This window comes from Oncorhynchus clarkii, chromosome 5 (assembly GCF_045791955.1).
Source record: "Oncorhynchus clarkii lewisi isolate Uvic-CL-2024 chromosome 5, UVic_Ocla_1.0, whole genome shotgun sequence".
In the NCBI taxonomy this organism is placed as follows: Eukaryota; Metazoa; Chordata; class Actinopteri; order Salmoniformes; family Salmonidae; genus Oncorhynchus; species Oncorhynchus clarkii.
In genome coordinates this window covers 35,159,186-35,223,874 of record NC_092151.1, presented here as the reverse complement: position 1 = coordinate 35,223,874, position 64,689 = coordinate 35,159,186, and the positions used below count along the sequence as shown (strand labels likewise).

The following is a 64,689-nucleotide window of genomic DNA, read 5'->3' as shown; positions in this document are numbered from 1 at the left end:
ATGATATGATAATGACACTCACTATCGGTGTGACTGTGTAGGGGAGAACGTGCAGGGGTTCTTCTTCCGGGTGGCATCTCTGGCCTTTGAAGACTCTGTACTGAAGGACATGGAGAATGGGATCACCTCCACTCGAATAGGAGGAGGAGACAGCATTAGTAAGAGACAACTGAAAGGACAACAGAGGGGTTTGGGTCAGAGAGTGTAGGTGGAGGGAAATATATAGAGAAGAAAATAGTGAATGTATATTTAAAGCTTTGGGAATAAATATGTTGTCAGTTGCTCATCTCTCAGATGGACTTGAATTGGGGTTGGAAATTGCAATACTCTGTATTTATGTTCTTGGTATCTTTCCCTTTAGAATCTGACAGAGCCAACCTGGAGGAGCCCCAGTCCAGAGCAGTGAATACGAATTGCTGCTGAGAAAAGAGAAGATGATTTGAAGTAGGAGTCAAGAGAAGGAAGGAGAGTGAGATGTGTAGAAAGATATTGAAATAGGGGATTTTAAAAGTGGAAAGAGCTGTGACTGACATGTGCCTCTTTTTCTCAGTCTTCACTGGTATCATTCATACGTGGACACACACGTGTCTACAGCCTTTATAATCATCATTTAGTACTGCCATTTTGGGATGTAATGTATCAACTTCCTTGATTTTAACCCGGTCGTCAATGACCTTTATTATATGCATTGTAAAGTATTTTATGAATTCAGTATTTTGTCGAATTTTGGAAATTAGGGTGCATTTCAGACTCATTTGTAGAAGTGGTTTGATAGTTTATGTAATATACTGTATTATCATTATGTATTGTGTAGCCCTAACATTCTGCAGATACATTTACAATAATTTTATTGCATATTTTTGTTATTACTGCTAACCTCGTTCCTAGGCTGAATTGTTTCTGCACAGAGACAGAGCTGGATGGTGATGACATTACCCCTAATCAAAATAAAGTTTCATATTTTTGTATGGGTCTTCATGACATCTAAATATCCCAGTTCCTTTCACTGGATGACTCTAACTTAGTAAAGGGCTACAGAGCTAGTTACTGACTGAGTTCACAACTGACCAAAAACAGTGACAAAACAATTCAGCAAGAAAGAACAGTTAGCCACTGCATTTACACAAACAGTAAATTCTAGAAATACAAATGCATGAACTTAAAGAATCACCTCAATGGAGGACAGGTTCAATAAGCTACAACATTGTGTAACAAGATATGTGATGCTGTTCAACTAACCCTGTGCTTGGGGATACTTTCTTCTATCTCCATTCAGAAAGAAAAGTGTATCTTATAAATGTCCGTGTCCAGTTGCAGGTGGTTCTCCAAAAACCAGACACAATTCAGAACTATATTAAATCCATGTTTTGCCTCTTGCATGTGTGTAGATCTTTGTTTTGGTCGAGCTGTCATCTACTTCTTAATTTGGCCTTGGCCGCAGCGCATGAAAACTTCCTGTTCCTGCAAAGATGTTGTGAAGGACACAGTGGAGTAGGCTGGTGGGTTTTCAGTAAGTGTAGGGTCGAAGGTAGGGTATTTGTTGATTTCTTTCTTTTTTTCCCCATGTTTTTTTCAAGCAATGTATAAGGGAGTTATACTCCAGTCTAGTAGGTGGCAGTAATGAAACATTTATTAGATGCCAAACACTCTTAAATGTCATCAAAGAAGAAAGATGTTGGGAAATGTAAGATGTCTGACAGCTAAATTGGCTAGGGAACCTATCACTCTGTGCAAAAAGTGGATTTAATATCATTCTGAATTTTCTGGTTTTGGAAGGACCACATGCAACTGGACACAGACAGTTATAAACTATTGATAAGTTACACATTTCTTCTAAATTGAGAATGAAGAAAGGATCACCGAGCACAGGTTCCTTCTGTGCAAAGCTGTAATAGCGATATGCAGTGCTTGACTTGGACTAAAATAGGTGCTGGAACTCATTTTGGATGCCGGTACTGTTTACATTTAGCTGCAGGAGCTCCATAATAATTTTCTGCTAATATTCTATAAGAGGAACAGGAGCTCCAGCAGTAGAACATTTGAGGTGCTGGTACTCGGCTTCGGTGAACTCCTGCCCGAGTCAAGCACTGGCGATATGGAGCATCATATATCCCGTTACAATTCTGTATCTAGGGTTCAATATACTGCTTGTACCCCCATCAACATCTCTCCAAAAACAAAAAATGAACTGCAAACAAGACACTACTGCAGTGGCATAACTTGTTAAGGGATACATATTCTGTACAATTTGAATAAACAAACATTGATACAGAGAAACAAGCATACCTTATGAACAAATTTGACCACACACAAAACAATTGCTTAAGACAGCATGGTCCCCAAAATGGTTCCTACCCTGTCACACTAGAAACTTTTTATTGTATGATTACTTGAGGTTAAATATCTTATTCATTAGTAAAATAGTAGGACATCACTATGTTAGAAAATATATATATTTAACCTTTATTTAACTAGGCAAGTCAGTTAAGAACAAATTCTTCTTTACAATGACGGCCTACCCCGGCCAAACACTAACACCGGACGACGCTGGGCCATATGGGACTCCCAATCATGGCCAGTTGTGATACAGCCTGGAATCGAACCAGGGTCTGTAGTGACGCCTCTAGCACTGAGATGCAGTCCCTTAGACCGCTGCGCCACTCAGGAGCCCAAACTGCTGCTATTAGTCTTAAGAAATCCCAAACTGAAGTGTATGCTGGAACCATAGAATTAGGAATGAGGATCTTTATGGCTGGAACAATGATCGTGGTCGTTTTGCATGGCCTGGTGCCCTGGTAGGTGGAGTGTGCGTCATTTTAGACCACTCCATTGGTCCATAAGGGACATTTCCACTGACCCAGGCCATGCCAATTGAACTCCACCAGGGAGGGGGTTAGAAAGCGGGGAGGGAGGAGCGCCCTTCTTAAATGGAACTGTAATCTGCGCCACTCGATCATGTTGTCAAAAAGCCATCATCCAGAAACATATAACATCTCTTTTCCATAAAATAAATGTGAGAATTTTCAAACTAGTTTTCATTGGAAAGGCAGATAACCATTTTTATCAAAAGCCATCACTTTTGCATGTGAAAGTAGTAAACACTGAATCCTGCTCATTACTACACATGCTTAATTATGTCACATCACCGGCACCTGGCTCATGTTCGGGTGGCATCCCGGTTTCAAATCGAATGCCATCAACTTTCAGCCAGTGCAAAACATGCCTACATGGGTGCCCGGGTGAGATTAATCGAACCCCCACACCGGGGGGGATCTCCGGAGCACGTGTAGATAGATTTTGCACCGGATGAAAGTTGATTGCATTTGATTTTGAACCGGGCTTGCCTCCCAGATCTAAGCCAGGTGCCCTGCTCAAAGCCCACTGCGAAGTCTGCTCAAAACAAAAGTGACGTAATTAAGCATGTGTAGTAATTACTAGGGTTCTGTGTTTTCCCAAGGGATTGCTTTTGATAAAAAACACTTTATCTGCCTTCCTAATGAAAAATAGTCAGACAATTCGAACATTTATTTTATGGAAAAGAGATGTATCTTTCTGGACGATGAAACCATGCTGCCTTGTTGACAAAATGGCCGACAGGCACATATTACTGTTCGATTTGAGAAGGGCGCTCCTCCCTCCCTGCTTTCGCCCGCTGACGTAATGGGCCATAGACCGGTGTCCCGCGGTTGGGCATAATCGTATCCGCCCAGTGTTGTAGGAAGCAACCATTGGAGGAAACCCGTCCGCACAGGGCAGGGATGGCCAACTTTGATGTTGGTGGGGCCCACAAATAATCTGAAGTCATCACGAGGGGCTGTAGTTGACCCCCAGATAGATAAAGACAAATGTTGTGTAAATTCTACACTTTTGCCATGGGGTGTGGAGAAGATGTTGCTGTTTTAAAGCTATTTTGCTGCAATTCCACACATTTAGCCATGGGGCGCAGAGAAGATTTAGCAACTTTATAACTAAATTCATGCACATTTTGAAGTTGTATGTTTAATTTCGTGCAATTATACTCAGTTGCCATGGGGCAGAGAGGAAGTAAGCGGTTTTACAGCAAATTTCCTGCTATTCTACATATTATGCCATAGGGTGGAGAGAGTGAAACTGACTAACAAATCAATGGGGGCTCTAATTCAACCTTGATTACTACAAGTTTAGATAGCTGGCTAATTTACCAATCTATAAATGTTTAGCTGCCATGGGCTAATTGAGTGACTATCAGTGACTGACATAAGAGAAAGTCTGTTGACACACAAACAAATGTCAAAATTGCATATTGTGTATTCTACTATTCTACCTCGCAACAGTAAATTGAGTCCCCATCCCTGGCCAATGGAGACTAGAGTCACAGAGGAAGAGGGGAAGTGAAAGCGATAACTGTCCAAAATCTGTCTTCTCCAGAAAGTGGCGTAATTGTGGCGTTTTTTTAATGGAGGTCTATGAGAGAGTGTCGAATTTGGTTAACAAAAAAATGAATGGCTTATTTGCTACTTGTGGCTTATTTGACCAAAGTTTCCTAATGATTAGGTTGTTACGAGCGTATTGATATAAGACGATAAAACACGTTATATAGGAGTTGTGCCATCTCGTCAGTGGTTATCACAGCCACAAAGTCAAAACTCCCGCCTATTTCTACAGTTTCTCTTCTTAAAATATGATTTTAAACATAACCTTAACCACACTGGTAAACTTATGCATGTCCCTAACCTTGAATTTAAATTAAAAATGTGATTTTTTGTTTTCATAAATATTTACGATATAGCCAAGTTTAACTTTTGGCTGTGGTAACTAGTGGAAAGTTTTGCACACGAGTATTTTTCACCTTTATTTAACCAGGTAGGCTAGTTGAGAACAAGTTATCGTGTATCTGTCCTCACATTGTCTAGAATGGTCTTGCCTCCTCCATACTGCCTTCCATTGTTGAATAAACTTATTTTAATTGTTAGAGCGAACACTAGAGTATGTGGTTAATATAAATAATCCGTGCTAAAGTGCACGGGAATTAAAATTAAGCACACCCACAGTGTGCTCGTAAATTCATTATGAGGTGCCAGAGAGCGGGTGTTCGTCAATCCAGAGCGTTGTCCGATTGTCCGTTGGTAAATTCGGAGCATTCAGAGCGCATACTGGACACTAGTCGAGGAGTAAGGTTGATCCGAGCGTTCTAACCTCACAATGGCAGTCAAGCAACCAAGCTAACATTGGCTAGCTTGCTAGCTACTTCAAGACACAAATGAGAGAATAATTCACTCTGACCATTTTACTCTCCCGTGCAGAAGTGGTTTAGGCTGTTTCATGTTATCCAGAGCGTTGGTGACTGTAACTGTGCTGCTGACAACAATTTAATAAAGTTTTTTTGCCGACGTTTACCGACATCGGTCGTATTCAACCGGTGTTGAACGTTCGTAAATGTATCATTTATTCTACACTCTGACACACTCAGACGAGAGTGCTCTGAAGACGGACTAGATGGGCTGAGTGAATTTACGAACGCACTCCCTGTAGCCAGTACCACTTGGTACTATGTATTGCGAACACCCAATCAGCTAGCGTCAACAACTGACAAGAAACCAATCGTTGAATGACTTTATAATCTGTGGGCGGTTATACTCCATGTTTTGCAGGAAGTTGAACCCTCGCTGTGCAGTAAAAACAACAATATACGACACGTCTAATTTCAATAACGTTTAACCTATCTTTCATATTAATGCGTTGTAAAGGCAAGTCTGAACTTCATCCAACTTTTGTGTGCATTGTCTTACGTTGTGTTTCCAGGTAGATGTGAGCTTTTAGCAAGTTACAAGTTAGCTGTAGCAGCTAACGTTAGCCACCATCACGAGACCGTCAAGTCAGTGGCGTCCCATGCGTGGAGCTCTGTGTTACTAATAGGGTGTTATTTGTGTCTACAAAACTTCTCGTTTCTTCGGATTGATAGAGTTGGGTGTAACCGAAAGGTTATATAACATGTGTTCTTGGTAACATGCATTCGGTGTGCCTTCTTTAGCTTGTTCATCATGAAGAATAAAACATACAAACTTGTGGTGCACAAGAAAGGATTTGGAGGCAGTGGTGAGTGAATTCCTTTCAGTGACGGTGTTAAACGGTTCACAGTGTTTTATCATGTGTTGGGTGAAATGAATGCTGTTTTGTCGTTGACAATAACCCCTCCTTATACACAGATGATGAGCTTGTGGTGAACCCCAAGGTGTTCCCTCAAGTTTCCCTTGGGGACATAATTGAGATTGCACATCCCACAGATGAATACAGGTGAGGATGCATGCCAAGAAGTTATCTTTTGCCTGGGTCTATGTTGGTCCAAAGTTATGATAGATTCTCCTAATTTTCCAACAGCCCTCTCTTGCTGCAGGTGAAGAGTCTCAAAGAAGACCTCCAGAAAGGTAAAGCATGACGAATTTCCTCCAGTTTTAGAGGAAGCCTCTATAGAACCTAGCTAGTGAACTGATCAATATCCTATTTGATTGTAAGTTACATGCACAAGGAACGCTCATCAGTAAATCTGTAGCCTAAATACAATGCATTCATCCTCTCCTCCAGAGACAATCAGTGTGGACCAGACTGTGGCGCAAGCCTTCAAACTCCGGGCATACCAGGATGTCGTAGTAAACATTGTGGATCCAAAGGTGTTTTTTCTATGAATCATATTTCCAATAGTATTTGATTGAATTACAGTATTCAAGCTGATTTTTAAAGCGAGCTCATGCTGTATATGGATTTCTGTGTTAGGATGTAACTCTGGACCTTGTAGAGCTCACGTTCAAAGACCAATACATTGGAAGGGGAGACATGTGGCGACTGAAGAAGAGTCTGGTGAGAGGGAGTCTGTTTGAATACCTCTGTATATGCTGTTGGTGTTTTGTTAAGGTAGCCTACTTCTTGAATCTGTGCCTATTAGAACTTCATTAACATTCTATTTATCTTAGGTGAGTACCTGTGCTTATGTGACCCAGAAAGTGGAATTTGCAGGGATCAGGTATGCAATACCATTCTTAACACATTAATAATAATAAATATGTTATTTCATGTGTAAATATGTTTTATGTTATTATGTCCCTTACTGTCCCTTACGTTGTATCCTGTCTCTGTTACCCTCAGAGCCCAGGCCAGTGAGTTATGGGTGAAAGGAGAGAAGGTCACCTGTGGCTACATCAGTGAAGACACCAGGGTAAGCAATGTCACTTTCAAAAGTAACTGTCTATTAAGATATTGCAGGACACTGTATGTAGTTACTAAATATGTTCTCCAGTCTCCCTACGATAGAGTGCCTTTCATATTTGTGGTGTTTAATGCAGGTGGTGTTCAGGTCGACCTCTGCCATGGTGTACATCTTCATCCAGATGAGCTGCGAAATGTGGGACTTTGATATCTACGGTTAGTTTCTCTTCTATCCCAGGTTATCAGGTGTTGGTATTGTTGAGTGTGTGAGATTGAGGCTGTGTTTCTTCTGTCTTGAGTGGGTGGTTTACTGAGATTGGCATTGAGCAGTGAGCCCTGTAGTTTGTCAATGAGGAGGAAAATAAAGTTTTCATTTGTTTTCAGGGGATCTCTACTTTGAGAAAGCAGTCAGTGGTTTTTTGTCTGATCTTTTTGCCAAATGGAAGGTTTGTGACTTACGTTCTGTATTACACTTGCAATGCTTAAACCATTAATTAAACTTAATCAACACATTTCTAGGCATTAAACCAGGAGTGGGCAACTCCAGTCCTCAAGGGCCTGATTGGTGTCACACTTGTTCTCCATCCCTAGCAAACACAGCTGATTAATAAAATTGCATTTTAAACTGAAGATCATGGTTAGGTGATTATTGGAGTTGGGTGTGTTAGCTGGGACTGGGGCAATGACACCAATCAGGCCCTCGAGGACTGGAATTGCCCACCCCTGCATTAAACAATGCAGTTCTAAAGGTATTTATCCCAGTGAGATTTTGTTGACTTTTTCAGGAGAGGTATTGCAGCCATGAAGTGACAGTGGTGCTTTTCTCACGCACTTTCTACAACGCTAAAACCTTGGGTGAGCCCTTTTATTTATGTTTTCATGAGACATCAGGAATATCACATGCTAGCTATTATTAGATTAAATGTTCTATTTTTCTTCCCATCTTCTGTAGAGGAGTTTCCTGAGATATTGAGAGGTTCCATCAGACAGGACCACGAGGGCCGTTTCTATGAAGATTTCTATAGGTTTACTGTCTTCCAGCCTCATTGTCTATTTCAATTATATTTTCACAATGTCCGTTTTTGTATGTCTACTTATTTCTAGTTTTAGTTACCAGTTGGAACTTTTTTCCTCATCTGTCAACGGTCTGACTGACTCATGGTGTTTCTCTTGTGTTGTGTCTTTGTAGGGTAGTGGCTCAGACTGAGAGACGTGATGAGTGGACCTCTCTACTGGTCACCATCAAGAAGCTTTTCATCCAGTATCCTGTCTTGGTGCGGCTAAAAGAAGCGGGTAATGAATCAGACACAACTTTGTACATTTAACGTCATGAGCAGGGCACTTGAACGTTACCATATTATGTATGTTTACTTGTGTACATGTGGTTATTTTTGTGATAGTTGGTTTCCCCTCTGGCCATAACTCTACTGCTGCTCAGGGGAATTACCTTGAGGCCATTAACCTGTCTTTCAACGGTGAGTGCGTCATCTACTCATTATTTTGTGTGATTCTCAGTGTTCATATTGAGCCACATATTATCTTGTCTCCTTATGACTTTCAAAAATATGGTCCTGTGCCTTTTACAGTCTTTGACAAGCACTACATCAACCGCAACTTTGACCGCACCGGTCAGATGTCTGTGGTCATCACCCCGGGGGTGGGCGTGTTTGAAGTGGACCGACTGCTCATGATCCTAACCAAGCAGCGCATGATTGACAATGGTAGGAAGTTATAACAACAGTAATAGGATGAACAGTCATACAGTGCCTTCGGAAAGTATTCAGATCCCTTAACTTTTTCCACACTTCGCTACGTTACAGCCTTATTTTAATCCTCAGCAATCTACACACAATACCCCATAATGACAAAGTGAAAACAGGTTTTGAAATGTTTTGCTAATTTATACAAAGAAAAAAAACAACACACAAAGGTATTTACATAAGTATTCAGACCCTTTCCTATGCTACTCGAAATTGAGCTCCGGTGCATCCTGTGTTCCATTGATCATCCTTGAGATGTTTCTACAACTTGATTGGAGTCCACCTGTGGTACATTTCATTGATTGGACATGATTTGGGAAGGCACACACCTGTCTATATAAGGTCCCACAATTGACAGTGCATGTCAGAGCAAAAACTAAGCTCCCAGACAGGATTGTGTCTAGGCTCAGATTTGGGGAAGGGTACCAAAGCATTTCTGCAGCATTGAAGGTCCCCAAGAACACAGTGGCCTCCATCATTCTTAAACCACTAAGACTCTTCCTATAGCTGGCCGGGCGGCTAAACTGTGCAATCAGATGAGAAGGGCCTTGGTCAGGGAGGTGACCAAGAACCCGATGGTCACTCTGACAGAGCTCCAGAGTTATTCTGTGGCGATGGGAGAACCTTCCAGAAGGACAACCATCTCTGAAGCCCTCCACCAATCAGGCCTTTATGGTAGAGTAGCCAGACGGAAGCCACTCCTCAGTAAAAGGCACATGACAGCCCGCTTGGAGTTTGCCAAAAGGCACCTAAAGGACTCTCAGACCATAAGAAACAAGATTCTCTGGTCTGATGAAACCAAGATTCAACTCTTTGGCCTGAATGCCAAATGTCACGTCTGGAGGAAACCTGGCACCATCCCCACGGTGAAGCATAGTGGTGGCAGCATCAGGCTGTGGGGGTGTTTCTCAGAGGCAGGGACTGAGAGACTAGTCAGGATCGAGGAAAAGATGAAAGGAGCAGAGATCCTTGTTGAAAACCTGCTCCAGAGTGCTCAGGACCTTAGAATGGGCTGAAGGTTCACCTTCCAACAGGACAATGACCCTAAGCACACAGCCAAGACAATGCAGGAGTGACTTTAGGACAAGTCTCTGAATGTCCTTGAGTGGCCAAGCCAGTGGCCGGACTTGAACCCGATCAAACATCTCTGGAGAGACCCGAAAATAGCTGTGCAAAATAGCTGTGCAGCGACGCTCCCCATCCAACCTGACAGAGCTTGAGAGGGTCTGCAGAGAAGAATGGGAGAAACTCCCCAAATAAAGGCGTGCGTCATACCCAAGAAGATTCGTTGCTGTAATTGCGGCCAAAGGTGCTTCCACAAAGTACTGAGTAAAGGGTCTGACTACTTATGTAAATGTAATATTTCTGTTTTTTTATTTTTTTATACATTTGTGAAACTGTATAAAAACCTGCTTTTGCTTTGTCATTATGGGATATTGGGTGTAGATTAATGAAAGAAAAAAAATGCAATCAATTTTAGAACAAGGCTGTAACCTAACAAAATGTGGAATGAGTCAAGGGGTCTGAATACTTTCCGAAAGCACTGTACATTGTTGATGCTCATAAATGATTTGCTATTAGAAGGTGATAGGACTAGTGATTTTTCTGACATCTGTTTTCCTTTGCCAGGTATCGGTGTAGACTTGGTGTGTATGGGAGAGCAGCCACTTCATGCAGTGCCTCTATTTAAGGTGAGACGGACTGAACCCAAATATAAGCTCAGAGGTTAAAGTTCTCCATCACTGCAACGGATTTCTGTAATATGGATGACGCATGAGGGTTTTAGTAAACAATTGTATTTTCTATTATTATTATTATTATTATTTATTTTTAAATCTCCAGCCACACTTGAACATCTAAAACTAGAAAGTTTGGAGAAATGATAATGGCCCTATATGTTTTCAAATAATTGCCATTTTTCTGGCCCGCAAATCAATTCTGACAAAGAAATCTGTCGTAAAAACAACTGTGCGACCCTCCCAATGTTGCCCTCGAGCAAAAAAGTTTGCCTGAGATGGACTTACGTTTCAGTCATGGATACATTTTTTTCTTGAAACCCTGGAAATGCCTCAATCTTCATTATGACCAAATGATTTGGACTTGAGTCGATGTGCAGCATACCTGTTTTAACGGCTTTGTGGAAAGGGAACAAATAGTTACTTTGGCGGTGACCTCATCTATTTGAAAACAGATCCTCAAAAATGACTACTTTTTAAAACAATTTACATACAGGTGCCTGTTTTAATAAAAATCTCATTACTTTTTGAGCAACATTTTATTAGCATACATAATACTTTGGTCAATGCATTTGAATTGCATTGCAATGAGCTGAGTTTTGTAACTACTGTACACAAGGCATAGTTACTGTTCCTTATTCCAATTATGTAATAACTCCATTATTATAAAGCAATTTCCAAAGTCCTATATAACAACTTCGCTTTTTTAATAATCACTAAGTTACTACACATGTATAAGAACTTGATGTCAAGTGTTACTGTATTACCTTACTAATTTACTTTTGTCAGTCATTTTGAAGCTGCTAAAATGGTCTACTCTAATGTTGAGGTGATTCCATGTCCTCCATGTATTTAATTCTAGGCTGTAGGCTATATTCATATCTATGAGCCATCCGAACCATGTGTTTTATTATATTCAGACTAATTCAGACTAATTCAACTAACTGTTGTAGTTTTCAAATAACTTTCATATTTTCAATTAGCTTAAAATATGATTTGGTTTTCTGAGACCTGTATTTGAATATCAAAGAAAATAGCTGTCTTTTAGTTGAATCTGTATATAAATTATATTTGACTTTGAGTATTTGAAGAGTTGGTATTTTCAAATAAACTACAAAATAGAACTATTTTCTTCCCGGGTTTGATGTGCAGATACAGAATGTCTGTTATTGCTACTGTTTTCTGAGGTATGATTTTCTACTATATGTCACCGTCTTTGTATTGGATTATTACTGTATTTTCCCTGTGATGTTGACAAGCTGCACAACAGGACAGTGCCTGGAGACTCACGACTGGGGGATGACTACAACCTGCCCCACTGGATCAACCACAGGTAAGACCAGACAGACACAGCTTCTGGATAGAGATGGAGGAGGACAGAGGAAGGGTAATATGGGTAAGCGAGGTTCATATATTTCAGGATGGGAGACTGTTGAATATTCCTGGTGAAGAGATTAATGGGTTTTAGAGAAAGGAAGGGATGTTTTTCTAATGTTATCTCTTTCTGTTACCATGACCACAGCTTTTACACATCCAAAAGCCAGAACTCCTGCAGCTGCTTCACTCCTCGCATCAAGCTGGCAGGACGCAAGGTACATATAGACCTAATCTAGATGCAGCCAATATTTTGAATTTGGCTTACAGCTCACCTGTCATTTATTTTCTCCATTTGTTTGCTTTTAGCTCCATGCAGAAAAATTCAAGAACAACAAAGAGCACAGTAAGAGAGAATGTGTTTATTGATTAAACCCCCCTACGATGAACTATCATTCCCTTTTCTTCTCTAACAAACTGTGCCTCTTCTTCATTGCCTCTCAGCTCTTGGGGCTCCGAAGGACGAGAACAGCCTTCCCATCCAGGTGGACTACGATGCCCATGATGCACAGGTGTTCAGACTCCCCGGGCCGTCCCGAGCCCAGAGGAGCACCAACTTCAGGTGCCGCTCAAACACAACCACACATTTATTGCACACTTCCAATAAATAGAGTTAAGAGTAAGGATAGGAGTAACTCAGTGTGACGGTCTTCTAGGGTGGTCCGAGAGAGGGAAGTGAGTGGAAGGAGAAGCTGGGGGTCTGCGGATGTGAGTGGGGTTCTAGGGGGCGGTGTGTCCCCCCCTGTCCGCTCTTGTGGGCCTGACGAGCAGCGGAGCCTGGCCTCTGATGACAGCCTGGGCAGGGTGTCCAACATCCTGCTGATCCCTCGTCTGCCCCCAGCCCAGTACGGAGAAGTCAGCAGCTCCCTGGGCTACACCAGCACCAGAGGTACCAGGAATAAACCCCTTGTATGAGTGATTAGTGTGATGTTTAATCGTGAGGGTGTGGTATCGATTAATGTGCTGAGTAGCCATAAGTGTTTATTTCAACTGTGCTAATGTCTCTGTCTGTCTCTCTGTGTCTGTCTCTCTCTCTCAGAGTTGTTGGAGAAGATGATGGAATCTCAGCGGGACTCCAGTGCTCCGGGGAGGTTCACTGTGGGGAGTGCTGAGTCCACCCTCCATGTGCGCCCAGGGGGCTACACCCCTCAGAGGGCCCTCATTAACCCCTTCGCCCCCTCACGCATGCCCATGAAGCTCACCTCCAACCGCAGGCGCTGGATGCACACCTTCCCTGTGGGTGAGGACACAAACACAGACACACACCATCATCCACTTCGAATTAAACACAGACTGAAACCCGCTAGTTGAAACGTTTTCTGTGTCTCCGAATCCGCATCAGCCAATTAAAATCTTTCATGTAGTTCTCGTGATAGAACACTTAATATTAGCTTTTCCCTTAAAATAACATGGCACACTTAGCTCTGTTCTGACAACACCAGCTGGGCATGATTGTTTTCTGTAATTCTGCATCGACCAATTACAAATGTTGACGTAGTTGGACTTGATATAATTTTTGTCATAAGAGTGTCCTTAACAGAGGTCAAACGGCAACATCTGCAAAATCAAACACGCAAAATGTCAACTGGATGATTAGCTCACAGTGTAGCGAGCCTGGCTCCTGGTCATTTTAGCTGTTTGCGGCAAGTTCGAATCCCGGGTGAGATACAGTATGTTTTTCCTTTGAAATGTAGATTTATTGTGTGTTGCGAAGGGAAGTGCATCCAACACATTGAAAATTAAGATTAAGAATACATTTAATAAGGAGCTGTATCTTTCTTCAGCCTTGTAGACAAGCTCTGCTAATAATCAAGTGCATTATTTGAATTGAGCATCGAGGACCAGCAGTGAAATGTTTTGTCCTTTAGCAAAAAAGCTTGGATGTGAGGGAGCCTCGAACCCGCGGTTACTGTACCCTGCAAACTCACTGTTTAGCGGCGTATGCCACCTGGCAGTGATTGTAGTGGAGGTACATGACAGCTATTTGACAAGACCATGAGGCTCTTTGATGAACGATAAACTCAAATGTTGTATAGACCGCCTTGATCTTTTTCCCGTAAAAGCATATAAATGTTTGTAAAACAGATAAGGAAAAACGTGGGGTTTTGTCATTTCTTCTTATTTTTTTATTTTATTTTATTCTAACGTTAGTATCTACAGTGGGGCAAAAAAGTATTTAGTCAGCCACCAATTGTGCAAGTTCTCCCACTTAAAAAGATGAGAGAGGCCTGTAATTTTCATCATAGGTACACTTCAACGATAACAGACAAAATTAGAAAAAAAATCCAGAAAATCACATTGTAGGATTTTTTATGAATTTATTTGCAAATTATGGTGGAAAATAAGTATTTGGTCAATAACAAAAGTTTATCTCAATACTTTGTTAAATACCCTTTGTTGGCAATGACAGAGGTCAAACGTTTTCTGTAAGTCTTCACGGTTTTCACACACTGTTGCTGGTATTTTGGCCCATTCCTCCATGCAGATCTCCTCTAGAGCAGTGACGTTTTGGGCTGTTGCTGGGAAACACAGACTTTCAACTCCCTCCAAAGATTTTCTATGTGGTTGAGATCTGGAGACTGGCTAGACCACTCCAGGACCTTGAAATGCTTCTTACGAAGCCACTCCTTTGTTGCCCGGGTGGTGTGTTTGGGATCATTGTCATGCTGAAAGACCCAGCCACGTTTCATCTTCAATGTCCTTGCTGATGGAAGGAGGTTTTCACTCCAAATCTCACGATACATGGCCCCATTCATTCTTTCCTTTACACGGATCAGTCGTCCTGGTCCCTTTGCAGAAAAACAGCCCCAAAGCATGATGTCTCCACCCCCATGCTTCATAGTAGGTATGGTGTTCTTTGGATGCAACTCAGCATTCTTTGTCCTCCAAACACGACGAGTTGAGTTTTTAACAAAAAGTTATATTTTGGTTTCATCTGACCATATGACATTCTCCCAATCTTCTTCTGGATCATCCAAATGCTCTCTAGCAAACTTCAGACGGGCCTGGACATGTACTGGCTTAAGCAGGGGGACACGTTTGGCACTGCAGGATTTGAGTCCCTGGCTGCGTAGTGTGTTACTGATGGTAGGCTTTGTTACTTTGGTCCCAGCTCTCTGCAGGTCATTCACTAGGTCCCTCTGTGTTGTTCTGGGATTTTTGCTCACCGTTCTTGTGATCATTTTGACCCCACTGGGTGAGATCTTGCGTGGAGCCCCAGATCGAGGGAGATTATCAGTGGTCTTGTATGTCTTCCATTTCCTAATCATTTTTTCCTCAGTTGATTTCTTCAAACCAAGCTGCTTACCTATTGCAGATTCAGTCTTCCCAGCCTGGTGCAGGTCTATAATTTTGTTTCTGGTGTCCTTTGACAGCTCTTTGGTCTTGGCCATAGTGGAGTTTGGAGTGTGACTGTTTGAGGTTGTGGACAGGTGTCTTTTATACAGATAACAAGTTCAAACAGGTGCCATTAATAAGGGTAACGAGTGGAGGACAGAGGAGCCTCTTAAAGAAGTTACAGGTCTGTGAGAGCCAGAAATCTTGCTTGTTTGTAGGTGACCAAATACTTATTTTCCACCATCATTTGCAAATAAATTCATTAAAAATCCTACAATGTGATTTTCTGGATTTTCTTTTCTAATTTTGTCTGTCATAGTTGAAGTGTACCTATGATGAAAATTACAGGCCTCTCATCTTTTTAAGTGGGAGAACTTGCACAATTGGTGGCTGACTAAATACTTTTTTGCCCCACTGTAAGTCAAGGATGTATCATGCAATATTGACACACTACACTTATGACCGACCAAGTGAAACAAAAGTAACATTTGGAGGTTTAAAGTATCTCTGGTGGCCAAGTTAACCTATTTTAAGAAATGCCATTGGGTTGGTGGATATATAGTCTAAGATCTTTGATAGGCTGATGTGGAATTTGATACAGGAAATAATCACTGCCACCTGGTTAGGTTAGCATAGGGCTAAATGTGCGAGGTTATGTAATGGGAACAGCTAACATGTAGCATTTTAGCACGTCCAACTACATTGCCGATTCTAATTGGCTGATGATCATTTTGAGACAAAAATACAAAATAGAAGTATCAGTGTACCATAAGCACAGGGCAGTCATGATGCTACAGGTACAATGCGTACGTTCCAGTACAGGACATCTTTCACGAGGAACGTAATTAATGTGTCATGGATGTGTTCCAGGTCCGTCAGGAGAGGCCATCCAGATCCACCACCAGACCAGACAGAACATGGCTGAATTGCAGGGCAGCGAGCAGAGAGACCCCGCCCACACCTCCGCCGAGCTCCTGGAACTGGCCTATCATGAGGCCACTGGCAGGTTAGACACGCCCCAGGGGGAAGGTCATGCCTCTTTCTTTAAATGTAATTATAGTTGTCTATTGATTATTTCCCCCCCTGTGGACTGTGTGTTCAGACGGACAGCCTCAGAGAGACGACAGGCAGGAGAAAATGGGCTGTACTCCAGCGGAGGGATGGAGGAGTATACTCATGGCAGTCCAGCCAGCAGCAACAGCACTGGTACACACACACACACACACACACACACACACACACACACACACGCTAGTGCATCTGACTCACTATATACATCACACACAAACCCTGCCAACTATCTTTTCTCTTAATGTTGTATGGTTGATGGTCACGCTGTTGGTTTTAATGCTGATAATGTTTGTGCAGGAACTCCGGTAAACCGTGGCTCCTCGTTGGAGGACTTTTCCTCTGGCAGTCCGGATCCAAGTGAGTCTGTGCTGCCCTAAGAAAGAAAACACACTCACTACACAGACACACTTGACACAGTCACACACATGTCATGTACACAATATCCTATCAGTTTGGTTGTGAACATTGCCTGACAGCCGAACTGATCATTCGAATAAGCCCTCACATGATGAAATGAGAGCTTATTCAACTGAACCCCTGATTGGCTGAATTCTCCGTTCGGTGTCTGTCTGTGAGGGAAAGACTAGGGTTCATAAAGGGTCACACGTTTTTGGGTCATGCATTTACCCCCCCCCTCTCTAACGTCCTTCTCTCTACCTCTGAGTATCTCTCACTTCCATTCTGTATCTTCCAGCTTCTCTAGCTCTTTATCCATTTTCTCCCTCAGGCTTCACACCTCTCTCCTCAATGTATCTCCTATCTTTTACTCTATCATACATAATAATAATATTAGAGTCTCTGCTCTCAAGTGTATGTGCTTAATTAGCCTCTTCCAGGTGTGTGTGTGTGTGTGTGTGTGTGTGTGACTCCTGACTGTCTGCATGGGTGGCCGGTGGCCTAGGGGTTAAGAGCGTTGGACCAGTAACCGAAAGGTTCGAGTCCCCGAGCTGACTAGGTGACAAATCTGTCTGTGCCCTTGAGCAAGGCACTTAACCCTAATTGCTCTGGATAAGAGCGTCTGCTAAATGACTAAAATGTAAACGCATGAGTTTCCTGTCCATTTTTCTGTGGCATGTGTAGTGTGTTTGTTTTGCATGTACTGTGTGTGTGTTTGTATGAGCCATATATGCGTGCATGTTGTAATCACACTGCTGAGATCACTGCTTATCATATGCTTATCACATCATCACAGATTGCCAAGTCGATTGTCACAGAGCCTCAATCTCCTGCATGTGTTGATCAGAGCTCCACTTCTGTCAGTGACACTGGAATCATCAGGTGTAATGAAGGCAATGAGAATAACCCTCTGCTCTTTTTTCCTTCCCCCTCTTTTCTCTCTCTTTCTCTACTTTTTATTTTTGTTTGTTTCTGTCTGTCGTTGGCTGTGTTTTTCCCGCGCCACTCTTTTTATCATTCCAACCTGTATCTTTGTTCCACACTTTCCCCTCCTACTTTATCAACCACCTCTGCACACCTTCCTTTCATTCCAAATGTATTTCTCTCTTTTACTTGTCCTTTTCCTATTTCCTTACCTCCTCCTCCACAAAATGCACCCTGTTGGGTGGTATGTGTGTTTTCGACGGGGCACTTGTTTGTTTTTGTCTGTCTCTGTGTTGTATGTATGTATGTATGTATGTATGGTATTTTTGTCTGGTTGGCTCTGTGTGTGTGGCGGGGGTTCCCCTGAAGCCCTGCTGCTGTCTGCCCCCCCGACAGTGCCTAGCTTCTGTTGCACGGTGGGGGTAGACTGGAAGTCTCTGACCACACCCGCCTGTCTGCCTCTCACCACTGACTACTTCCCTGAATGGCAGACCCTGCAGAACGACTACACTGAGGGCTGCTACGACCTGCTGCCACACACTGACCTGGAGAGGTACAGGAAACATGTTTGTTTTACTATCCTTGTGGGAGCCAAACAATTGAAAATCCTATTTTCCCTAACCCCAAACCTATCCCCTAACTGTAAGCCTATTTGGAACCCTAATCCTAAAATAGCCTTTTCCTTGTGGGGACTGGGGAAATGTCCCCTCTTGTCCAAATGTTCTACTGGTCAAAACAAGGATAGTAAAACCAAAAATACACACACACACGCTGTAGAACGACTACACTGAGGGCTGGTACAACATGCTGCCACACACTAACCTGGAGGGGTAGAAAATGTAACACGGGGAGTACACACACACACCTCACGTAGTATACAAAATGACTACTGTAACACTGACTGACTGCATGGTCTACTGAGAAATATATAGCAACTAATTGATCAACAGGTACATGCAGCTGTTTCAGATGCTCCACCCCTCTCACCCTGTCTCTCTCTGTCTCAGGCGGGATGATGAGGCCCCGGTGATGAGTGCCCCTCAGGTGTTTGAGGAGTTTATCTGTCAGCGGCTGATGCAGGGCTACCAGATCATTGTCCAACCTAACAAAAGGAAACCCCAGCCTGCTGTGGCCCCGCCCCTCAGCAGTAGTCCACTCTACACCAGAGGTGTTCTATACTGTCTCTGTCCGGGCGTGTGGCTCAGCTCTGACACAGTTACCTAATAACACCACAGTCACAGTTAGCTACTGACTGACACTGTTAACTTAGAGAGGCTAATAAGTCTGTTATACGGCATATTCACTTGCATAATTTAATAATTTGGTAAATTACAGTAATCTCAATTTGGACCAAGTGCAGTCATTTACCCTCTGTCTCTCTCCTCCTCCTTCTCAGGGCTGGTCTCTCGGCGCAGGCCAGAAGAGGAGGAGAGTCTGTACTGGCTCAGTATGGGCCGTACCTTCCATAAAGTCTGCCTGAAGGATAAAATCATCACTGTTACCCGCTACCTTCCGAAGTAAGTCTCCAGCCTTACATTAGATCCATACTCCCAGCTAATCATCAGACTGTACTGTTTGCATGTCACTCACCTGTTTTCTGTGTGTGTGTGTGTGTGTCAGGTACCCGTATGAGTCGGCCCAGATCCAGTACACCTACAGTCTGTGTCCCCCTCACTCTGACGCCCACTTCCTGTCCTGCTGGGTGGAGTTTGGTCACGAGAGACTGGAGGAGTACAAGTGGAACTACCTGGACCAGTACATCTGCTCTGCTGGCTCTGAGGACTTCAGGTACCTATGCTCAGCAAACACACAGTCTCATACGGAGCCATGTTCAGCCCCAGGGAAGGCTTTAACACATTAATTTGGACCCCTTTCTGTTGTAAAAGAGTTTGCCATAGCCAGCACTGAGTGTACAGAGTCAACTATACTGAACAGAAATATAAATGCAACATAAGGTAATCAATCAATTGAAATAAATATATTAGGCCCTAATCTATAGATTTCACATGACTGGGCAGGGGTGCAGCCATGTGTGGGCCTGGCAGGGCATAGGTCCACCCACTTGGGAGCCAGGCTCACCCACTGGGGAGAAATACGTTTTATACGCTTTATTACAGACATAAATACTCCTCAGTTTTATCAGCTGTCCAGGTGGCTGGTCTCAGATGATCCCGCAGGTTATGAAACTGGATGTGAAGGTCCTGGGGTGGTGTGGTTACACGTGGTCTGCGGTTGTGAGGCTGGTTGGACGTACTGCCAAATTCTCAAACGACGTTGGAAGCAGCTTATGGTAGAGAAATTAACATTAAATTATCTGACAACAGCTCTGGTGGACATTCCTGCAGTCAGAATGCCAATTGCACTTTCCCTCAAAACTTAAGTAATCTGGAATCGTGTTTGACAAAACTGCACATTTTAGAGTGGCGTTTTAATGTCCCCAGCACAAGGTGCACCTGTGTAATGATCATGCTGTTTAATCATCTTCTTGATATGCTTGGCATAGGACAAATGCTCATTAACAGGAATGTAAACTAATTTGTGCACAACATTTGAGAGTTAAGATTTCAGTGTGTATGGAACATTTCTGGGATTTTTTATTTCACCTCGTGAAACATGTAACCAACACGAGTGGCGCAGCAGTCAAAGGGACTGTATCTTAGTCCTTGAGGTGTCACTACAGACACCCTGGTTCGATTCCAGGCTGTATCATATCCGGCCGTGATTGGGAGTCCCATAGGGCGGCGCACAATTGGCCCAGCGCTGTCCGGGTTTGCCCGGGGTAGGCCGTCATTGTAAATAAGAATTTGTACTTAACTGGCTTGCCTAGTTAAATAAAGGTTAAATGTAAAAAATAAAAAATAATGTACGTGCATTTATATTTTTGTTCAGTGTGTATGTATGTATGTCACACTTCCAAATAACTCTTATTTCTACCGGCCGTGTGCCATAGTTTGATAGACTCTCTGAAGTTCTGGCGGACCCGCTTCCTGCTGCTGCCGGCCGGGGGGGCTAGACGTGTGGCGGACGGGGAGGGGCACTGGGACGTTTACGGGGAGGGAGTGGGCACGGTGGCGGGCAGAGAGGGCATGACGGGCACCGGGGACTGGGCCCTGCTGGATGGCTTCATCCGCTTCCTGGAGGGACTCAACCGCATCCGCAGACGCCACCGCTCTGACAGGATCATCAGGGTAACACCCTAAAACACTGTCTTACTCATTTCAGAAGACTAAAAAAACTGCAGTCTTGCAAACCCAGCTAAGAGAGAAACTGACTGCCAGGAACAATGATCCTATGCCAATGTTGTTGTCTTGAGCTGTTTTAAGCTTCCTGTCGTACCGTCTTCCCCTCTCATTCTGTCTGTAGAAAGGACCGGCGATGAAGGGTTTGCAGGTGACTGGTCCTCTCTCTGCCTACCCTCCGGAGCCTGTAGCGCCCCCCCAGGGCAAGAAAGGCACCTCCGCTTTATCAGCTCTCCTGGAGTTGGAGCAGAACCAAAAGTGAGTGTAGTTGTCCTATCTGTGTCCTTTCAATGGAACCTAGTGTGTTTCCAAATCATTAGAAGCACAGGGTATCTGACATTGATGCTACCGTTCTTACAATGAGGATGCATTTCCTGTCTAGGACTCTAGAGGAGCAGCAACAACAGGGGAAACCCTCAGCTGCCACCAGTGAGTCTTCCACTGCCACCATGACCACTACATATGTGGACAGCCCTCGCAAGGTGGGTGTCTTTGTGTGGTTTTGGGAAGGAACACAATGATCAAGGGCTTTCTGTCTTGGGTAAAAGGGATCTCAATTTCTGGCCTGGGTAAAAGGGATCTCAATTTCTGGCCTGGGTTAAAGGGATCTCAATTTCTGGCCTGGGTAAAAGGGATCTCAATTTCTGGCCTGGGTAAAAGGGATCTCAATTTCTGGCCTGGGTAAAAGGGATCTCAATTTCTGGCCTGGGTAAAAGGGATCTCAATTTCTGGCCTGGGTAAAAGGGATCTCAATTTCTGGCCTGGGTAAAAGGGATCTCAATTTCTGGCCTGGGTAAAAGGGATCTCAATTTCTGGCCTGGGTTAAAGGGATCTCAATTTCTGGCCTGGGTAAAAGGGAGCTCAATTTCTGGCCTGGGTAAAAGGGATCTCAATTTCTGGCCTGGGTAAAAGGGATCTCAATTTCTGGCCTGGGTAAAAGGGAGCTCAATTTCTGGCCTGGGTAAAAGGGAGCTCAATTTCTGGCCTGGGTAAAAGGGAGCTCCATTTCTGGCCTGGGTAAAAGGGAGCTCAATTTCTGGCCTGAGTAAAAGGGAGCTCAATTTCTGTCTTGGGTTAAAGGGAGCTCAATTGGGGCGTTTTGGTTGAGGGCATTTTTTGTTGTTGGTGTGTATGGAATGTTGGTTTGCCGTTTTATAGGGGTTTATCTTTGCTTCCTTATTATGGGGTTTCGCTTTGCTTTTGTTTCCTTCTCTCCTTCCCCAACTTTCTCTCCTTGCCTTCTTTTCCTGTTGATGGACTTTGGGTTTTTCGTCCTGTGGTGTATCCCTCTTCCTATGCTAACAGGATGCTGCCTTCATTTTGGATTTTATACGTAGCCCTCGTTCCTCCTACATCTATCACACACAGGTCAGTAACTAGGGGCACTGGATGCCGCTGCATCTGTTAGAGTAGAAGTGTATGTGTTGTCCTGTTTCAAGTTTTAATGTCACATGCACAAGTACAGTGAAATGCCTTTCTTGCAAACTCAAAACCCAACTTTGCAATAATCAATAACAATGTAAAACTTGAAAAAAAAAAGAGAAATAAGAATAAGCGATATGAAATACACAAAGTAGTAAGCCTACTATATACAGTACCAGTCACAAATTTGGACACACCTACTCGTTAAAGGGTTTTTATTTTCTTTTACTATTTTCTACATTGTAGAATAATAGTGAAGCTTCAAAACTATGAAATAAAACATATGGAATCATGTAGTAACCAAAAATGTGTTAAACAAATCCAAATATATTCTCATCAAAGTAGCTACCCTTTGCATTGATGACGACTTTGCATTGATCACTCTTGGCATTCCCTCAATTTGCTTCACCTGGAATGCTTTTCCAACATCTTTAAGGAGTTCCCGCATATGCTGAGCAATTGTTGGCAGCTTTTCCTTCACTCCGCGGTCCAAGTCATCCCAAACCATCTCAATTGGGTTGAGGTCGGGTGATTGTGGAGGCCAGGTCATCTGATGCAGCACTTCATCACTCTCCTTCTTGGTGAAATAGCCCTTACACAGCCTGGAGGTGTGTTGGGTCATTGTCCTGTTGAAAAACAAATGATCGTCCCACTAAGCGCAAACCAGATAGGATGGTGTATCGCTAAAGAATGCTGTGGTAGCCATTCTTGTTAAGTGTGCCTTGAATTCTAAATTAGTCACGTACGGTGTCACCAACAAAGCACCCCCACACCATACCTCCTCCATGCTTCACGGTGGGAACCACACATGCGGAGATCATCCGCTCACCCTACTCTGCGTCTCACAAAGACACGGCAGTTGGAACCAAAAATCTCAAATTTGGACTCATCAGACCAGAGAACAGATTTCCACCAGTCTAATGTCCATTGCTCGTGTTTCTTGGCCCAAGATAGTATTTTTTTAATTATTGGTATCCTTTAGTAGTGGGTTTTTTTTCTCCAGAAATTAGATCATGAAGGCCTGATTCACGCAGTCTCCTCTGAACAGTTGATGTTGAGATGTGTCTGTTACTTGAACTCTGTGAAGCATTTATTTGGGCTGCAGTCTGAGGTGCAGTTATTCTAATGAATTTGTCCTCTGCAGCAGTGGTAACTCTGGGTTTTCCTTTCCTGTGGCAGTCCTCATGAGAGCCAGTTTCATCATGGCGACTGCACTTGAAGAAAGTTCAAAGTTAATTTTGCGGATTGACTGACCTTCATGTCTTGAAGTAATGATGGACTGTCGTTTCTATTTGCTTATTTGAGGTGTTCTTGCCATAATATGGACATGGTCTTTTACCATGGTCTCTACCTTGTCACAACACAACTAATTGGCTCAAACGCATTAAGGAAAGAAATTCCACAAATTAACTTTTAACAAGGCACACCTGTTATTTGAAATGCATTCCAAGTGACTACCTCATGAAGCTGGTTGAGAGAATGGCAAGAGTGTGCAAAGCTGGAATCAAGGCAAAGGTTGGCTACTTTGAATAATCTCAAATGTAAAATATATATAGATTTCTTTAACCCTTTTTTTGTTACTACATGATTCCAAATGTGTTATTTCTTAGTTTGGATGCCTTCACTATTATTCTACAATGTAGAATGATTTTTTTTTTAAATATGAAAAACCCTGGAATAAGTAGGTGTGTCCAAACTTTTGACTGGTACTGTACATTAAATATTAAAAGGTCCAATGACATATTTACAGTGCATTCGGAAAGTATTCAGACCCCTTGACTTTTTATACATTGTAAGTTACAGCCTCATTCTGAAATGGATTAAATTGTTTCTTTTCCCCCATCAATTAACACACAATAGCCCATAATGACAAACGTTTGCAAATTGGGGAAAAAAATACATTTACTTTAGTATTCAGACCCTTTACTCAGTACTTTGTTGAAGCAACTTTGGCAGCGATTACAGCCTTGAGTCTTCTTGGGTATGGAGCTACAAGCTTGGCACACCTGTTTTTGGGGAATTTCTCCCATTCTTCTCTGCAGATCTTCTCAAACTCTGTCAGGTTGGATGGGGAGTGTCGCTGCACAGCTATGTTCAGGGGTCTCCAGAGATGTTCGATCGGGTTCAAGTCCGGGCTCCGACTAGTCCACTCAATGACATTCAGAGACTTGTCCCCAAGCCTCTCCTTTGTCTTGGATGTATGCTTAGGGTCGCCGTCCTGTTGGAAGGTGAACCGTTGCCCCAGTCTGAGGTCCTGAGCGCTCTGGAACAGGTTTTCATCAAATGTTATGTCACCTATGCCAAATCCAATAGGTGTAGACCTTACAGTGAAATGCTTACTTACAAGGCCTTAACCAACAATGCAGTTCAAGAAATAAGAGTTAAGAAAATATTTAATAAATAAACTAAAGTAAAAATATATAAAATTAACATAAGATATTTACATAACATTAACAAGACTATATATAGGAGGTACCGGTACCAAGTGAATGTGTGGGGGTGCAGGTTAGTCGAGGTAATTTGTTAAGTGATTATGTATAGATAATAAACAGCGAGAGAGAGGGGGGGGGGGGCATGATGGTGTTGATGTGAGCCATGACCAGCCTTTCAAAGCACTTCATGGCTACCGACGTGAGTCGGTAGCTACGGGGCAGTAATCATTTAGGCAGATTACCTTTGCTTTATTGGGCACAGGGACTATGGTGGCCTGTTTGAAACATGTAGGTATTACAGACTCGGTTAGGGAGAGGTTGAAAATGTCAGTGAAGACACTTGCCAATTGGTTTGCGCATGCTTTGAGTATCCATCCTGGTAATCCGTCTGGCCCGCAGCTTTGAATGTTGAAAGGTCTAGCTCACATCGGCTACGGAGAGCGTGTTCACATAGCCGTCTGGAATAGCTGGTGCTCTCATGCATGCTTCAGTGTCTGGTTGGCTCACTTCACTGGGCAGCTCGCGGCTAGGTTTCCCTTTGTAGTCATAATAGTTTTCAAGCCCAGCCACATCCAACGAGCGTCAGAGCCGGTGTAGTAGGATTCAATCTTAATCCTGTATTGACGCTTTGCCTGTTTGATGGTTCATCTGAGGGCATAGCGGGATTTCTTATAAGCATCCGGATTAGTGTCCCGCTCCTTGAAAGCGGCAGCTTTAGCGGCAGGATGTTGCCTGTAATCAAGGATCTCTCTGTACTTTGCTCCTTTCATCTTTGCCTCGGTCCTGACTAGTCTCCCAGTCCCTGCCGCTGAAAAAGATCCCCACAGCATGATGCTACCACCATCATGCTTCACCGTAGGGACGGTGTCAGGTTTCCTCCAGATGTGACTCTTGGCATTCAGGCCAAAGAGTTGAATCTTGGTTTCATCAGACCAGAGAATCTTGTTTCTCATGGTCTGAGAGTCCTTCAGGTGTGTTTTGGTAAACTCCAAGCTGGCTGTCATGTGCCTTTTACTGAGATGTGGCTTCCGTCTGGCCAGTTTACCATATAGTCCTGATTGGTGGAGTGCTGCCGTAAACAATTAATGAACATGCACCTGTGGAATGGTCGCTAAGACACTAACAGCTTACAGACGGTAGGCAATTATGGTCATAGTTATGAAAACTGTGTTCTGGATGGTTCTCCCATCTCCACAGAGGAACTCTGGAGCTCTGACAGAGCTCCAATCGGGTTCTTGGTCACCTCCCTGACGAAGGCCCGTCTCCCCAGATTACTCAGTTTAGCTGGGCGGCCAGCTCTAGGAAGAGTCTTAGTGCTTCTAAACTTCTTCCATTTAAAAATGATGGCGGCCACTGTGTTCTTGGGGACTTTCAATACTGCAGAATGTTTTGGTACCCTTCCCCAGATCTGTACCTCGACACAATCCTGTCTCAGAGCTCTATGGACAATTCCTTCCACCTTAAGGCTTGGTTTTTGCTCTGGCATGCACTGTCAACTGTGGGAGCTTATATAGACAGCTGTGTGTCTTTCCAAATAATAAATTGAATTTACCACAGGTGGACTCTATCTCAAGGATGTTCAATGGAAACAGGATGCACCTGAGCTCAATTTTGAGTCTCATAGCAAAGGGTCTGAATACGTAGGTAAATAACGTATTTCTGTGTTTTGTTTTTAATACATTTGCAAAAATGTCTAAAATCCTGTTTTTGCTTCGTCATTATGGGTTATTGTTTGTAGATTGATGAGGGAAAAAAATATTTAATCAATTTTAAAATAAGGCTGTAACATAACAAAATGTGAAATAATTCAAGTGGCCTGAATGCACTGTACATGTGCAGTGATACTGGAGTGATGAAGGTAGATATGTATTGGGGTAAGGGGACTAGGCATCAGGATAATAGATAAACAGAGTAGCAGCAGACATGTGAGTGGGTGTGCGGGTTTGTAGAGTCAGTGTAAATGTATGTGCATATTATGTGTGTGTGAGCAAATGATGGAGTGGGTGTGTGTGTGTTGGAATGACAGTGTAAGTTTATGTAGGGCCCTGTGAGTGTGCACATACATAGGTCAATAAAGATACAAGGTAAACTCAGTCCTTGTAGCTATTTTGTTAACTTGCATCCTGCACTGTCCTTCTGGCATGAAATCTGCATGTCTGCATGTGTCTACCGTAGACACATCATTGTTGTTTGTGAAGAGACCACACATTACACTAGTACCTGGCAGATTTAAGCCAAGTCAACCAAGGTAATGTATCCCAGATGGGAGTTATCCTCTTCAGTATCTAACTATCATGAGACCAGAGGTGATTGATATGTAATGTAATGAAATAAATAGAAGGCAGCATAGTGACTGCCTGAGATTGACTTCATTCTAACCTTTGGTGATTGGCCTGTAGGTTTCTACAGATCCTGCTGAAGGAGGGGCCACAGACAAAGGTGGTCAGGTAGGGGCTGGGGTGGTGGCGACCGGTGGGGCTGCAGCCCAGGCAACAGGGGATACAGGACCCAGCTTAGCCACAGAAACCAGGTGGGGAAAGAAATATTGTTTTTCAGATGTATAGTGTTCAAAATCATGTTTCTAATTGGAAAGTGTTATTTTAACGATGATGACATTAGTCATAGTTAACCAGACTTATGTCTGTGAGTTTACAGTGGACAGTCTGGTACTGGAGCCTTATGTTTGTCCTCATCCTCCACCCTGATGGAAATACTAGAGGCCATCAAACACCCCACGTAAGACCCTGTGTGTGTGTGTGTGTGTGTGTGTGTGTGTGTGTGTGTGTGTGTGTGTGTGTGTACACAAGGTAAAAGGTAAAACCAGGAAAATTCCGACAAGTGGGGACGTTTCGCCGGTCCCCATAAGAAAAAAAAAAAAAGATTTTTTAGGCTTACAATTAAGGTTAGGATAGGGGAAAATAAGATTTTGAGTGGAAATCAATTGTTTTGTCCCCACAAGGATGGTAAAACATGTGTGTGTTGGCTTGCACCACAACACATACCTCAAGTGTTTTAGTTGTGGTTTGTTGTCCCTGCAGTTAGATGGGTGTGTTTGAGCTACTGTTCTGTTATGTGATATGTATATATATATAGAACAGGTGTGCAGCTTCTACCTGAGCAGAAGGGCCTGCCCCCTAACTGCTTCATCAGTGCTGAGATCGTCCATTGGCTGGTCAACAACGTAGAGGGTGTGGCCACACAAGGCATGGCTGTCGACATCATGCAGGTTTATCTGGTTTATCATATATGTTTATCTGGTTTTGTTAAAGCATGTGCCGGATACACACTGTATGTAGTGAAGCCAGCATTTGTGTGTTTGTGTTTTTAACAGTATTGCTGTGTCCCCTGTGTTTCTGTAGAAGATGCTGGATGAGGGCCTGGTTACCCATGCATCGGGGGATGCCATGAGGACCTTTGTCTATGGCTTCTACTTCTACAGGATAGTGGCAGAGAAAGACGGTGAGCGAGGTTAGAGCGACACGTAGTCTGCACAAAGCTAATCTGAAAACGTATCATTTTAAAAACGTTGGTTTGCTCTCCTAGGACAAGGTAGTCCTCCATGCTGCCCACCAGACATGGGGTCAATTCCATTTCAATTCCAGCCAATTCAGGAAGTGCACTTCCAATTATTTTTGCTTTTCAATGCAGCAAATTTGGAATTTGGTTTACTTTCTGAATAGTAATAGAATTGACCCCAACCCTGCCTGCTCCACACACTGACTTCTTTCCAGTCATTGATTCTCAGTCATGCCGATATTGATTGTTCTCATTTCGGGAACAACTAACCAGACTCAATAACCATACATCTATCTCTCCATCTCTACTGTACTCCAGGCCCTACATCCCAGCTGCCCCCTCCTGTGGCACAGGGCTGGTCAACGGCAGCCCTGGAGGACTTTGCCCTGTTTCAGAGGAAGTGGTTTGAGGTGGCTTTCGTCCTGGAGGAGCGTCGAACTTGTGACCTCCCGGCCTTCCTTCTGCCCTGGCTGCCCAGCCGGCCCGCCTCCTATGCAAGTAGGCACAGCTCCTTCAGCCGCAGCTTTGGAGGACGCAGCCAGGCCGCAGCACTGCTAGGTACACACAGGCTGCTCCTCCCCCAGAGCTGAGCCTCAGCCCACCCACCTCAACCCCACCCCAAAATGGGCATCTCCCCCACAATCAGAATGAGCATGCCTCCCCTGTCCCTTCCAGTCAGACACACACCCTGGAACAGGCCCTCAGGGGTTTGGGAGGGAGGGTCCCATAGCAGGTGTCACACAGAGCCACCAGACAAGATTCCTGCATGCCTCTGTATGCAAATATGAAGTTGTGCTAACTTGGTCATCAGATTGGGACATGGTTGGTTGAGATCCGGTTAGACATTTTTCCATTAACTTGGTTTGTATTGTTGACAATAAGTTCCCAAAAATCATTAGCAACTTGTTAAAAGCTGATCTCTAACTTACCATTCCATAACTGAGGAGCTACTATTCTATTTGATTGAGGCATTCAGGGAATTTACAAACATCCATCAAAACCATCAAACTCTCACTAATTTATTCTTAGGTTTGAATAATTGGCCTATGATTCATTATATACTAATAGCAATTTGACTCATTAAGTACTTTCCATGACTTGAATTTCTCACCATCACAATGTTGCTCTCACATCATTGAATCAATGACTTGCCATCTGAACTAATAATTATCCTGGTGACATTGTTCCTTCTGTGTGACACAAGGCATTGGACCTCAGTACCCATCCCCCATACGGGCAGCAACAGGGCTGCATGTGATTGCTGGTGATCTATCTACTCCAGCTTGCAGAGCTTGGGTTGGTGGCACACCTAAACCTCTTCCCATTCTCATCCCAACCCCCTCTGCCTCAAATTGGAGCTTGAATTGGCATGTCAGTATGTAAAGTACAGTACATATTACATCTAATGGTAGTACTCGTGCCATTGTTGACTGATTTGAAAACAACTCCATCCAATCAGATCGCTGATGGATGTGATTTGCATCTACTTCTTCCAATTAGAGCAGTAATCGGTGTGGTAGTTCTCTTTTCCGTCCAATTAGAGAACTAGTTGGTGTGGTAGTGTTTAGTGCATGCTGTGGTAGCAGTGGCTGTGTACAGTAGTGCAGTGGTGTGCAGTGCACTGTCCTCTTTGCTTTCTGTCTCTATACTGTTTAATGCGTTTCAGCTATAAAATGTTGTGAGAATGTTAATGCGTTTAGGGATTCTTGACCAATCCTTCTTTCTCTGTCTCACTGTGATTTTTCTAACTGTGATTTGATGCTGTTTATGCTGCCACTTGATGCTGTTTATGCTGCCACTTTCGTAATGATAAATACCCATTTATTCTGGAAGAATATAACTTCTAAATGACTCATGCTTAGTTCAACTGTCATACCCCATGAGAACCCAAAATATAAGCTTGTTTTTCTCTGTAAATGTGAAAAAACACTGTATAGCCTCAAAATATGGTTGAAACTATCATTTGTATATCTTGGATGGTCAATCCTTGCATCCATAGCTCTATCTATTTATTTGAGAGTGGTTACATTTCTCCAGGCCCATCCCTCAGCTTTTTCCAAAGCAGGGTGACCTCTTTGTAATTGTTTCAACTAAGGATTGCCCCTTTTAAATGACTGATGAGTTTGGAATTGATTTCTGGTTTATATAAACCAGCTTATTGCCATGAAAATGTCTAACACGGGGAGAGAAACACCTCCAACTGTAGGCTATGCCCCCATCTGCTCAGGAAACAGATATGGTCATTATACCCAACATTGCTGAAAACATAAATGCTAAACTTTTCTCCCATAAAATCTGGTTTATTTGGACACATTTCTGTGAGAGTTGTGAATCATAATTCAGTACCTTAAAATAAAGTAATTTATACATAAACTCAATGGTTCCTCTCCAGGAAATCATGAAACAATGACACCAAAATCTAGCTGTAGAAATAATTTATTGTATGCGTATGTTTGTCATGATGACCATGTTTGTGTTGTCTCCAGTGATTAACAGTGTACTGGTCATTTAAAACCTATAGGCCTATTTTTAAAAAATAACACACTCACCTTTTCAGAATTAAATAACCATATGGACAAACAAATCATGATTTCTTAAGAATTGTGATGTAATTTGGAGTAGCATTCTAAATGTATGCATCATTAGCACATAATCAGTACAGAACAGGTTTGGGGTCAATTCCATTTCAATTTCAGTCAATTCAGAAGGTAAAACAAATTCCAAATTGTCCTAACTGAAAGGTGTTGAAGAGAAATTGAATTGGAATTTCAGTGTACTTCCTGAATTGACATGGAATTGACCCCAACCCTGGAGAGAAATTCTGAGCATAAGAGGTATTTCAGGGCAAGAGAGGATGCTATGGTTGAAAATTGTGGCTTCACTGACTTTCGCTAACTTACTAACATTCTTTGTGACGTTTCTAACTCCATCACAAATATTTGTGCCGTATTCTCCCAACAACTCTCATCCTCTTAATCTCATAATATCCATGTAAATGTCCTCTTCCTGCCTGTCCATCTCTACAACCATCTCTCCCTTTGGGCCTGATCTCTGGGCCTGTCCCTCTACTCCCTTGCTCTCTCGCTCCCCTCCCTCCTTGTCTCTCTCCTCAGCTGCCACTGTACCAGAGCAGAAGACAGCCACCTTGGATGTGGACGTTAACAATCGTAGTGACCGCACTGAGTGGTGCAGCTGCTATTACCATGGCAACTTCTCCCTCAACGCTGCCTTCGAGGTCAAGCTGCACTGGATGGCCGTCACTGCAGCTGTTCTCTTTGAGATGGTAAGACAAAGACAGACAGAGGGGGAATGTCCATTGACTCACTAGAGACACTCAGCGCTTCAAACTGTGACCAGACCCTTTGACTGGACAATGTTTTATTGGTCGCTAGGGTGCCAGTGAATTTTTTGTTATCTGGTCACGTTTGTTTTTGGTTCACAATGTGCTTTTATAAAAATGTATTCTAACAGCAATGGGTATGCAAACCAGGTATTCAAAAGGTTTGGTCCAAAGTCTTGGTTGAATGTTTGCGATGCGCAGTTCATTCATCATCCTCTGTTTTGAATTTACATTTCTAAATGCTTCCCAAAAAAACGGCCCAATTTTATTTGGTTGCGACCAAATCATGTGCTAGTGCCATCGACCGAAAACTTTGGTAGTGCCACCAGTGGAAAAAGTTAGTCCAGCACTCGACACATTAAGACTAAGATTAAGACTTCCTGTCAGAATGATTTAATGTAAGATCTTTTTAAGACCTACTGACACATTTCTTGATGTTGCCACAGATATGTAGTAAACGGCTGAATTAAATATTTCAGGATGTCATACAAGGCATGCCAGCTAATAATTAAACCATAAGGTCTCAAAACAGCTCACTAATTCCCGACATCACAACACTACACATGACATTATGCTTGCTTGGACGAGAGAGTTTGACAACAAGACCCATCTTTATCTTGACTCTCCACCATGTCTATCTTGGACTCTCCACCATACTCCCATCTCGACAGGTCCAAGGCTGGCACAGAAAGGCTGCCTCCTGTGGGTTCCTGTTGGTGCCCGTCCTGGAGGTGCCCTTTGCCCTACCCTCCTACCTATATGGTGACCCGCTGCGGGCCCAGCTCTTCATCCCTCTCCACATCCACCGTCTGCTGAGGGACGGCAGCGACAACCTGTTTGAGGGTGAGGAAACACTAGGAGCTTTTTACACCACTGTCATTGTACAGTCGTGGCCAAAAGTTTGAGAATGACACAAATATTAATTTTCACAAAGTCTGCTGCCTCAGTTTGTATGATGGAAATTTGCATATACTCCAGAATGTTATGAAGAGTGATCAGATGAATTGCAATTAATTGCAAAGTCCCTCTTTGCCATGCAAATGAACTGAATCCCCCAAAAACATTTCCACTGCATTTCAGCCCTGCCACAAAAGGACCAGCTGACATCATGTCAGTGATTATCTCGTTAACACAGGTGTGAGTGTTGACGAGGAGGCTGGAGATCATTCTGTCATGCTGATTGAGTTCGAATAACAGACTGGAAACTTCAAAAGGAGGGTGGTGCTTGGAATCATTGTTCTTCCTCTGTCATCCATGGTTACCTGCAAGGAAACACGTGCCGTCATCATTGCTTTGCACAAAAAGGGCTTCACAGGCAAGGATATTGCTGCCAGTAAGATTGCACCTAAATCAACCATTTATCGTATAATCAAGAACTTCAAGGCGAGCAGTTCAATTGTTGTGAAGAAGGCTTCAGGGCGCCCAAGAAAGTCCAGCAAGCGCCAGGACCGTCTCCTAAAGTTGATGCGGGATCGGGGCACCACCAGTACAGAGCTTGCTCAGGAATGGCAGCAGGCAAGAGGAGTGAGTGCATCTGCACGCACAGTGAGGCGAAGACTTTTGGAGGATGGTCTTGTGTCAAGAAGGGCAGCAAAGAAGCCACTTCTCTCCAGGAAAAACATCAGGGGCAGACTGATATTCTGCAAAAGGTACAGGGATTGGACTGCTGAGGACTGGGGTAAAGTCATTTTCTCTGATGAATCCCCTTTCCGATTGTTTGCGGCATCCGGAAAAAAGCTTGTCCGGAGAAGACAAGGTGAGCGCTACCATCAGTCCTGTGTCATGCCAACAGTAAAGCATCCTGATACCAATCATGTGTGGGGTTGCTTCTCAGCCAAGGAGTGGGCTCACTCACAATTTTGCCTAAGAACACAGCCATGAATATAGAATGGTACCAACACATCCTCCGGGAGCAACTTCTCCCAACCATCCAGGAACAGTTTGGTGACGAACAATGCCTTTTCCAGCATGATGGAGCACTTTTCCATAAAGCAAAAGTGATAACTAAGTGGCTCGGGGAACAAAACATCAATATTTTGGGTCCATGGCCAGGAAACTCCCCAGACCGTAATCCTATTGAGAATTTGTGGTCAATCCTCAAGAGGCGGGTGGACAAACAAAAACTGACAAATTCTGACAAACTCCAAGCATTGATTATGCAAGAATGGTTTGCCATCAATCAGGATGTGGCCCAGAAGTTAATTGACAGCATATCAGGGCGGATTGCAGAGGTCTTGAAAAAGAAGGGTCAGCACTGTAAATATTGACTCTTTGCATCAACTTTGTGTAATTGTCAATAAAAGCCTTTGACACTTATGAAATGCTTGTAATTATACTTCAGTATTCCATAGTAACATCTGACAAAAATATCTAAAGACACTGAAGCAGCAAACTTTGTGAAAATGTCATATTTGTGTCATTCTCAAAACTTTTGGCCACAACAATTGTCTCCATTTTATAGAGCACCTGTCTTTAACATAGATTGTAAGTAAATGTACAGGGGCATAAGCATAAACAACTTATTGGGTGTTGCTGGGTGTTCATGCTTGTCAATATTATTCCCCTGTGATAATTGTTTGACAGGGTTTGAACCAGAGACGTATTGGGATAGAATGCAGCTCTTTCAGGAAGCCATACTATACCGGTAGGTGATTCTCTATACATAGTTTAGAGGCCAGCAGGTAGCTTAGCGGTTAGAGCGTTGGGCCAGTAACCCGAAAGGTTGCATGTTCGAATACCTGAGCCGACAAGGTGAAAAACCATTGCGCAAGCCTCTTAATCCTAATTTGCTCCAGGGGCGACGCACTACTATGACTGACCCTGTAAAACTACACATTTCACTCCACCTATCTGGTGTGTGACAGTGAAACTTTTTTGTTGTTCTCTGTAAACATGGGATGGAGATGTCTATAAATAAACTCTGAGGCACTTTATGTGCTGCAAAGGGCTTTAGGTATTTATCCAAAGATTCTCTCACTTAACCTCTCTCGCTCAGATTCGGTTTTGTCCAAGACAAGTTTTCTGCCTCTGCTTTCAACTTCCCGTCAGAGAACAAACCCCAATACATCCACGTAACAGGTAGGCACATATTAACATAAAGATGAGCATAATTTCTAATTCTGTCACACATTTTTTTTCAATATGCCTTTTGATATTGCTAATACCCTCCCTCACAGTACTGTTCTCCTGCCCCTCTTTCTCTCTTTTTGTCCTCCCTGCTCCCCTTCTACCTCCCTCTCTAGGCACAGTGTTCCTCCAGCTGCCCTACTCCAAGAGGAAGTACTCTAGCGGGCAGCAGCGGAGGAGGAGGAATTCAACAGCATCAGCCAGTCAGGGCCTGTTTGGCTCAGAAGAGCTGGTGGGTTACTACTGGGCCTACAATACCATGCTGACCAAGGCTTGGAGGACGGGTGTGCTTGGGGATGAGAAGCTGGCTGACCGCCTGCTCAGAGACTTCACTGACTTCTGCGCCAACAAAGACAAGAGGCTGGTAAACTTTTGGGACAGCTGCCAGGAGAAAATGAACGCTAGTGCTCCATGAAGATGAGATGGAGAGGTGAAACTGAGAAAGAGAGACAGACAAATCTATTGAAATGGGAATGCAGTGGCTGCAGTGTTGAGGTTTTTGGTAAGAATTCTCCTCAACAACACCTTGTATAAGTGTGCTATGTCCCATCTGTGGCAGGACTTGTGCTTTGCATCTAGGTCAAGGTGGCAGGTCAAGTGCTATGACAGTTAACATGAAGACTATGCATGAGGAGCAGAGACTCTGCTTCCTCTGGTCCTGCTACTAAGCTGCTACTTTTTCTTCACATCAAGTGAATAATAAAATAACTAATCTGAACCTGGTATACGCCTCTACATCAAATCACATTTTATTGGTCACATACACATATTTAGCAGATGTTATTGAATAAAATACAGTAGAATAGAATACAGTATTTACATATGAGATGAGTAAAGCAGTATGTAAACTTTATTTAAACATTATTAAAGTGACTAGTGTTCCATTATTAAAGTGGCCGGTAATTCCAAGTCTGTACAGATGAAGTTGGAAGTTTACATACACTTAGGTTGGAGTCATTAAAACTTGTTTTTCAACCACTGCACAAATGTCTTGTTAACAAACTATAGTTTTGGCAAGTCGGTTAGGACATCTACTTTGTGCATGACAAGTAATTTTCCCAACAATTATTTACAGACAGATTATTTCACTTATAATTCACTGTGTCATAATTCCAGTGGGTCAGAAGTTTACATACACTGAGTTGACTGCCTTTAAACAGCTTGGGAAATTCCAGAAAATTATGTCATGGCTTTAGAAGCTTCTGATAGGCTAATTGACATAATTTGAATCAATTGGAGGTGTACCTGTGGAAGTATTTCAAGGCCTACCTTTGAACTCAGTACCTCTTTGCTTGACATCATGGGAAAGTCAAAAGAAATTGTAGACCTCCAAGTCTGGTTCATCCTTGGGAGCAATTTCCAAACGACTGAAGGTACCACATTCATCTGAACAAACAATAGTATGCAAGCATAAACACCATGGGACCACACAACCGTCATACCGCTCAGGAAGGAGAAGCGCTCTGTCTCCTAGAGATGAACGTACTTTGATGTGAAAAGTGCCTTTTGAAGATGCTGGAGGAAACCGGTACAAAAGTATTGATATCCACAGTAAAACGAGTCCTATATTGACATAACCTGAAAGGCCGCTCAGCGAGGAAGAAGTCACTGCTCCAAAACAGCCAATAAAAAGCCAGACTACGGTACTTTTTGGAGAAATGTCCTCTGGTCTGATGAAACTGTTTGGCCATAATGATCATTGTAATGTTTGGAGGAAAAAGCGGGAGGCTTGCAAGCCGAAGAACACCATCCCAACCGTGAAGCACAGGGGTGGCAGCATCATGTTGTGGGGGTGCTTTGCTGCAGGAGGGACTGGTGCCCTTCGCAAAATAGATGACATCATGAGGTAGGAAAATGATGTGGATATATTGAAGCAAGATCTCAAGACATCAGTCAGGAAGTTAAAGCTTGGTTGCAAATTGGGCATACTTCATAAAGTTGTGGCAAAATGGCTTAAGGACAACAAAGTCAAGGTATTGGAGTGGCCATCACAAAGCCCTGACCTCAATCATATAGAAAATTTGTGGGCAGAACTGAAAAAGCGTGTGCGAGCAAGGAGGCCTACAAACCTGACTCTGTTACACCAGCTCTGTCAGGAGGAATGGGCAAAAATTCACCCAACTTATTGTGGGAAGTTTGTGAAAGGCTACCTGAAAAGTTGGCCTGTAAACTTCTGACCCACTGGGAATGTGATGAAAGATATAAAAGCTGAAAAAAATCATTCTCTCTACTATTATTCTGACATTTTACATTCTCTGGAGAGCCCTGCGGTTGCGGACGGTGCAGTTGCCATACCAGGCAGTGATACTAGTGAAATTTAAAACTTTGAGGAGAATTAATTTGTTGCAGAAATGAATACAAAATAAATATCAAGAGGTTATGGGGTTTGTTCAGGATGTTTTATTGCATGGGGATAATATAATGCTAGTTTCCCTTCTCAGTGACTGGTAGCTGATGTTGGGGAAGCTACTCTGATAATATAGTTTACCAAGCTACCAATTACTTCACACTGGAAGACGTTAAGATACACTAAAGCTACCCTTAAGAAAAATATAGTTTAACTAAAGTTACTAGTAGTTAAAAGGTTAGGAGACCATTTCCCTAATCCTTGTCCTAACCTTAACCTAAATTCTCCTAACTTGCTACAAACTAACTGAGATTTTGAGGGAATCTCAGTTAGCTACACCGCTACATGGCAAAAAAGTAAAAAAACACAACCTAGATTTGAATTTAGTTCAACTACCACCAAGCTGCTGCAGTCTGCAAATTGTACATAGGCCCACCTACTGGAGAGCCAGGCCCAACCAGTCAGAATTACTTTTTCCCCACAAAAGGGGGGGGGGGGAAAGGGCTTTATTTCAGACTCCTCCGTTTCATCAGCTGTCCGGGTGGCTGGTGTCAGATGATCCCACAGGTGAAAAAGCCAGATGTGGAGGTCCTGGGCTGCCGTGGTTACACGTGGTTGTGAGGCCGGTTGGACGTACTGACAAATTCTCTAAAACGACTGCTTATGGCAGAGAATTTAACATTCAATTTTCTGGCAGCAGCTCGGGTGGACATTCCTATTGCAAAAATGTAGACATCTGCGGCACGTGACAAAACAGCACATTATAGAGCGGCCTTCTATTGTACCCAGCACAAGGTGCACCTGTGTAATGTTTCATTTTTTTAACTAGGCAAGTCAGTTAAGAATAAATTCTTATTTACAAAGACGCCCAAACCAGGACAACGCTGGGCCAATTGTGCGCTGCCCTATGGGACTCCCAATCACGGCCGGATGTGATACAGCCTGGAATCAAACCAGGGTCTGTAGGGATGCCTCTAGCACTGAGATGCAGTGTCTTAAACCGCTGCGCCACTCAGGAGCCCATGATCTTGCTGTTTAATCTGCTTCTTGATATGCCATTCCTGTCAGGTAGGTAGATTATCTTGGCAAATGAGAAATCCTCACTAACGGATGTAACAAATTTGTGCACAACATTTGTGAGAAATACGTTTTTTGTGTGTATGTAAAATTTCTGCAATCTTTTTATTTTAGCTCATGAAACATAGGACCAACACTTTACCTGTTGCATTTATATTTTAGTTACATTTAGCTCACGACTCCCCAACACTGCTGCTAGCTAGATGTTCTGCTATATTCTTGGAATAATATCACATCCCTGATAATATACAGAAGTGTGTCACACACTCCTCCTCCTGCCCAGTTACCGGGAAGAGATGATGCAACGCTGGAATGGGGAGTTATTTTCTTTTAGGGATGAGGGGAGGGAACACTTGTCAGCAACACAGAGGTCTTCTGCACCTTTCAGTGTCATGTTTTGTACATTACAGCGGTTGGCATAAATGCTATCATGGCTTTGGGACTGGGTAGATGTAAGGAAAGGCACTACTTATGCCCTATATGTTCACATCTCCATCCTACTATGCTTGGAACCATTACTTGTATGCCATATGTGAGGTCACGCTAGCTGCAACCCTACACGCACGCGCTCTCAGTTGCTGCAACCGATGCAGTACGTTGCACTGCGCAGGTGCACGCCTGCAGCGTACGTTTCTATTTTTAGAAAGTGACGTCATCTTGAAATATCAGCAGCAGCCTTCACCCCCCGCCCCGGATAGACAGGACTCTTGGAACAGCACCCCATGTCGATAGCAGTGGGAGGCCGCAGTAGCTAGTTTAGCCACCGGTTGTTGAGATAGAGTCGGTTAGGGGTTGGAGCGAGGACTTGGAGGGGAGCCACTGATTATCTTAATTCTAATTTGCGCCTCGGCAGCATTAAAAAGCGCATTGTTTCACCATTGTTTAGCTTGTATTGTACGTGGGTTTTTAGAGATAATCCGCAGTGACATTTGATGTGCTGTGTGTATCGTAGGACGTCATCGGGAAAATACACATTGCTTTCGAATACACCTAGCTATCGTCAATAGCCTCCCGTATCTTGGAACTGACTTCCCGACCTTCGGCACATCAACAGCGACAATGGCAGATAGAGAGCAACTGATCCAGAGAGCCCGTATGGCTGAGCAGGCGGAGCGGTACGATGACATGGCCTCAGCGATGAAACAGGTAGACATCATTTTGCATAATGTGCAATGCAGCTCACTTGGAGGAATGGCCAAATGTGACAGTAATTCATATCAGTTTGTAACAAAGGTAATCTATTATTACATTATTCACTAGTCAGACAATGTAGCCTCTTGCTAACTAGCTAACTAACTATAGTAACTGGGATTATCGTCTTAATCTAATAAATCATTTCCAGAATTCTGTGCATTATCATAAATCAATGTGTAACCTGGTGCACACAATACCAAGGTTGGCTATTTTGCTTCTGTTGCTATGTTATTTTGCCATATATATTTTTTTGGAGTGAATGTGGTAGCTAAAGAGCTAGCTGAGCTAACAATGAAACTGGTGGTGGTCTTGGTTTCGTGGCTACGGCTTGTCTATGATGCAGTAGTAGCAGCACTAGCCTAGAGGCTGAACACGTTGGGTGCGTTCGTTCACTAAAGCACTTTGGGCCGATTGAATAAAACTAGATATTCCAAGCTTGAAAGCTGTTTTTTTTTTTACCTTTCCTGTAATAGACTAATATACAGAATAGTCGTCAAATGTATGCCAGGCAGAGGTACAATTTCTTAAATTACGAACAAATATGATGCTGGAAGTTTATAAACGACCAGGTTTTGCTCCTTTAACGCACCCACAAACCTGTCTGCAAGGGTGGAAATGGCTGCAGTTTGATGGATCGACGATGATGGATACATATTCAGCATATGACTTAAATGTAGCCTGTTTCTCAAAAGGCATAAGACAAGCACCTTTATATAAAAAAATAGGGTTTTATATTCACAGTTAAGAATCAAGCACAGCTTCAGCCACAAATACAGCACAGTCTAGGCTTTCTCCAGCTAGGCATGCATGCACCCTGCAACGTCACACCTTTGTCATTGGTCAATTTATAGAGCTTTTATTCAGGATAGGAATGTTAGGTCAATGGTACATTTCTTTTAATTTATGGAAGGTTTATGATACGGTAGCATTTTCACATCCTGACACCATTCTTTGCAACACTTCTATGTCCTCACCAGGTGACTGAGCTGAGTGAGCCTCTGAGTAACGACGACCGCAACCTGCTCTCCGTGGCCTACAAGAACGTGGTGGGGGCCCGGCGGTCCTCCTGGCGCGTCACCTCCAGCATCGAGCAGAGGGCCATGGCCGACGGCAACGACAAGAAGCTGGAGCTGGTGAAGGCCTACCGGGAGACCATCGAGAAGGAGCTAGAGACGGTCTGCCAGGACGTGCTCAACCTGCTCGACCAGTTCCTCATCAAGAGCTGCGGAGAAGACCAGCTGGAGAGCAAGGTGTTCTACCTGAAGATGAAGGGTGACTACTACCGCTACCTGGCCGAGGTGGCCACGGCCGAGAAGAAGACCTCCGCCGTGGAGTCCTCCGAGGGAGCCTACAAGGAGGCCTACGAGATCAGCAAGAGCATGGCGGCCACCCACCCCATCCGCCTAGGTCTGGCCCTCAACTTCTCTGTGTTCTACTACGAGATCCAAAACGCCCCCGAGGAGGCCTGCAAGCTGGCCAAGGAGGCCTTTGATGAGGCCATCGGACACCTGGACAATCTGAACGAGGACTCCTATAAGGACTCCACCCTCATCATGCAACTGCTGCGGGACAACCTGACCCTGTGGACCAGCGACCAGCAGGACAGCGAGGGGGGAGAGGCCCAACCCTGAGACCACCTCCTCCTAACCCCTGATAGTCTTTAGCTAGAGTTAGCCACTCCCCTTCCCCCCCCCCCCCTCACATTCTTTACTAGTTTCAGATCTTTTGTTCTCTAATCTCTTCCTCATCGCTCGCCTCTTTGTCTCTTTGTGCCATTATCATGCTCAATTAAGGCCTCATCAGGAATAATCTGTTCTCTAGTGGCCTGTCGTTTTTGTCCTACATTCTCACCTCTTCCCTTGCTGCATTCACCCTATCATACTGTCCTCCTCAACTCTCTCCCTCTTTTCTGTCCTCCAAGGCTTTCTGTCCCTGGCCCACTTCCTGTGCGCTAGGTGGTATTTTTTCTGCTTCGATCCATTCCATCCCCTCCCTTCCATAGTTGCTGATAATTAACTGACTAGTTGGTATTCAAGTGACATTTCCACAGGATGTTCTCGTGAGGACAATTTAGTATCGATCATGAGTGGATGTCTGTAATTCTAATTAGGGAAAATGTATTTCATTACGTTACACAGCATAGTGGAAATGTTACTATTGACCAGAATGTGGTTGTGATCTCCTCCTTGACTTGAACCCTTTCTATGCCCCCTGTCACTGTAAGATGTCTGTCTGTTGTTCCTCCTCTCTATTTCCTGTCTGTTGCCCTTTCCACTCTGCCCTCTGATCTCTGTGTGCATTGCTAGCCCCTGTGAATGTGTGCGCCAGCAATCATACCATTTTGAAATGTCCACCTTTTGAAGGTTGATGGGACAGTGTCTGGAGTTTTCAGTTGTGCAAGTACATTTGTTTATTATTATGAATAATGTGTGGTCATTAAAAGAATGCCATTAAAACATTACCTACCCTGGGAACTTGTGGGTTTATACCCTGGTCTGTGTGAATGCTTGGATGAACAGCATGCGCATCAGTCGCCATGAGTGAATCTGTGACCCTGCGGTCATGAGCTATTTGGTCATGATGTTTCCGGCTGTACGTGTATTTAATTATTCAGATTATCTCTGTATTACACACACGCACACACACATTTAGTTCACTGTGTATTGTGTTTTTTGTGAGAATGTTCTCATTGTATTCCTCCCCCTAATGGACAAAGTCAGAATGGGGTCTTGGTGCAGTATACATTTCCAATGAATTAGCTGCACACTTCTATTGAAGTGAAATGGACAGTAGGTTAGTAGTAGGTGTAATATGACCCATTTTAGTTTTCTGTTGCAAATGTTTTTGATTCTATATGCCCAATTGAACACCACCCTGGCTTGTTTTACCACTTTTTTTTTGTTAAATTTTTTTTTTTAACCTTCCTGGCTCTTTGTTGTGCTGCATTTTACCATGTTAAGCTCCAGACTCGATACTTGCCTGGTGGTTGTTTCTGGTACTTTTACCCTCCCGACTACAGGGTCCATAATAACGTAACAGCCCCATTAAAGGGATTTTTTTTTTGCAATCTTTTGACTTTATCATTGATTTATAGGTCTATGCTGAGACTGGTATAACAAACATCCCACTACAAGGATGAAAGAAGTCGAAAATAATCATGTTCTATCAATTAAATTGTCAGTCTTTTATATTGGTACAGGCTTATCTTGATCATCTCAGGGAGGAGTGAGGTTGGGCATAGTTCAGGCTTTGAAATTGCTGAGATAGAAGCTCAGGGTCAGGGAAGAAGCATCAGGTGATGATGATATAGGAGCATTCAAGGTTGGGGAGTAAAATGTAATCCGTTACATGTAAGGGATTACAAAAAAATGCGTAACTAACCCATAACGTTACCAGCAAAAATATTGTAATCAGATTACACAACTGAGCAAGAGGACAAGTACAATAGTGTCTAGTTTGAGAAACAAGATGCCTCACAAGTCCTCAACTGGCAGCTTCATTAAATAGTCCCCGCAAAACACCAGTCTCAACGTCAACAGTAAAAAGGCGACTCTGGGATGCTGGCCTTCTAGGCAGAGTTGCAAAGAAAAGGCCACATCTCAGACTGGCCAATAAAAATAAAAGATTAAGATGGACAAAATGAACACAGACACTGGACAGAGGAAATCTGCCTAGAAAGCCAGCATCCTGGAGTCGCCTTTTCACTGTTGAGATTGGTGTTTTGAGGGTACTATTTTGTGAGGTGTCTGTTTCTGAAACTAGACACTAATGTACTTGCCGCCTTGCTCAGTTGTGCACCTGGGCCTCCCACTCCTCTTTCTATTCTGTTTAGGTGAAGGGAAGGGAGTAGTACACAGCGTTGTACCAGATCTTCAGTTTCTTGGCAATTTCTTGCATGGAATAGCCTTCATTTCTCAGGACAAGAGTAGACTGATGAGTTTCAGAAGAAAATTCTTTGTTTCTGGCCATTTTGAGCCTGTAATCGAACCCACAAATGCTGATTCTCCAGATACTCAACTAGTCTAAAGAAGGCCAGTTTTATTGCTTCTTTAATCAGGACAACATTTTTCAGCTGGGCTAACGTAATTGCAAAAGGGTTTTCTAATGCTCAATAAGCCTTTTAAAATGATAAACTTGGATTAGCTAACACAACGTGCCATTGAAACACAGGAGTGATGGTTGCTGATAATGGGCCTCTGTACGCCTATGTAGATATTTCATAAAAAATCTGCCGTTTCCAGCTACAATAGTCATTTACAACGTTAACAATGTCTACACTGTATTTCGGATACATTTGATGTTATTTTAATGGACAAAAAATTTACTTTTCTTTAAGAAACTAGGACATTTGTAACTGACCCTAAACTTTTGAACGGTAGTATATATCTAATTTATAACGTTGGTCCTTGCATCTATAGCTCTGTCTATTCATCTCAGAGTGGCTACATTTCTCCAGGCCCATCCTGGCTTTTTACCAAAGCAGAGGTCGGGGCGACCGTTTTGTTATTGTTTCATCTTTGGATTTACCCATTAAACAGCTGCATATTATCAAGATATCAAATAGGCATTAACAAAAAGTTAAACAATAGGCCTATAGCAAATGCAGCATATGGCATACATTTTTCACATGTTAATAGCACTTTTCAGTAGTGCATAAAGCATGCCACTCCATGAGCGCAGCATTTATTTTTCAACTCAAATCAATGAGTCCAATCAGTCTTCCATGACAACAAAATCATAAATAACAGATGAATAAATCCTTCGTTTTGGGGATATACTCAGGTAAAACAACTTGGCTAATCTATATATACCATATTTCCAAGTCCTATTCTTGAAGATGAAGGGGTATAACATTTATTGGAATGACTGGAATTCTGATAGACTGGTTTTGAATGTAAAGATATAATTTAATTGTATTATTATAGGTAGTAAAAAGCGATGGGTTTGAAGAAGCCTACATAACCAACCCATAAAGTGAAATTGTACATCCATATATGGCCAGCTATGTAAACTTTAATGTGTATTTATCCTGCAATAGATGTTCAATTGCCTCTTAAGGGGAAAATAATCTAAAAATAACTTTATGTAATCAGATTACCATACTGAGTTTGGGTAATCCAAAAGTTACGTTACTGATTACAATTTTGGACAGGTAACTAGTAACTCTAACGGATTACATTGAAAAAGTAACCTACCCAACCCTTGGAGCAGTACAAGGGTAAGATCATACAGTGACATTGTAAATGTTATATACCTGTAGAGACTAATGGCTGATGTAAATGTATGTGAGCAAGATTGTTCGAAGCTGTGATGAGAGAGATTAATACAATTTTATGGATAGCCCCTTATCACACGCACACTCAAGTCTTCACCAGCAACCTGAAGAGGAATGGAGGAGGGGCAGAGTAATCATTAACCCACTATCTGTGTGTTTACTCTGTGAGTGAGGTCGTTTTGTGAAGAAAGTACCTTTTTGATTGACTGTTACCTTGATTCAGAATGTGTTTCCTTGTGGAAATAAGTCTTAATATTGACAGAAGAATTCATGGACTGGGCTTACAGTCAACAGCCATGGCCATTAACATACATTTAATGCTAGTATTACTATATTTCCCCATTAAACATTATAGCCAATAAACCCTTCCTAATGGTTGTGTTCTATCAAAAACCCAATATTATTGTTTTTCCTGTATGCTCTTTGGTGTGCTCTTTCTCCCAGGAGTCCACAATTCACCTGCTGCCACAGCACTTTCACAGTTGATGTATCTACCTACAGTAGTCACCTACTTTCAGAGTTTTATCAATCAGCCGTTTCCATTAGGACTAGGGTTAGTGTAGTTCTGAAAGTGGAGTGGCTTACAAGTGGTCTTTTATAGGATTTTTTTTCCCTTCTAAGTATTTTCGGTTCAGCTGATCATTAAAGCGTCAATCAGAAGTAGAAACAATAACAAAGCTACTGCCTGCCTGCCACTGTTTTGGTAAAAAGCTGAGGGATGGGTTTGGAGAAATGCAACCATTCTCAAATTCATAGACAGAGCTATGGATGCAAGGACTGACCAACCATGATATCAAAATGATAGTCTTTATGCTATATTGTGTTTATTCACAAACATTAGAGTAAAAACAAGCTTATATTTGGGGTTCTGATAGGGTACAACAGTTGAACTAAGCTCATAAGGCATAAGTTACTGTACATTCTTCAAGAATCAATGGGTACATATAATTAATTTATAAGTCCAAAAATGGATGTAGCAAATGTTGATTTCCCTTTCAATTACCCTTTGTTTGCCATAAAGCACATGCTTTGCATTGTCTCAAACATACTATTAATCAACACACCAGTGGTGGTTCGTGCCGTTTAAGATGAGGGACAACAATATTTTTTTATGAGCTTGGCCTTATTTCTACTACAGCACATTGGATGACTGTCATTCGTATACAATGAACCCAGCTCAATGTAACATCGACAGATTTAGGCTACTACATGATAGTTGAATTTTACCTATACACATCATGAGCTTGCTACAACCTAGCCTACGAATGAAAGCTTACAATGTAGGAGCACAGGTCGAGAGAAATTTGAGTCATCAAGGTGACAGACATTGACACATTCGACACTGCCTTGCACACTCTTGTTGCCTCTAGCTGATCTAGTGTGTAATCATTTGTCCAACAGTTGCAAACAAGATTTTTCTATAGGACACATTCAGGTACATTTCTCATATTTTGTTCCTTTTGCTTCCGTTTAAGATATGTTTTTACAACAGAATCGGCGGAATGAATTCACCCCTGATCACACGCAAACAGAGTTCACTTTCATTGCAGCCACATACAAACAGCATGATCCTTTTGATCATTGTAGAATTGCTTCTTGCATCTACGCACTCCCCTCTTCTCACCTTTTCCCTGCGCTTGTAGACTTCCGTGCACAACACATCAGCTGTCTGTGACCAGATGAAAAAACCTTTCCAAACCAAACCTTCACATCATAACCACTAACCGCTACACACATCCTACATCGTTGTCACCATATTAAATAACGTCATAGTCAACATAGCTACTAGAACTAAGGTGTTAGTAAACTCGCTACGATCATGCATTACAGTGTACAGTCAGCAAGGAGTTTAGCAGTTACACTGGCGGGCAATAAATTAATAAAACCAAAAGCTTACCTTGACTTCGAAGAGTTCTAGTGTTGGATAGCAATAGCCAGCTAGCTACCATAGCCAGCTAGCTAACATAGTATTTATCTCTGTTTGAGCAGGGTGTTTGAGTAGGCTAAACTAGCTAGGTAAGTGAAAATGAAAAAAATACAACATCTTGCTCTTTCTCTTTCTCTCTTGCTTCTCATTCATTTTTTTAATAAAGTAATTTGTTCAAAACTGTTGAACTATTGTTTTCTCTCTCTCCTTGAGTCAACTACTCACCACATTTTATGAACTTCAGTGCTAGCTAGCTATAGCTTATGCTTTCAGTACTAGATTCATTCTCTGATCCTTTGATTGGGTGGACAACATGTCAGTTCATGCTGCAAGAGCTCTGACAGTTTGGAGGATTCCTCTGGAGGTTGTCATAATTACTATGTAAGTCTATGGAAGGGGGTGAGAACAATGAGCCTCCTAGGTTTTGTATTGAAGTCAATGTAACCAGAGGAGGACGGAAACTAGCTGTCCTCCGGCTACACCATGGTGCTACCCTACAGAGTGATGTTGTGGCTACTGTAGACCTTCATTGCAAGTGTAGTGTGTTTTAATAAATTATTTGGTGATGTGAATATAGTTAGTATAGTGTCATCTAAAAATGATAACTTTTTAAATGTTTCAATATTTAAATGTTTCTGAAATTCACTGTTGAGGACAGTCCTCCCCTTTCTCCTCTGAGGAGCCTCCACTGGTCCACACGCACACGTACATGCATGCTCACATGCACACACATACCTATCTGTGGGGTCAGTAGTACATAAGTAGCATTGCAGGTGACAGGGGAGTCAGTAGCACAGCAGTAAAGGAGAGAGGCTTCTACAATACACCTGTCCTCTTGTCACCTCTGAAGCTCAGAACAGACAAAATGACACAGGATTATTTTGGGTTCTCCTTAGTTAGAAGTGTGCCTAATAATGGCACAGTGGCAGTCAACAACCCAGCGGATATCTCCGTGATTGTGATCTACTTTGTGGTTGTCCTGGCAGTCGGAGTATGGGTGAGTTCCTTAATCTTTCCATTGACACATTGACACTAAAACAACTCTGTGTCTGTGAATAGTTAATCCCTCAGAAAGGAACAGAGCATGTTTTAGTTGAATCCGGAAAAAACGTTGCTTTCTCTATTCTGAATATGATTTAACAAAAAAAAAAAAAATAGAAGCATCTTCATAGTGTTTCGATGAGTTTTCTTCTGAGTGATAATATGTCCTTATATTTACAAACATAAAATATGAATTATGATATTCTACACTTTCTATACAAAGTTATTCAGAAGGCTTCCAAAAAACATAATCACAAATGGGTTAATGGCTGGACTCATGCAGTACACTTGTTGCTGCAGATATTGTCCAACCTGTGCCAGGTACATTATGCGGAAATTCTCCTCAAGTGTATGTCAAGTAGCCTATGAATACCAAATGTCAAGTAGCTTATGAAAACCAAGTGTCAAGTAGCCTATGAATACCAAGTGTCAAGTAGCCTATGAATACCAAGTGTCAAGTAGCCTATGAATACCAAGTGTCAAGTAGCCCGTGAATACCCAGTGTCAAATAGCCTATGAATACCAAGTGACAAGTAGCCTATGAATACCAAGTGTCAAGTAGCCTATGAATACCCAGTGTCAAGTAGCCTATGAATACCAAGTGTTAAGTAGCCTATGAATACCAAGTGTCAAGTAGCCCATGAATACTAAGTGTCAAGTAGCCTTTGAATACCACATGTCAAGTAGGCTATGAATACCCAGTGTCAAGTAACCTATGAATACCCAGTGTCAAGTAGCCTAGGAATACCCAGTGTCAAGTAGCCTGAGAATTTCAAGTGTCAAGTAGCCTATGAATACCAAGTGTCAAGTAGCCTATGAATACCACATGTCAAGTAGCTGTCAAGTAGCCTATGAATACCAAGTGTTAAGTAGCCTATGAATACCAAGTGTCAAGTAGCCTATGAATACCACACGTCAAGTAGCTGTCAAGTAGCCTATGAATACCAAGTGTTAAGTAGCCTATGAATACCAAGTGTCAAGTAGCCGATGAATACCAAGTGTCAAGTAACCTATGAAGACTAAGTGTCAAGTAGCCTATGAATACCAAGTCTTAAGTAGCCTATGAATACCAAGTGTTAAGTAGCCTATGAATACCAAGTGTTAAGTAGCCTATGAATACCAAGTGCACTGACATCTCATTGAAGTACCTGGATTGCTTCAATTTATGCCCAGCTGCAAAATGTATAATATTGACAGACATTTATAGAACAAGTCACCAAGTATGTTTGAATTAAATTGCTGAGGAATACATTTGCATTTGTGATATTGTTTCAGATGTGTGGAGAGTCGATACAGTACTAACTACACACCCACTGGGCACAGACGTCAAACTAACATCTATTCCTCATTGGTTCAACGTACATGTAGTTTCATTGAAATGATGTGGAAACAACTTTGATTCAACCAGTGTGTGCTCAGTGGTTAGTGCTGATTGATGATTGACCCAAACAATGTTTACAAGATGTAGTAAACCATCAGTGTGAAACTAACAGAGTCCAATTAAACACCATATAAACAAAAATGTATATTGACCTTGTATATATAACTGAAAAAGGTGCAAATAACCGTATCATGTAACAAGGTTATTGATCAACATGATCCCTGATACATGAATATGGTATCTCAAAACAACTCAATTAACCAGTCTCTCTTTGCAGGCTATGGTGAGCACAAACCGAGCCACCGTAGGTGGGTTCTTCCTGGCAGGAAGAAGCATGGTGTGGTGGCCAGTGAGTATAAGTCTTCTCTCAGGGCAGTCTATTACATATTATAAACTGGGTGGTTTGAGCCCTGAATGCTGATACATTATTACGTTCAAAGGCATCGAACTCGCTCTAATTTACTGGCCACTGTTTATGACCGTAGCACATATTTGGAAAGACACCCTGTTCTCCTGAACTATCCTAATCCGTGCCTGTATTCCATGGAAGTGTCCAGCTCATACTTAAATCAAGGTCATAATCTTTTATCTTGATGTGTTGGAAGCCTATAAATCATATGCCCTTCATTTGAGACTGCTCCTAATGACTCAATAATGACTGATACTGATTGTACCGGTACACGTGAGGTGTCTAACTTAATTGCATATTTCCCTTCTATGGACCATGTACTTGGCAACCTTTGCCCCATTATCTTACATGGTACACCTGTTGTTGTTGTTGTAAATGTTCCTTTATGAATGAAGTTCTTCCCAATGACCTTCCATATCCAAAAACTGTGAAAGAATATCATTACTTTCTGTATAAATTGATCATGAACATTCCTCTGTCCTTCCTCTCCAGATTGGGGCATCCCTCTTTGCGAGCAACATTGGCAGTGGGCATTTTGTTGGCATCGCAGGGACTGCGGCTGCAGGTGGACTTGCCATTGGCGGATTTGAATGGAATGTGAGTGGCAACGTCTAATGTAAATAAGTACCATGATAACCTCTCATGCAAACATCATCATAACCTCTGAAACGTACCTGATATTATCACTCATCTCATCTCTATCTCTATTATCATCTCATCTCTATCTCTATTATCATCTCATCTCTATCTCTGTTATCATCTCATCTCTACATCTGTTATCATCTCATCTCTATCTCTATTATCATCTCATCTCTATCTCTGTTATCATCTCATCTCTACATCTGTTATCATCTCATCTCTATCTCTGTTATCATCTCTATCTCTGTAATCATCTCATCTCAATCTCTATTATCATCTCATCTCTATCTATGTTATCATCTCATCTCTATCTCTGTAATCATCTCATCTCTATCTCTATTATCATCTCATCTCTATCTCTGTAATCATCTCATCTCAATCTCTATTATCATCTCATCTCTATCTCTGTTATCATCTCATCTCTACATCTGTTATCATCTCATCTCTATCTCTGTTATCATCTCTATCTCTGTAATCATCTCATCTCAATCTCTATTATCATCTCATCTCTATCTATGTTATCATCTCATCTCTATCTCTGTAATCATCTCATCTCTATCTCTATTATCATCTCATCTCTATCTCTGTAATCATCTCATCTCAATCTCTATTATCATCTCATCTCAATCTCTGTTATCATCTCATCTCTATCTCTGTAGTCATCTCATCTCAATCTCTATTATCATCTCATCTCTATCTCTATTATCATTATCTCATCTCTATCTCTGTCATCATCTCATCTTTATCTCTGAAATCATCTCATCTCTATCTCTATTATCATCTCTATCTCTATTATAATCTCATCTCTCTCTCTATTATCATCTAATCTCTGTCTATGTTATCAACTCATCTCTATCTCTGTTATCATCTAATCTCTATCTCTATTATCATCTTATCTCTATCTCTATTATCATCTCATCTCTATCTCTGTTATCATCTCATCTCATCTCGATCTCTGTTATCATCTCATCTTTATCTCTATTATCATCGCATCTCTATCTCTATTATCATCTAATCTCTATCTCTATAATCATCTAATCTCATCTCTATTATCATATCATCTCTATCTCTATTATCATCTCATCTCATCTCTATCTCTGTTATCATCTCATCTCTATCTCTGTTATCATATCATCTCTATCTCTATTATCATCTCATCTCTAGCTCTGTTATCATCTCATCTCTATCTCTGTTATCATATCATCTCTATCTCTATTATCATCTCATCTCTATTTCTATTGCACTCTGCAATTATTTGTATAAAAGGTGCTCTTTTTTTATACACGTTTATTATCTATATTGGGTCTGATAAGCGTGTAGGTTAAATGTCACCATATGATCGATACTAGAGAACAGCAGTGGGCGAAAGCAGTAACACGTCTAGTAAAAGATAAATCTGTCATTTCATGAATTCCCCATCTGAACCCTTAGGATGTGTGTTTTTCAGGCCCTTGTGGTGGTGATCATTCTTGGATGGCTCTTTGTTCCCATTTACATCAAAGCTGGGGTGAGAACAACCTTTTCTGCTATTACAGTGTAATTACCATTATACCATGACATTTCGTACATTTCTGTAGCATATAATCTAGTGCTATTTCACAATGTAATCATGTCTACTGGATTTGTTTAGGTGGTGACCATGCCAGAGTACTTGAGGAAGAGGTTCGGAGGCCAGCGCATCCGCATCTATCTCTCAGTGCTCTCACTCTTCCTCTATGTCTTCACTAAGATCTCAGTGAGTCACTCATATCACTGTTCATTGTATATTACTGTTGAAAACAACAAGGTACACTGTATATATACACTACCGTTCAAAAGTTTGGGGTCACTTAGAAATGTTCTTGTTTTTGAAAGAAAAGCTAATTATATGTCCATTTAAACAACAGTTTTGCGGGTAATATTTAATGAAGCTGCCATTTGAGGACTTGTGAGGTGTCTGCTTCTCAAACTAGACAATCTAATGTACTTGTCCTCTTGCTCAGTTGTGCACCGGGGCCTCCCACTCCTCATTCTATTCTGGTTAGAGACAGTTTGTGCTGTTCTGTGAAGGGAATAGTACACAGCATTGTACCAGATCTTCAGTTTCTTGGCAATTTCTCGCATGGAATAGCCTTCATTTCGCAGGACAAGAATAGAGTTTCAGAAGAAAGTTATTTGTTTCTGGCCATTTTGAGCCTGTAATCAAACCCACAAATGCTGATGCCCCAGATACTCAACTAGTCTAAAGAAGGCCAGTTTTATTGCTTGTTTCAGCAAGGGGCAACAAAGTTTCATCACGTTGTTAAAAGTCCATGTTAATTTATGTACGTAGAAACAGACTCAACTTCAATAATGTTCGGCCATCTGGTCTTCAGTCAGCTGTTCGTTTATGACAGTTATTATATTGAACATTTTCTTCATCCAAAATCGTGTGCTAGCCCTATAGAAGCCCTTCCTTTGTCGTTAATCCCCTCTCTCTCTATCTCTCTCTCTCTCTCTCTCTCTCTCTCTCTCTCTCTCTCTCTCTCTCTCTCTCTCTCTCTCTCTTTCAATCTCTTTTTCTCTCTCTCAGGCAGATATGTTTTCTGGAGCCATCTTTATTAACCAGGCTCTGGGGCTGAATATCTACCTTGCTGTGATTCTCCTGCTAAGTATCACGGCTCTATACACCGTCACAGGTATATCAATACATACTCTCAACTTATACACTACATAACTGTATATAGCAGTGATATACACTGAGTGTACAAAACATGCTCTTTCCATGACATAGACTGACCAGGTGAATTCAGGTGAAAGCTATGATCCCTTATTGATGTCACTTGTTAAATCCACCAATCAGTGTAGATGAAAGGGAGGAGACAGGTTAAAGAAGGATTTTTAAGCCTTGAGACAAGTGAGACATGGATTGTGTATGTGTGCCATTCAGAGGGTGAATGGGCAAGACAAAATATTTACGTGCCTTTGAGCAGAGTAGGGTAGTAGGTGCCAGGTGCACCAGCTTAAATGTGTGTCAAGAACTGCAACGCTGCTGGGTTTTTCACGCTCAACAGGTTCCTGTGTGTATCAAGAATGGTCCACCACCCAAAGGACATCCAGCCAACTTGACCAAACTGTGCGAAGCATTGGAGTCAACATGTGCCAGCCTCACTGTAGAATGCTTTCCACACATTGTAGAGTCCATGCCACATCGAATTAAGGCTGTTCTGAGGGCAAAAGGGGGTGCATCTCAGTATTAGGAAGGTGTTCCGAATGTTTTGTACACTTAGTGTATAGCAGCGATATATAACTAATTCACTGAGAGGAGCCCTATATCGACTATGTCCATTTAAACCAATATGGAGTTCTTATCTGTAACCATGGCAGAGTGGAGTAAAGTCCATCCTATTATCGTTGTATTTGAGTCTTAATAGCAGACTATGTCTGACAGCACAAATGCCTTCCTCCAAGGCTGTTTATCTCCTGTACCCCATGGGTAATTACCCATACTCCCTGATAAAACCTTGTTGTTCACCTCTGTAATGATGCATTCATTCCTGGATTTTAGCACACTGACAGGCCTTCAGCAAGGTCATTGACGCAACACTGTCTCTGTATAAGATTGGGTTTCCATAATACTCATGTAAACATGTAATGTAGATTAGTCTAGACTGTCTACTGAGTGGCGCAGCTGTTTAAGACACTGCATCTCAGTGCTAGAGGCATCCCTACAGACCCGGGTTCAATTCCAGGCTGTATCACAACCGACCGTGATTGAGAGTCCCATAGGGCGGAGCACAATTGGCCCAGCGTTGTCCGGGTTACGGTTTGGCCGGGGTAGGCCGTCATGGTAAATTGCCTCGTTAATTAAAGGTTAAATATAAAATAAAAGTCTCTGTATAGGATTAGGTTTGCATAATGCTCATATAAACATGTAGTGGAGTTTAGTATAGGCTTTGTAAATATCATACGTGAAGGTGAGTTAACTGCTGAAAATAGAGTGACTCACAGCATCAAATACTGTCATGCACACGTGACACATCGATGCTTTCGAGGTGCAGTCAACAGCAAAAGTTGTGTGCACTGTTATTCTTTGCTAGGGCTTGATTTTCAGTCTGTAAGGCAGCCCCACTCAAATGTATGTAGGCCACCGTATCTTCTTCATTACCATTGTGCTCAAATGAATATCAATGACCTACATGTATATTCATATACCGTACACAACTACTGATAGGAGTTATAGAGTCTATGTGATAGACAAACATCAAACGAACAACTGGACCACTAACAGGCTATCCTGTTACAGGCTATTTTGACCAAGGGCAATCATTCAAGTAAAAAATAAACATCACGTCTACAGTGTAAATGAGTACTACAGTGGTTTTCCACAGCTTAGTCATTGACTGTAACCCTGTATAAGTAATGAGTGGGATTGTGTTGTGCTGACTCTCACCATGTGCACTCTGCTTCAGGTGGACTGGCTGCAGTGATCTACACAGACACATTGCAGACCATCATCATGGTTGTGGGATCTTTCATCCTCATGGGCTATGGTAATGTATTTATTCATCCTCATGGGTTATGGTAATGTATGTATTCATCCTCATGGGTTATGGTAATGTATTTATTCACCCTCATGGGTTATGGTAATGTATTTATTCATCCTCATGGGTTATAGTAATATATTTATTCACCCTCATGAGTTATGGTAATGTATTTATTCACCCTCATGGGTTATGGTAATGTATTTATTCACCCTCATGGGTTATGGTAATGTATGTATTCACCCTCATGGGCTATGGTAATGTATTTATTCATCCTCATGGGTTATGGTAATGTATGTATTCATCCTCATGGGCTATGGTAATGTATGTATTCATCCTCATGGGTTATGGTAATGTATTTATTCATCCTCATGGGTTATGGTAATGTATTTATTCACCCTCATGGGTTATGGTAATGTATTTATTCATCCTCATGGGTTATGGTAATATATTTATTCACCCTCATGAGTTATGGTAATGTATTTATTCACCCTCATGGGTTATGGTAATGTATTTATTCATCCTCATGGGTTATGGTAATGTATGTATTCACCCTCATGGGCTATGGTAATGTATTTATTCATCCTCATGGGTTATGGTAATGTATTTATTCATCCTTATGGGCTATGGTAATGTATGTATTCATCCTCATGGGTTATGGTAATGTATTTATTCATCCTCATGGGTTATGGTAATGTATTTATTCATCCTCATGGGTTATGGTAATGTATTTATTCATCCTCATGGGTTATGGTAATGTATGTATTCACCCTCATGGGCTATGGTAATGTATTTATTCATCCTCATGGGTTATGGTAATGTATTTATTCATCCTTATGGGCTATGGTAATGTATGTATTCATCCTCATGGGTTATGGTAATGTATTTATTCATCCTCATGGGTTATGGTAATGTATTTATTCATCCTCATGGGTTATGGTAATGTATTTATTCATCCTCATGGGTTATGGTAATGTATTTATTCATCCTCATGGGTTATGGTAATGTATTTATTCATTGCCTCTTTTCCTTTTCCTATAACTCTATATCTCTTCTTTGTCCTCCCTTCTTTATTCCCTTCCTCCAATGCATTCCTTTTTCTCCTTCCCCCTTTCTACAGACTATCATTTCCTTGATTTATTCTCTTCTTCCAATTCCTCCAACCTCTCTCATCCCTCTTTCCCAACCCTCTTCGGTCTGTCTCCTCAGCCTTCAATGAGGTGGGAGGTTATGAGAACTTCCAGACGCGCTACATGGAGGCCATACCCACTCTGACTGGGGTCAACATCAGTGAGAGCTGCTACACCCCTCGGCCTGACTCCTTCCACATCTTCAGGGACGCGGTGACAGGGGACCTGCCCTGGCCAGGCCTGGTGTTTGGCCTCACTGTCCAGGCCACCTGGTACTGGTGCACTGATCAGGTAGCCTACTGCTCCGTAGGGAATGAATAAGTCTAACACCCTCCCTCAGTTACATGCACACGCACACACTAATGTGTGTATCATTACCATGGCCATTCTTTCCAGCCAGCTCTCAGCTTGTCTTAGCTTAAGTGGCTGCCTTATGAAGAGAAGCATGCTTTTAGTTAGACCCAAATGCACTTCCTTCCCACAGACTTAAATAAGACTAAAAGCCGGGAACACAGAGGTGACTGTGAAAAAAGAACAGGATATTGACTTACACAATCACACACACGAGCGAGCACTCACTCACACACGTTAAATACGCAAGTTGAAACAGTTTATTCGATTAGCAGAACTCAAAGCTTAAGTTTCTCTAATTCATATATGATAGCGCCATGCCTTCTTCTGTGATCAGCAATTTGGGTCACGTTCGGAAAGGAAAACATTTCCTTTGATGAATATTTCCACTAGAAAAGCTGCATACACATTTGTGCCTGTCAGAAGATATGTGGCTGTATGGTGCATGGAAGGAATGATGAGTGCATTTGACTTCAAACCCCTTTCATTCCCCTCTACTCTTGATATTGACATATTCAAGCAATACAGAGGCACCATACTTCTGTTTGACCATGAAAACGTAACCCATCACCTCTTCAGTCACTGGAGGGTTGTTATCTCTCCTGTCACCTAGGTGATTGTCCAGCGCTGTCTATCTGCCAAGAATCTTTCCCATGTCAAGGCTGGCTGTATCCTGTGTGGCTACCTGAAGCTGCTGCCCATGTTCCTCATGGTCTTCCCTGGCATGATCAGCCGAATCCTCTACCCAGACGAGGTGGCTTGCGTGGAACCAGAGGAGTGTCTGAGGTACTGTGGGGCCAGTGTTGGCTGCACCAACATTGCTTATCCCAAACTGGTGGTGGACCTCATGCCAAATGGTGGGTAACAGAAGATACTCGTCCATCTAGTAACAATGACAGTCTTAGCACCACTATCCAATTGTATTTGTCACGTGCCGAATACGACCTCATCGTGAAATGCTTACTTACAAGCCCTTAACCAACAATGTAGTTCAAGAAATGGAGTTAAGAAAATATTTACGAAATAAACTGAGGTAAAAAAAAGAAGGTAACATTAAATAACACAATAAAATAACAATACCGATACTAGCGAGTAGCAGCAGTGTAAAAACAAAGCGTGGGGGGTCAATGTAGATAGTCCAGGTGGCCATTTGATTAATTTTTCAGCAGTCTTATGGCTTGGGGGTAGAAGCTGTTAAGGAGCCTTTTGGACCTAGACTTGGCACTCCAGTACCGCTTGCCGTGCGGTAGTGGAGAGAACAGTCTATGACTTTGACAAAAAAAATAAAAATTAGGACCTTCTGGATAACGAGCAGTTGCCATACAGGAGGTGATGCAACTGGTCAGGATGCTCTCGATGGTGTAGCTAAAGAACTTTTTGAGGATCTGGGGAACCATGCCAAATATTTTCAGCCTCCTGAGGGGGAAAAGGTGTTGTCGTGCCCTCTTCACGACTGTCTTGGTGTGTTTGGACCATGATAGTTTGATGGTGATGTGAACACCAAGGAACTTGAAACTCTTGACCTGCTCCACTTAAAAAATGTCGATGAGAATGGGGGCGTGTTTGGCTGCAGTCCACGATCAGCTCCTTTGTCTTGCTCACGTTGAGGGAGAGGTTGTTGTCCTGGCACCGCACTGCACAGGGACTATGTTACTACAACACTGTTACTACTGCTACAAATAGTGGATTCAATAAGTACTACTCCTTATTCCAGGAAAACAGTTGTTGCTGCCAATACAATCAACCATCACATTCATTCATCTCTTCATTCCTTCTCTTTTCTCTACCTATCCTAATCTGCCTTCCCTCCATTCCCGTTCTCCTTTGCATCCCCTCCCTCCCTGCCCTCTCCTCCCATCCTCCCCCTCTTTCCTGCAGGTCTGCGAGGCCTGATGCTGTCGGTGATGATGGCGTCTCTGATGAGCTCCCTGACCTCCATTTTCAACAGTGCCAGCACCCTTTTCACGATGGACATTTACACCAAGATACGCAGCTCCTCCTCCGAGAAGGAACTCATGATCGCTGGGAGGTACAGTAACACACAGCTCAGCCTGCTCGAGTTCTTTGGACTTCACTTATTTTAACACGTGTGTATATGCTTGTGTTTGTGTATGTTTGCGTTTAGATAAATGGGTAATATTGATATTGATGTATTATTCTTGGCTGTGTAGGGTGTTTATCCTGGTTCTGATCGGGGTGAGTATAGCGTGGATCCCTGTGGTCCAGTCTGCTCAGAGCGGCCAGCTCTTTGACTACATCCAGTCAATCACCAGCTACCTGACTCCGCCCATCGCTGCCACCTTCATGCTCGCCATCTTCTGTAAGCGCGTCAATGAGCCGGTGAGTCTCTAACTTAACAAAAGTCAGTGTGATATAAACTAGTTTCCCTGAGCTACTTGTGGTTTGAACTGGTTTATTTAATCTGTTGTCTAATAAAGCAATAAGGTACCTAAGGGGTTTGTGATATATGGTCAATATACCATAGCTAAATGACAGCCCTTAGCCGTGGAATATTGGCCATATATCACATGCCCCATTGGGCCTTATTGCTTAAGTAGTTTATCTGAACTCTGCTGGCTAGGCTCAAAGGACCCTGGTTACCACTTTCACCATTTACTGCCTTGTTCGTGTTATACGTGATGTTTGTGCAATTGGAAGTGAACCATGAAAATGTGTTGAGTCACAGACCTCCCCCACTTTCAGGGTGTGTTCTATGGCCTTACGATAGGCCTGGCTATTGGCTTAACCAGGATGATCAGTGAGTTTGCCTATGGGACAGGAAGCTGTGTGACCCCCACTAACTGTCCTGAGATCATCTGTGGGGTCCACTACCTCTACTTCTCCATTATTCTGTTCTGTATCTCCTGCCTGCTGATAGTCAGCATCTCCCTCATGACCAAACCCATCGACGACAAACATGTAAGTTACAACTTCACCTAATAGTCAAACTTATTTAGTTATTCTTCCATCCGTGAATGTTAATTGAATAAAAACGCAGTCTCTCTGCCATCTCTAAATTAATTTCTCCCCATGTGTTTGTCCTGTGCCTCTTCCTCCCTCCATCTGCAGTTGCACCGCTTGTGCTGGCAGCTGAGGAACAGCACAGAGGAGAGGGTGGATCTGGAGCTAGACAATTGGAAAGAAGATCAAGAACCTACCCATGTGGATATTGATGATGAGAGAGGTCTCTCTCCAATCTCTATCTGTTACTCCGTGACACACATACAGATTTTATTTCTCACATTTACAACCACACACTGTTTCCTCATCCCTGTGTTTGTGTGTCTGTGCAGAGCCCACCGAGGAGCCAGGCTGTTGTAAGAAGGCAGTGTTGAGCTTCTGTGGCTTGGAGAAATCGACTGCTCCCAAGCTGAGTGCTGAGGAGCAGGCTGAGCTGCAGAGGCAACTCACAGACACCTCAGAGAAACCCATGTGGAGGAACGTGGTCAATGCCAACGCCATCATCCTCCTGTGCGTCTGTGTCTTCTTGCACGGCTTCTACGGTTAAACATCTCCTCATACTGGAACCCCCCCCCTGCCCTGGAGTCTGGACTGTCTAACCATAAACTTGGGTAGTCTCCTCTTTCAACCCTGAAATCCCCCCTGACTCACAGGCCCACAATGCACTGTGAATTGCCACCTCTCTTACACTCCCTCCCTCTATCCATCATCTGTACAGGTCGCTCTTAACCTCTTAACTCTGTAATCTCCACACCCCCGCAACGTGGTCAATTCTACGAACACCTTACCTAGCTCCATACCTGAATGGGCCTAGGCCCTCTAACTGGGAGTTACAGCGCTCCTTGGTTTGGTGTTCTTTGTTCTTTGCTTTGTGGACTTTAAATGTATGTACATGTATGTTGAATGTGTAATGAAGATCATGAGGATGATGAAGAGGATAACGATGATGATGATACTGATGATGGTGCCGATGAAGGATCTGAATAGAACTCGGTGTCCAATGGTATCCAATGTTCACTTTGAACTTTCTGCCCTTCATGAAGTTACTATGGTTTGGTATATTAACACCAGGTGAGGCTGCAGTAGGAATAAACTTGCATAATTTAAGATTTGAAAGAGTATCATTACCAAGATAACACTGTACAGCCAGTGGATTTCTAAAGCATTGACACGTCAAATGTTGTTGGCAATGAGAGGAAAAAGGCCAATACAACACATATACTTATTGAACTTATTGAACACATATACTTATTGAACTTATTGAACACATATACTTATTGAACTTATTGAACACATATACTTATTGAACTTATTGAACACATATACTTATTGAACTTATTGAACACATATACTTATTGAACTTATTGAACACATATACTTATTGAACTCGTATGACACGTATCTGGTAGCTTTCTTTTACTGAATTAATAAAGTATTCAACCTTAGTTCGACAAAAGTTGAGAACTACCCGATTTTTCAGAGATGAGGGATGGACTCACAAACTCACTATCACACATTCAATCTCTGACGGACTACGGTGAATGGAGCCTGGCGATCAAAGGTCAAAAGTGGTGCCATATTTCCTCTTTCCTCTTGCTATTTCGCTTTGCTATGTGTTAATGAATGATATCTCAAAATGGAAGGAGCAGTATATTTCCTCATGGTACTGGAGTAATAACCCACTCCATGCACAAGCACACACATCCGAGCCATGCTTCTCTGTACTGCCCCCTGCCTGTCATAACAGTAAATGCATCTGGAGGACCAAGAATGTAAAGGAAATGTTCCTGCATTAGCACAGACTGCATTCACAGTAAACTGCTGCATATGTCAGTTCAATCAGAAATTACCTTTACATTTTAATCACACAATCTGAAACGCTTCAACTGTACAGAATGAATAGAGCCCTAAGTATACCTGTTACAAGTAGTGTCCCCTAACCCTAGAATGGTATTCGGGTTGTTCCATGTCATTTCAGCAAGCCATGACACCCACCAGCGCAGATTGTTCTAAAATGGTTTCTGTAGTTAGTAACCAATTATTTTGTTGAAAGACAATTTGAACTCTATGGATTGCACCCAAATTTGACATTTTAATTTATAGGATTCATGGTGTACTGGCTACGACGCTGTGAACAGCGTGAAGCGAACCCGTGCACGTGAGCAGATACTGTGTGTGACTGTGTGAGAGCCAAGTCTTGCATCTCGCTCATCTCAATATCTCCGGTGCTGCTCATCTCAATATCTCCGGTGCTGCTCATCTCAATATCTCCGGTGCTGCTCATCTCAATATCTCCGGTGCTGCTCATCTCAATATCTCCGGTGCTGCTCGTGGCAACATGATTTTTCGGAGTGTACCTTTAAGACATGAGGATTCCAAATAAATGCTCAAAAGCCACCAACGGACGCCCCAAACCCCACACCAAGCCCACCACCAACCCCACACCAAGCCCACCACCAACCCCACACCAAGCCCACCACCAACCCCACACCAAGCCCACCACCAACCCCACACCAAGCCCACCACCAAGCCCACCCCCATGCCCAGTAGGACTAAACACTTTCAGTTTTCTGTGTCTGACAAGTAGTACAACGCTGCGGCCTGGAGTATTTCTTCATACTATGTAATGTATTCCCAGTGAATCTGGTAATGTTTATTAACCCCCATTCAGAGAAATTAGTAATTGAAGTCACTTGCCTTATATTGCATCTAACCCTAACCCTAGAATGGTATTATAATGTCCTACAGCTGTAATACTGAGCGCAACCAAAACCCTTCAACGTCAAGTGTGCTATAGTGAGGTTTTGGATTGAATCCTGCCGCAACTGTAAAAGTCCCTCTAACACGCTGCCATCTTATAAGCATCTGTCTCTCGTCTCAAAACATCCACGTATGAATTGCATTCTTTTTGCACACAATCTCTCTCTCTCTCTCTCTAACATAACATCATCATAAAGATAACCTAATTTGGTTTTCAGGGATACATCGGGATTTTGGCAATTAAACTCTTTATCTACTTCCCCAGAATATACTTCCCTAGTGGATACCATTGTTATGTCTCTGCGTGCAGTTTGAAGGAAGTTGCTAACTAGCGGCAGAGGAATAACTGGAAGTCTATGGTAACTGCTAGCATGCTAGTAGATACCATAGACTTCAAGTCATTGTGCAAACGGTAGCATTGGCTCGCGAAACTACCTCTAACTTCCTTCATACTGGATGCAGAGACATAAAAATGGTATCCATGAGTTTATCTGACTCTGGGGGAAACTGTATCTAGCTCATACAATAAATGTGTGTATAGAGAGATAGATATGTATTTCTCTGTTACAGCCAAAGTATAAAGAATCAAGCAACTTCAATGGAATGTTTTCTCAATGCGTGGGTTATGCAGAAGCACACACAGATATTCTTTCATAGATCATCTTTTCAATCCGAGATGAGGATTATTTATAGGTCAACATGCAGGCCTGTGGAGATGGGAAACTGATTAAAATCCGCGTTACGTAATGCTGGTCTGTGACGGCTGAGGCTGTGGCATGACGGCCAGACAGGGACACTGATTTTAAGTGTCTGCCACTTTGTGTTTGTGAAAGCGAGCTGATGACATGAATATCCCATGTTTCTGTGATACTGCGTTTCAGTGAAATCTCACCACGAGTATACAACATTTCTATGTTGTTTTGAAAAATGCAGTGGTGGTCATGTGGTCTGTTTTCCCTATATGAACTGTGTGGCTCATTATATGTATGTTGGCCTGTAACGTGATGCAGTATGATTCATGGGTGTTGTGCTGTTAAATATTCCATATTTGAATGAATTTGTTTATTGGATTTATGTTTAGTGCTGCACTCTGCAGATCAGATCTATTTGTTAGCAGCTTCCTGTATTTCCTGTGTGCCTGGCCTGTGTACCAAGAATATGTTTTTGTTTGTGTGTGATGGATTAATATTGTATATGGAGTATGATTCAGTGCTCTCTGCACATAGCTTCCATCTTTCAGTAGGTGGTGTGAGTGAGTGTAGGGTAGAAGGGGGGTGGGTTTTCAGGGCCCTCATTGGCTGAAATATTTTCACTGGCAACTAGAAAACGTGATCCAGCCTGCAGAGGCACTGCAGCGGAGACTGCAGAGAGAGAGAGGGAGGGAGGGAGAGAGAGCAAGATAAGAGAGAGAGCAAGGAGAGAGAGAGCAAGAGAGGGGGAGGAGAAAACATGCAATAGAAATTGTCAGGTCCAGAGACAGAGATCGAGAGAGAGAGAAAGAGAGGGAGAGAGAGAGAGCCACATACATATGGTAAGGGAGACAGAAACAGAGAACAAGCGTGTGTGTGTGTATGCGTGAGCCAGTGTGTGAGTGTGTGCACAGAGGCGCATTGACAGCAGCGGAGAAGGAGCAAGGCTAACAAACGGCAGCCGTGAGAGAAAAGGAGCACAGTGACGCCACTGGGGGAGAGATAACGACTGAGTGGAAGAAAAGAAGAGAGGATGAAAGAAAGACATCAGTGAAGACCTGAGGCTCTGAGACCAGAGAGAGAGAGAGAGAGAGAGAGAGAGAGAGAGAGAGAGAGAGGAGAGGAAGATACCCAGAGAGGCATCACAGGAGCACACGTAATTACACAACCTATTTGGCTGGCTGACTGACAGGCAGAGAGAAAGAGACAGGAGGAGGGATGGAGAGGGAGCTGCTAGAAACTGCCGCTTGGCCACACCGCAGACGACAGGGTGAGAGGGAGAGAGTTTGAAGGACGAAGGGAACCGACAGAGGAGAAGAAGAGGTGGGCTCCACCACCAGTCTCTGTCTTCCATCACTGTGACTAAAGGAAGGAGTGACGCATCCATCTTTTGACAGCTCAGCCTCCATCTTACCTTCCCTTCCTCCCTCCACCTCCATCGTTTGTGTTCTCAGAATCTCACAGACAGGAATGATCACCTTGCCTCCGTCGCTCCTCTCCTCCTCCTTCTCCTCCTCTTCCTCCTCCTCCTCTGCCCCTCTGGCAAAACACCTTCTGTTCTACTCTCAGACGAACTGAGACCAATGGGCCATGTTATCAGCTTCACACGCACATGGAAGCTTTACCCTGTAACAAGACTATTGTCTCCTCACAGCACAGTAATATCCAAAACCAACAACAACAACACACAGCAAGGTGGTAAGAGAACTGGGAGGCGATATGTTACGACAGGACTAAACAACAACACAGGTAAAAGGCTTGATCAAGGATGCATCAATGTGTCCGTGTACACCGAAAGGGGGCTCTGTGGAATATTTGTGCATGTGCGTTCCATATTGGGTGTGTGCCAATGTATGTGCTGGTGTGTGTGTGTCTGTTTGTCCAGATGTCAGATCTTACCTTGATCACTCTTTTGTCGATGAGAATTTTCCTGCTGCATCAGGAAATTAGAATGGCCTCGTAAGTCCCTGATAAAGAGCAGTTATCTTTCTCTCGATGCGGGGAGTCATTTGGATCAGGGCTTGCTATCAAAATAATTTTCTCTCTCCCTCGCTCAAACGCTAGGCCTGGGTCCTATTACTGCAACATTCAAATGTACAAACATGTATTTCAAATGCAGCAAAATTTAGTTCAATTAAGGTCTTGATTGATTCAA

The 64,689-nt window shown here is 42.7% G+C and overlaps 5 protein-coding genes across 15 annotated transcripts in view; all 5 read left to right on the top strand.

Annotated features, from left to right (window-relative positions):
- The window catches only part of LOC139409971 (RAB36, member RAS oncogene family), a 3,930-nt gene extending 3,473 nt beyond the window's left edge, over window positions 1-457 (top strand). Inside the window, exons 10-11 of the mRNA XM_071155386.1 lie at window positions 42-158; window positions 362-457. Of these exons, the coding sequence (XP_071011487.1) occupies window positions 42-158; window positions 362-423 (179 nt within the window). The 3' untranslated portion in view covers window positions 424-457. The remainder of the gene's footprint in view (window positions 1-41; window positions 159-361) is intronic.
- A 5,151-nt stretch (window positions 458-5,608) lies between these two features.
- LOC139408701 (DEP domain containing 5, GATOR1 subcomplex subunit) lies at window positions 5,609-35,569 on the top strand. 11 transcript variants are annotated; one of them, XM_071152928.1, is made up of 43 exons: window positions 5,616-5,726; window positions 6,011-6,075; window positions 6,186-6,273; window positions 6,358-6,404; window positions 6,562-6,647; window positions 6,751-6,834; window positions 6,948-6,997; window positions 7,120-7,189; window positions 7,317-7,395; window positions 7,564-7,625; window positions 7,965-8,034; window positions 8,132-8,204; window positions 8,369-8,472; window positions 8,580-8,654; window positions 8,766-8,900; window positions 10,569-10,630; window positions 11,935-12,008; window positions 12,198-12,267; window positions 12,359-12,395; window positions 12,494-12,611; window positions 12,706-12,938; window positions 13,089-13,289; window positions 16,256-16,391; window positions 16,488-16,591; window positions 16,754-16,813; window positions 18,173-18,329; window positions 18,784-18,944; window positions 19,173-19,293; window positions 19,397-19,564; window positions 20,727-20,964; window positions 21,140-21,273; window positions 21,398-21,497; window positions 22,321-22,383; window positions 27,269-27,399; window positions 27,525-27,605; window positions 27,963-28,095; window positions 28,229-28,328; window positions 28,704-28,883; window positions 31,499-31,668; window positions 32,397-32,568; window positions 34,309-34,369; window positions 34,721-34,803; window positions 34,968-35,569. In XM_071152928.1, the coding sequence occupies exons 2-43, from the start codon at window positions 6,021-6,023 to the stop codon at window positions 35,264-35,266; spliced, it is 4,725 nt and encodes a 1,574-aa protein (XP_071009029.1). In that variant the 5' UTR covers window positions 5,616-5,726; window positions 6,011-6,020; the 3' UTR covers window positions 35,267-35,569. The 11 variants fall into 11 exon arrangements, with proteins under 11 accessions (XP_071009030.1, XP_071009024.1, XP_071009028.1 ...); XM_071152919.1 differs by having other exon boundaries at window positions 18,146-18,329; window positions 28,229-28,337; window positions 28,704-28,943; XM_071152929.1 differs by lacking the exon at window positions 22,321-22,383 and having other exon boundaries at window positions 5,609-5,726; window positions 18,146-18,329.
- Window positions 35,570-38,962: 3,393 nt separating this feature from the next.
- On the top strand, window positions 38,963-41,943 carry LOC139408700 (tyrosine 3-monooxygenase/tryptophan 5-monooxygenase activation protein, eta polypeptide). Its single transcript, XM_071152918.1, has 2 exons — window positions 38,963-39,421; window positions 40,447-41,943. Exons 1-2 carry the CDS (start codon window positions 39,335-39,337, stop codon window positions 41,098-41,100), a joined length of 741 nt encoding a protein of 246 aa, XP_071009019.1. The 5' UTR covers window positions 38,963-39,334; the 3' UTR covers window positions 41,101-41,943.
- A 5,521-nt stretch (window positions 41,944-47,464) lies between these two features.
- LOC139409970 (solute carrier family 5 member 1) lies at window positions 47,465-60,192 on the top strand. Its single transcript, XM_071155385.1, has 14 exons — window positions 47,465-47,668; window positions 49,371-49,442; window positions 49,995-50,099; window positions 51,589-51,648; window positions 51,772-51,876; window positions 52,693-52,798; window positions 54,572-54,652; window positions 55,853-56,064; window positions 56,738-56,981; window positions 58,003-58,153; window positions 58,296-58,464; window positions 58,828-59,043; window positions 59,194-59,308; window positions 59,418-60,192. The coding sequence occupies exons 1-14, from the start codon at window positions 47,537-47,539 to the stop codon at window positions 59,630-59,632; spliced, it is 1,983 nt and encodes a 660-aa protein (XP_071011486.1). The 5' UTR covers window positions 47,465-47,536; the 3' UTR covers window positions 59,633-60,192.
- A 3,071-nt stretch (window positions 60,193-63,263) lies between these two features.
- LOC139408699 (ring finger protein 208) overlaps window positions 63,264-64,689 on the top strand; it is a 9,842-nt gene continuing 8,416 nt past the window's right edge. Inside the window, exon 1 of the mRNA XM_071152917.1 lies at window positions 63,264-64,283. The gene's annotated coding sequence lies outside the window, so the exon portion shown is untranslated. The remainder of the gene's footprint in view (window positions 64,284-64,689) is intronic.

Excerpts from the sequence above, each read along its gene's own strand:
- LOC139408700 (XM_071152918.1), top strand. The coding sequence starts at position 39,335 with ATGGCAGATAGAGAGCAACTGATCCAGAGAGCCCGTATGGCTGAGCAG. Across the intron at positions 39,422-40,446 it reads TGGCCTCAGCGATGAAACAG|GTGACTGAGCTGAGTGAGCC; the intron begins GTAGACATCATT and ends TGTCCTCACCAG.
- LOC139408701 (XM_071152919.1), top strand. The coding sequence starts at position 6,021 with ATGAAGAATAAAACATACAAACTTGTGGTGCACAAGAAAGGATTTGGA. Across the intron at positions 8,473-8,579 it reads GGTGCGGCTAAAAGAAGCGG|TTGGTTTCCCCTCTGGCCAT; the intron begins GTAATGAATCAG and ends TTTTTGTGATAG. Across the intron at positions 28,096-28,228 it reads TGGCTGTCGACATCATGCAG|AAGATGCTGGATGAGGGCCT; the intron begins GTTTATCTGGTT and ends GTGTTTCTGTAG.
- LOC139409970 (XM_071155385.1), top strand. The coding sequence starts at position 47,537 with ATGACACAGGATTATTTTGGGTTCTCCTTAGTTAGAAGTGTGCCTAAT. Across the intron at positions 51,649-51,771 it reads CCATTTACATCAAAGCTGGG|GTGGTGACCATGCCAGAGTA; the intron begins GTGAGAACAACC and ends GGATTTGTTTAG. Across the intron at positions 59,309-59,417 it reads GGATATTGATGATGAGAGAG|AGCCCACCGAGGAGCCAGGC; the intron begins GTCTCTCTCCAA and ends GTGTCTGTGCAG.